Below are 72,089 nucleotides of genomic sequence, written 5' to 3' on the forward strand. Positions count from 1 at the left end.
TTATAAAAACATCCATTAGTGATGTAGTGCCTACGGGCCAACCTTATTAAAAACATCCATTTGAGATGTAGTGCCTACGGGCCAACCATATTAAAACATCCATTAGTGATGTAGTGCCTACGGGCCAGTATTATAAAAACATCCATTAGTGATGTAGTGCCTACGGGCCAACCTTATTAAAAACATCCATTTGAGATGTAGTGCCTACGGGCCAACCATATTAAAACATCCATTAGAGGTGTAGTGCCTATGGGCCGTAATAATTGTCTTATAACGACAAAAGGCAGTGGTGGTCTATGACTCCCTGTCAGAAAGAGATAAAAGAACTACGGTTCAACTCTCTTTGCCTTTGATTCTCTGAAATCTCGGCTAATATTATAAAACATCATCATGATTAGGCTTTATGCCGCCAATACTATTTATATAGCTGAAATAGGATATATTCAAATCCTAATGTGTAGTGAAATAATAAGTTAACCAAATATGGTCTCTGTACCATGGTTGACAAATTGTCATAAAAGACAATTATATAATAATCGCCTAAATAAAATTTCGTTATCTTCTGTAACAGATTCAAGTTACAATGGCGGATCCCAATGGAGAGAACAGCCACACAAATGAAGATGACTATGACAATACGCCAGTGCATCTGACAGGCGCACAACTGAAGGCTCTGATTGACAATGCTGTTCAGGCAGCTATTGATCGTCAATATACTGAGTCCCAAGGCAGAACCGTGTCAAAACCACCCTCTAAACCAAAGACACACTCCAAACCACCCTCTGAACCCAAGAAAGATGACGACAAACACTCGTCCACTGAGCACAGCGTTCATCGCGATAGAGAATATACTGATGCATCCAGTGCTAAGGGTTGCACCTACAAATACTTTGTATCATGTAAGCCCCGGGAATTTACAGGGGAGAAAGGTGCTGTTGATTGCATCACCTGGCTAGATGAGATGGACACTATTGTGGACATCAACGGGTGTGCAGCGAGGGATGTGGTGAAGTATGTGTCCCAGTCTTTTAAGGGCGAGGCCCTGGCATGGTGGAGGGCGTTGGTGCAGGCATCTGGTAAGTCTGCTTTGTACAAGATGACATGGGAGGAATTTATTGCTCTCATTAAAGAAAACTACTGCCCTCAGCACGAGGTTGAGAAGATAGAGGCTGATTTTGTCTCACTGGTGATGACGAACCTGGACTGCCAGGCGTATTTGACAAGTTTCAATACCATGTCTCGTCTAGTTCCATACCTGGTGACACCAGAACCCAGAAGAATCGCCCGTTTCATTGGGGGATTAGAGCCTGCAATAAAGGCTAGCGTAAAGGCTTCTCGGCCGACGACCTTCAGGTCAGTTACTGACCTCTCCTTGTCTCTAACTTTAGACGCTGTCCGTCTGAGGACACTAAGGAACAAGGAGGCTGAGAAGAGAAAACGTGAGGATGATACCTCACGAAGATCAGGGAAGAAGCACCGTGGAAGCGGTGAAGGCAAAAGAGGGTCGGAGGCAAAGAAGGATGGGCAAACTGGTGAAAGGCCCAGCTGCAAGATCTGCAAGAAACCCCACTCTGGGAAATGCAGATTTGCATCGAACTCACAGTCGCAATCAAAGACTCCTTCCTGTGGACTATGCAAGTCCAAGGATCATAAGACTGTGGAGTGCAAGAAAATCAAGGATGCAACCTGCTATGGCTGTAATGAAAAAGGGCACATCAAGAGTAACTGCCCAAAGTATGCCAAGAAGGCGGAAGAGACAAAGAAGTCAAATGCGAGAGTTTTTCGCATGGATGCAAAGGAAGCGGTTAAGGACGACAATGTGCTTACAGGTACTTTTCTCGTAAATAATATATTTGCAAGAGTACTATTCGATTCTGGCGCTGATAAGTCCTTTGTTGCCAACTACTAAATATGCCAATCAAAACCCTTGACGTGAAATACGAAGTAGAGTTAGCAGACGGCACGATCGAAACCGTCTCTACTGTTTTAGAAGGATGTAAAATGTCCATTAGGAACCATTCTTTTCCTTTATCTCTACTTCCTTTCAAACTGGCGGGTTTTGACATTGTGCTAGGCATGGACTGGTTATCCCATAACCAGGCCCAAATCATTTGCGGCAAGAGGCAGATAGTGCTAAAGACTCCGAGTGGTGAATCGCTTACCATTCGAGGAGATACGCAGTACGGGTTGCCCGAAGACGTATCTATGCTGAAAGCTTCAAGGTGTTTGAACAGAGGCTGTGTAATTTACATGGCTCAGGTAATAATAGAAGAACCTAAGCCGAAGATCGAGGATCTTCCTGTCATTTCTGAATATCCCGAGGTTTTTCCTGAAGAACTACCTGGTTTGCCACCAGATAGACAAGTGGAGTTCAGAATAGACATCATTCCTGGAGCAGCTCCAATAGCAAGAGCACCTTACAGGCTAGCTCCAACGGAAATGAAAGAACTGAGGACCCAGTTGGATGAACTGCTGGCGAAAGGTTTTATCAGACCTAGTTCATCTCCCTGGGGAGCACCAGTCCTATTTGTAAAGAAGAAGGACGGATCGATGCGGTTGTGCATCGACTACCGAGAGCTGAACAAAGTTACCATAAAGAACAGATATCCTTTGCCAAGGATCGATGATCTGTTCGACCAACTGCAAGGAGCAAGCTATTTCTCAAAGATCGACTTGAGGTCGGGTTATCATCAGCTAAGGGTCAGAGATGAAGATGTACACAAGACAGCATTTAGGACTCGCTATGGTCATTACGAGTTCCTAGTGATGCCTTTTGGGCTCACAAATGCACCGGCTGCGTTCATGGATCTCATGAATCGCGTCTGCAAGCCGTATTTGGACAAATTTGTCATAGTCTTCATCGACGATATCCTTATATATTCCAAGAACCAAGCAGACCACGAGAAGCATCTTCGTTGCATTCTCGAATTACTACAACGTGAGAAACTCTATGCCAAGTTCTCGAAGTGTGAGTTTTGGCTACGAGAGGTTCAGTTTTTGGGTCACGTTGTGAGTGAGCGTGGTATCCAAGTGGATCCCGCTAAGGTAGAGGCGGTCATGAACTGGCTGGAGCCAAAGACGCCTACCGAAATTCGTAGTTTCCTGGGGTTAGCAGGATACTACCGAAGGTTTATTGAAAATTTTTCAAGGATTGCTGCGCCCTTGACTTCCCTAACCAAGAAGAAAGAAAAGTTCATTTGGGGCCCAAAGCAGCAAGTGTCCTTCGAAATACTGAAGCAAAAGCTAAGCAACGCACCTGTGCTGACATTACCGGAAGGTACAGATGAATTTGTAGTTTACTGCGATGCATCAAACACAGGCATGGGGTGTGTGCTTATGCAGAAGGGCAAGGTGATTGCCTATGCTTCAAGGCAATTAAAGGTGCACGAAAAGAATTACACCACCCATGATTTGGAGTTGGGTGCCGTTGTATTTGCACTGAAGTTGTGGAGGCACTACCTTTATGGTATTAAATTTGTGATTTATTCTGATCACAAAAGCCTCCAGCACCTGTTCAATCAGAAGGAGTTGAACATGAGGCAGCGCCGTTGGATGGAGACCCTGAATGACTACGATTGCGAGATTAGGTACCATCCCGGCAAGGCGAATGTAGTCGCCGATGCCTTGAGCAGAAAGGAAAGGGTAAAACCCATTCGAATCAATGCCAAGAGCATTGAAGTCAAGAACAATTTAATTGAAAGGATTTTGGCTGCACAGCGAGAGGCTGTGTTGGAAGCTAATTATCCTAATGAAAAGTTAGGAGTAACTGAGGAGTAGTTGACTCTTAGCAAGGATGGAATCTTGAGGCTGAACGGACGTATATGGGTTCCGATTTATGGAGGACTACGAGATGTTGTTCTCCAGGAAGCCCATAGTTCCAAATACTCAGTCCATCCTGGTGCAGACAAAATGCACCAAGACTTAAAGGCAAATTATTGGTGGATAGGCTTGAAAAAGTCTGTAGCCGCCCATGTAGCAAAGTGCTTGACTTGTGCTCAAGTCAAAGCCGAGCACCAAAAGCCATCTGGCTTGCTACAACAGCCTGAACTTCCCGAGTGGAAGTGGGAATGCGTAACTATGGACTTCATAACCAAGTTACCCAAAACCAGGAAAGGAAACGATACAATATGGGTCATAGTCGATAGGCTGACTAAATCGGCTCATTTTCTACCCATCAAGGAGACGTATAGCTCCGATATGTTAGCCCAACTTTATGTTGATAAGATTGTAGCCTTACACGGCATACCTGTGTCTATTATCTCCGACAGGGATACTAGATACACATCTCACTTCTGGAAGAGTTTCCAGCAATCTTTGGGCACGCGTTTGAACTTTAGTACGGCTTACCACCCACAGACGGACGGTCAGAGTGAGCGTACTATCCAAACGCTAGAAGACATGCTTCGTGCATGTGCGATCGATTTAGGTGGTAACTGGGATAAGAACCTACCCCTAATCGAGTTCTCCTACAATAATAGCTACCACACCAGCATAAAGGCTGCGCCTTTCGAGGCATTATATGGTAGGAAATGCAGATCGCCTGTTTGTTGGGCGGAAGTAGGAGAGGTCCAATTATCGGGACCAGAGATTGTTTTCCAGACGACGGACAAGATTGTCCAGATCCGGGAACGTCTCAAGGCTGCCCGCGATAGGCAGAAGAGCTACGCTGATCCAAAGCGTAAGGATTTTCACTTCGAAGTAGGTGAAAAGGTATTACTTAAGGTGTCACCCTGGAAGGGGGTGATGCGTTTCGGCAAGAAAGGCAAACTGAGTCCGAGATACATAGGACCTTTTGAGGTCATTGAACGGGTCGGGTCAGTCGCCTATAAGTTGAACTTGCCTGAAGAGCTCAATGGAATTCACAATGTATTCCACATCTGCAATCTCAAAAAGTGCTTCGCCGATGAATCGTTGGTGATTCCACACACAGATGTGCATATAGATGAGAGCTTAAAATTTATAGAAAAACCTTTGTCGATTGAGGATCGACAGGTAAAGAAGCTTCGCAGAAAGCACGTACCGATTGTGAAAGTCAAATGGGATGCTCGTAGAGGTCCTGAATATACGTGGGAAGTCGAAGCTACAATGAAAGAAAAGTACCCCTATTTATTTGAGTAAATCTCGGGTCGAGATTTATTTTAAGGGGGTGAGGATGTAACACCTCGAAATTTTGTGTCCAATAATGTGTTAACACGTGTCATTTGTTTATACGTGGCATTGATATTAAATAAAGGACCAATTTTGACAAACCTTGAAAGTATATAAATTCGAGGGTTATAAATGTCAACAAGGGTAAATATACTGTATAGTAACCCTAAATAACGCTTGAACCTTCAAACGAATAAATCATAGATCGTACGGAAACGAAACGCGGAAGAAAGTGAGGGATTACGAGCTACAGGGGTTAACTGTGTCAACATGTTTAATATTACCTCTGAGTGACCCTTTAACGTTCCCAAGGCTTCGTAACAGTATTATACGCTCACTAGAATATACTGTATAAATTCCGCGAAGTTCCATCTTCAAACGAAAGAGTTATACTCAAATTCGTATGAGAAGGGTTAAAGGCGTCAACAGTGAAAGTTAAGGCTTTCCAAATAATTAATAAACTAACCGGGGACTTTATAACGCGGGTAAATAACACGAGGCCCCTATCGGTAAATAACCGAGGGCCAAACCGCAAAGTTACCCCTTCAAACCCGAAAGGTCAGGTAAATCATTACGAAAGATTTCGTTATTAATTACCGGATTCTGATAATCATTACAAAAGATTTTAAAAATCTGAAAAACAGACCTCTCGCGACCCGCGTGAAGGTTAGGCTTAAGTGTAGGCGGGCCGCGAGCCTCCTAAATTACACGCCTGATATTTGAACTTTAGGCGACCCGCGTTAAAGGAGCATGGAACTTCCATGCGGGTCGCGTAAAGTGCCCAGATGCAGAAACTTTGTAGTTTCTTGCCTTTTGAGCATTGTGAACGATCAAACCTCAATAAATGAGGCATGGGCACCCTACACTTGACCCATATCACTCAGGAGACATCTACCCATCATCATGATCAGTGTAGGTTGTTGTGTAGTGATCTAGAGAGCTTTCCTTGGCTGTAAATAGCCACATTATGTGCATAACATTCACACAACACAAAACACATTCATCTGATCATTCCAAGAGCTCTCTAGCATCCATCTCTGCTCTATAAGCAAGAACACACTTCTGTAAGTCGTTCACAACCATTTTAGTCATACATTTCCATAGTTTTAGCCTATAAACACAACCGTCGTAACTAACGGTTGTCATTACCATAACTTGCAAATGGTTCAGTCTTATGACGGATCAAAAGTAGTTTTGAGAAGGTAATTATGTGGGTAATAAACCTCTAAAAGGGTTCCCCCTGATCACCACTCTAACTATGTCAAATATCGAGTCAAACGTGCGGTTAAAAAGTCAACAGAAAGTTATTTTAGCGATTAATGCATAATCTGTAATGTATATGTTATGAAACCTGTTTTGACACTTATAAAATATGATATTAAGTATATAAACTTGTTTGCGCTCGTTTGAATCGACCATTTGCTATATTGAACCGGTTCGGAGCCGAATGTCGCAAAAGTTTGACTTTTGCTTTGACTTCAGTGCTGACCCGTTTTAGTGAGGTATAAATATACCTTAGGACTCTCTTAGGACCAGGTCACATGTTGGTATAAACCTCTGTGATCGGTTCATGAGTTATCCGAGTCTTTTGCGCATTTCCGTCATTCGCCTAAAAGTTGACCGTAACGGCCTTTTGAAATTAAAACGAGTATTTCGGACACGTGAACGGACCAGAACCTTGCTTATTAAATTATAAGCATGTCCGTAAAGTTTCACGTCAAGCCGAGGTCTAGAATGAGAGTTATGCTAAAAGGCGCATTTAAAGTAAACTTTAGTAATTAACGGCGCAATTAGCATAACACCTATCTAAACCAAGATTTCGTCACCAAAACTTTTACCCACTGTATTAAAATAATATTTTGGGAATTTTAAAGATTTTTAATAATTTTTACCTCGCTCATAACCTGCGGTTATGGCTACGGTTCGGTAAATACCGAATATGCCCTTTTTGGCCAAAACATGAGTTCTACAAGGTCTTTTGACCCGATTCCAGTTGCTACTGGTTTTAAATAATAAATAAAGTATTTTAAGCTTTATGAGCTGTTCGGGAAACTCAGATTTCCTGTAGAACTCGAAAATCCCTTTTAAAGTCTTTAAAATGACCGAAAAGCCCCTACGGGGCATAATATTAACTTAAACTCGTTACGGGCGTCACGGAAGGTATCCTACTGATACCACAACCCATTTAAGGCATATTGACTTAGGAAATAAGCGTACGACTCTCATGGTTAACCGTTTCGCCTATTGCGCACACGGTTCGGCTTATGAAACTAGTTTTCATAATTTAGCCGATACGGGTCAAATTATATTATTTGAACCCCAAAATCCAGAGTGTGAACCATAAACCCACTCGAAACAAGTCTCTGAACTTGTTGGGTCAGAATCACACTCCATTCTCGGTTTTCGCCTTTCACGCGATTAAACCCTATCTATATATATCAGAACCAACCGGTCTAGGCTACGGCCATTATAACGACCCGTTAGGATTCTAAGAGGTTAATTAAAACCTTCGTTCCAGATTAGGAGCCCCAGTAAAAGCTATCGGTGATTTAATCCAAAATAAGGAAATATACTTGCAAAGGTAAATACTTTAACTTATTTCCCCTATATGGGCTTGGGTTACGGTATATTAATACCGCTTGATTGAGCATTATATTCTTCCATCGCTTAGGTGGTTAATTAAATAATATGATCGGCTCATTTAAACAGTTTTGTTGCTTATAAGCCTTTGGGGGGTTTAATGACCGTTGTCCCGGATATCCTTGGCATCATTTTACGAAATGGCCACGACCATCGACATCCCGGTGTAGGCGTACACCCGGTATAAAGTGTCGACATTAAATTAAAAGACGTAGCCGTTGGTTTTTATACTACGGTTTTACGCAAACGTGGTGTGTCTATAAATCTTTAACCCGGCACGACCCGGGCTACTGAACGCATAAAAGAACATGTAAAACGTTCACAAGATTTTATTATAATTTTCCCAAGTTATAAAAGAGTTTGTGCCTTGTGCATTCAAATCAATTTTAATAAACATTTTCAAATGTGTCAGTTGAATGTATTTACCAGTGTAAACTGACGTATTTTCCCCAAAAAGATTAAATGCAGGTACTATACGAAATTGGCTGGTATTAGCTGCCTAAGCATCATGAATAGTCTCGCAAACTCGATGCCGTATCTGAATGAACAATATTTTATTATTTTGATCCGCTGTGGATATATTCAACTTCTGTAATACTTTTGATATTACAACCAGAGGTTGGGTTTATATATTTATCTTATGCTTCCGCTGTGCATTATATAATTGTGTGGTTTGACTATATTGTTGCCAACATCGTCACGGTAATCCCCCACCGGGCCCATCGGTGAGACACGTGGAAATCGGGGTGTGACATTCTGTGGCGGCATAGTGTATCCCTGACATTCAACATTTGCTGCTTCAATAATACGCTTTTCACTTGGAACAAAGACACGCCGTGTAGGACCTGAATATCCAACAAATATTCCTTCAAAGCTCTTTGAACCAAACTTTCCCTTAGGCTCTATCACCGTACAGGGTGACCCAAACGGTTCTAGATACTTCAAATTCGGCTTGCGTTTATTGATTAGCTCAAAACACGTCTTGTTGAACTTCTTCACAGTAAGAACTCTATTGAGAGTATAACATGCAGCAGAAACAGCTTCAGCCCAGAAATTTATTGGTAACTTAGAATCTGCAAGCATCGTTCTGGCTGTCTCTATTAGCGTCCGGTTCTTGCGTTCTGCAACTCCATTTTGCTGAGGAGTGTATGGAGCACTAAACTCATGCAGTATACCTCTTTCATCACAATATTCCTCCATCTTACTGTTTTTGAACTCAGTACCATTATCACTCCGAATTCTACAAATTGGTCTCTGGTACAAATTCTCAATTTTCTTAAACAATACCATCAAACTATCAAAGGTTTCGTCTTTTGTTTTCAAAAACATGACCCACGAAAATCTGGAGTAGTCATCAGTCACGACCAGACAGTAGGAATCACCTGTTATACTCTTGACGTTCACTGGACCAAACAAATCCATGTGAAGACGTTCCAATGGTCTTGAGACTGAATTAACTTGCTTTGTAGGGTGTGACTTTTTCTTCTGTTTGCCTTTGACACAACTTATGCACTCCCCTTCCAGATGAAAACCTTTAATATTCACTCCTGTCACTAGATCGTTATACACCAAGTGATTCATTTTTCTTAAATGAATATGCCCCATCTTTCGGTGCCATAACCTTGACTCTTTCTCCGTTGCTCTGGACACAAAACAATGAGCCTGACCCGTGGTTGTAGTAGCAACGCTCATGTCCAACACGTACAGATCGTTGACTCTTGGTGCCCTCATGATGATCCACTCTTCAGGTATCACAAATCCCGGTTTCAAGATCAAACATTCTTTGTCGGTGAAATGAGTAGTATACATCCTGTCACAGATCTGGGAGATACTCAGCAGGTTGTTCTCCAGCTCAGCGATGTAGTTAACTCTCTCAAACGTGATAATGCCATTTGACAATGTTCCTTCACCTATGATCCTTCCTCCTTGATTACCCGCAAAACCCACATAACCACCGTTAATGCTATTCACATCATACAGCGATGCGGTCTTCCCTGTCATATGCCTTGACGCTCCACTATCCATTATCCACCTGGATACAAGTTTTGGAAGATCCTGCACATAACAAATCATCATATAAAACAACTTCAAGAAAGATGCCGATTCCTGCTTCGCAATCCAGGAAGCTCCGGCAATTCAAACTGTTTAGTCAAACATTGAGTCCACCCAGGCCTCATCAGCCTTAGGTGCAACCTTGACTCTCGCAATTTGAATTTTGAAATTTTCAGCCTTAAGTGGCGGAAAATTTACATCATAATCAACAATAATTGGCTCTTCAGCCTTTTTCTCTTCAGAATTTGAAACTTTCTTCTCAACCTTTGATTCAATTTTTGGTTTCCACACCTGTTGAGTTTCTGCAACCCTTTTATAAAATTTATCATTTTGAGTTACCAATTTCTTTACGGGTTCAGTTTTTGCTTTTACGTTGTCGATTTTAACGTTTTTCTTCTCAACCACTTTCTTCTCAACATACATTGGTGCTTTACCCTTCACATCAACCTTCTTTTGTTGAACCTTCACAGCTTCAGTCCTAGGCTTCACATATGTACACTTTCGTGCAATATGACCAACTTGTTCACATCTAAAACAAGTACGAGTATCAGCTACCCGACTCGTGCCTTCAGACTGAGCCTGCGAAGCTCTCTTCTCAAAAAATTCTTTGTTCGATTTTGAAAAAATTTCTTTTTCTTCATCAACAAGTGAACTTGAACTGTTCACAAACTTTTTCTTTTCAACAAACTTCTTGTTTGGAACATTTCTTTTCTGAAATGGTTTACCCCCCTGATAACCACCTGACCAGTTGTTTCTATTGTTATTGTAAAAACGTGGTGGATAAACAGTTTTCTTGTTGTAAACCCTCTCTTTCTTTCGACTCAGATCGTTCACTGCTGACAACTCGACTTCAACAAGTTTGAAAACATTTGTCAATTTGTTCATATTAACATTCTCAATCGGAAACTCTGAATCCGAAAACAACTTATCCGAACCCATCATCTTGTACATGACAAGGTTTGATTCTTCATCTAAGTTGTTCTTGGACTTTTGTTTCGGAATGTATTTGTCTAGAAAACACCCATCCTCCTCAGAAGTGTCACCATCTGGTTTAAGCACTTTGTCTACCACACTTTTCACCACATCACTTTGGACACCCTCGTCATTGGAAGACGTGAACGTGACATCAATGTTTTCAGGAAGTGTAACATCACTCTCTTCCTCAAGTTCAACCAACCCAGATTCCTTTTTAGTGTAATTGTGCAAAATCGGCGGTGGAACTTTGTGAAACCCTACACCGGTACCATCTGAAAACACATCCTCGCCAGCTTTGTTTTTTCCTATAGGTTTAGGAACAATATGCTGCAACACAAAGCTTGCAGAGTTATAACTGTTAAGTTTCAACTGAATTCGCTCATTCTCTATTTCAGCTTCTTGAACTTTAAGTTTCAATTTAGCGATCTCATCCAGTTGTTTATTAATTGATTCTTCTTTTATTCTCACCACAGCTCGCAAATGTTCATTTTCTTTAAACGTTTTACCATTTCGTTCATCACTTTCTTTAACTGTGATTTTGAGCTTTTCAAATTTTTCAGAAATTTTACGGTTTTCAAGAATTAACTTTTCATTTTCAGTTTTAACCTTTTCATGATCAATTTTATCTTTTTCCATTTGAGAAGTTAACTCTTTGATTCGTTCAGTTGAAGCTCTTACAGTTTTGTCACGACCGAGTATTTGATCCTCAACACTGCTGACCTTAGCTGTCAGGTTTTTAATTTTCTCATTGTTGAGGTACGTGACAGTACTACAGAAATTGCATTCTTTTGTGCAATTTTTGCAGTCAATGTTTCCATCAATTTTCTTACCTGGCGCATTAGCTGACACATTTTGACTGACCTGATCCTTAGACTCAGAAACAGAATTAGGATCTACCTCAAGTGCTTTTGCGGCTAGCACTTTGTCAGCCATCTTTCCCAGATTTTCAGCTGTCAACTCCTGTGTAACATCGATCAAACTCGTATCAATCTTTTTCACTTCATTTATCTCTTCTTCTTTCTTTTCTTTCTCTTTTTCTTCTTCAATCATCTTTGATGTTGGTGTTCCCCCCCACTTGTGCTGTCAATATTCATCTTCTTCTTTATACTCCTTGATGATGGCCTCGATATCAAGCGTTTTGTCATCAATTGCAATGTTACCATACTTATCAAGGTAGCACTCTCTGTCTGGATCCCATCTATTCGCTCTTTTTGCCTCTAGATATACACCAGAAAGTCTGATAATCTTGTTTTCAGCAACCATCTTCCGGTATCTATACTTCTGTTCGTCTGTTCGATTATCTTTCCATGGAATAGGCTCATTCTTTGCCATAAAAGCATAACCAACAGCATCATCTTCCGATAAAACCTCTTTGCTCCAGTCGTAACCCTCATCATCATAAATCACAGCTAAAGCCCTCGATTTGTCTCTGTTCTCTTCCTGCTGCTTTAATCTGGGCGGCTCAGATTTATTCTGATGGTAGATTGCCTTCTTGTAGTAGTCATCTTGAAACGGATTCTTTGACTCATCAGCGTACGCATTTCTGCATTCTCGCTTGAAATGACCCTTCTGCTTACACTTAAAGCACGTCACCTTCGATTTATCAAACCCCAACTTTGTAGACGGACCACCAATCGTTTTTCTCCCAGTAATCTCCATGAAGCGTTGTGCACGTCGAACTGCACTTGCCATTGCCCAACGGATGTCGATCAGCTCCATTTCTTCGGGGTCTATCTGATCGTAGTCTTCTTTCGTCAGATTTGTATTTCCGATCTTTCCGGCCACCAAACCTTCATAGGACTCCAACACAGACGCCAGAAAAACCATTTGTTGCTTGGCCGACTCTTCATCAAAATTCTGTGCGTTCTTCAGATCTATCGCGATGTTGCACGAAAACTTTGCATCAGAACGTTTGTCAGAAGATGAAGATCCGCCATGATAACCACTGTGGCTTCCACTGTTTGAACTGCTTTGACTTTCTTTGTTTGCTGAAGAAACATTCTCAGCAGAAAATGCAGTTTTCGGAGAAGTAGCTTTCGGCATCAAGCTTTTCGGATAATAAAGATCCAAGTTTTGCTGATAGGATGAGTGATTGACTTTGTAAGTTTTCTTCAATTCAAGCTCATGACTTTCAAGTTTCTCAATCACCAAATCTAGAGTCAAATTTTCAGGAGAAATAGTGTTCTTCAACATTAATGCGTAATATCTCCAATCCACTTCATCTGGTAAGGAATCGAACAATTTGTCAACAAGTTCTTCCGGAGAATACTTAATCTCATGTCGTGCCAGTTCCAGCTTCAGATGACCGAACCTTTCAATCATTTTACAAACCGATTCATTTTTAAGACAGCCAAACATATCAAATTCTTTTTTAAGCAGTTTCATTTTATTTTTTATAATCTCTTTACTTCCAAGACACTTTGTTTCGAGCTTTTTCCACAGATCTTTAGCATTTGTGTAATCTATCAGCGAAATGATATCTTCTCGCACTGATTGAAACAATAATGCCACACACTTTTGCTCTGCCACAAAGGATTCAATTTCGTCAGCTGATGATAAAGTTTCTCCACTTTTGTCTTCATGAACATATGCAGTTTTCAAACTCTTCCAACTTGCATATGTGAAAGCCTTCAACCAATCCTCAAATTTTCTCGACCAACGGCTATATTCCTCGATTGCCATAAGCTTCGGAGGTTTGTTGAATGTACCGAATGCACTCTCAGATTCCCAAGTTTCCTTCTTTTTCTCCTTTGATTGATTCTCGTTCATATTGTTCGATGTCGTATCGTTGTTTCCCGAACTACCCGTGAATGCATACATATCGCTGAACGGATTCATGAAAATATCATCCATTTTGAACGTACCTACAAAATCAAACAACACTTAGACAAATTTTCGAGATTTTTGAAAAACAGAACCACAAAAGCGGATCAATCTTGTATAAGTGACAAAAAGGCAAACTGATTAGGTTCAAATAAGCGAACCCAAGATACAGACTACAGTACAAGCGAACCAAACAATATCAAATATGGTCTCTCGAGCGGACCACAAAATGTCAGAAAAGCGGTCCAACTATGTCCGAATACGCGGACCAAATAAGCGAGTCAACAGTTCGAGCGATCCAGGCTATGATCGTTCGAGCGAGTCAAGAATGTCCGAATGAGCGATCCAAAGTATGATCGTTCGAGCGGTCCAGGTAATGTCCGTTCGAGCGATCCAAAAAGTAATATTGTCTGAAAAAGCGATCCAAACAGATTTTTCGAGCGATCCTAGCACTAAATTTTGAGCGATCCAAACAGATTATGTCCAGATAAGCGATCCTGAATGTTCGAAAACGCGATCCATAGTTTTTAGCCTGTTTTACCTATTTTTAATCCGAATTTCAATCTGAAACTTTCTAGGGTTTATTATTAGTGTGTTTTATACAATATACTCAAATTTCAGACAATTTTGACCGTTGGAACCACTAGAAACTGAAAAAGTATGAGAGAAAGTGAGTAGAAAAGAGAGATTTCTGCAGATCTATGCTGTAGTAGTATGAACTCCTCGTCCTGAGCTCTGATACCACTTGTTGGACCGTTCTTTGACCCTGAAAAGTCAGTCAGAGTAGCTCATCTTCATGTATGAAGGCGGAATCAACATATATGAAGTTACAACAGCATATCCTTTCAATTCCTATCTTTTTATTGCTTTCTGAAGAAATTTTGACAGAGTTTTGGCTCCCAAGCACACACATACATCGTTACAAATGATGAATCGCTCAGCCTATATATAGTGATCCTGGGTCGCTTATGAGACATGCCAAATAAGCGATCCAGATCCCTTACCCTATAAGCGATCCACATACTGACAAATAAGCGGTCCAAGATGTCATATGAGCGGTCCACATCATTACAATGACACATAAGCGATCCTAAACCTATTTCACACAATATTTACATTTTGACCCCCTATTGACCAATATTGACTTCAGACTTTTTGTAGACGCAGTCAACAGACATTCCGTGCATCAACAATTTATACTCAAAATTCAGCATTGTATGGTCTTAACAAATCTATAAAATAATGCTAACTATCCTAAACAATCTCAAAGGTATCAAACAATCATTCAAAGTATTCTTCCGGTATTGTCGCGCATCTTTCATACGTTGTCCGTTATCGAACCAAAGACCATACGAATGATATTTTTAGCACCTGAAAGCAATAACTACTAGCCTAATGAGCTAATTAAGGTCATGTAGCATCCTAATATGCCGTTACAACCTAATTAACATAGTTTAGCGTAATGACGAAAATATCTTACAAATTAGTGATTTTTGTCACATGTGAATTAATAAAAAATATAAAAACCATCCAAGCCACCCCCCCCCCAATCATGTGAACCGTTTGGAGTGGGTCCCAAACCCACCCCCATGTTGTGATTTTTATGATATATAAGTATGGTGCATAAGGATTTGCTTTGGCTAAGAAGATCCTACAAAATTATAACATAACACCACACTTTCTTCTTATTCTTATCTTCATCAAATATCACCACCATAACATCACCATAAACCACCACATTTCTACCTTTAAAACCTTATTTTTATGATGATCAAAGGAGGTTCACGCATGGAAAAGCTTTAGGAAGTTGTTCTTGGTGCTTGGAAGCTTTATATTATCATCATCATATTCTACTAAGCTCTTCCCTAGCATAAGTGCTAATGGTGAGTCTTCAAGTTTACATTTTCAAGCTTCTTATTATTTATAGTTTATAAAAGTACATCTTGATCATCTTGAACTCCATGAAAATCAAAGTTAAAAAACCCTAAAACTAAACTAATAAACTTACATAATGGTGTGTTATGTGTTGATTATTATGATTAGTGTAAGTATGTTGTTTAGACATGATGATCTTGTATAAATGTGTTTAAAAAGGTGATCTAAACATATATGTGTTTAGATCTAAACAAGATCGTCATACTTCATGAACTTGGAAATATATATATTCAAAAGGGTTTCTTGAAAAGTTAAATTAAAAAAAAACCTAGAGTTTATATATTATTGTTTTTGGTTCTTAAAAAGTATTTTTTTAAAGATATAACATGAAGAATTTTATAAATATGTTTATATGTAAAATAGGGAAGTAGAAATACAAACATAAAAATGTGGGTTTTACTAAAAAGATGACTTTAAAAAGTATGTATACACGTTCATGAGACATGAAGTGTTTATGATCAAGATACATAAATTTTGATCATAAAGAAATATGTGGGATACTTGATTTGAGTTTGATGGCAAATTTGAGTTTGAAAAGTGGTTTTAAATACGTTTTAAAAAGGTGGGAAAACGGCATAATTTAGGGGAAACTATGGCGAAATTTTTTAAAATTATGATCGTGATTAAGTGGGGATTATAATGGTTAATCATACTTAAGGATCTTAATCATGACTAGACAAACTTTTTGGTAAAAAGTTTAAGTGTTAAACTCCTAAGAATCTTCCTAAATACTTATGGTAATTTTTATAACTTAAAAATGGAAACTTATATATATATATATATATATATATATATATATATATATATATATATATATAGGGTTTCCTATCTAGCCCTACCCTATATATATATATATATAGAATTGCGCTAAAATAAGAACCACCTCGAGTTGTAAGAACCGCGAGAACTTTTTGATCCAGACCGAGGTGGACCAAATTTTTTTCATAAACGTAGATGCATGTATTATAAACACATTTGTAAAAAAAATTCAAAAAAAATGTCGTGTGTGTAGTTTTGAGCACCACAAGTTTGTGTTTACGGTACCCGTAAATTTTCCGGTTAGATTTACGGTACCCGTAAACACAAACTTGTGGTGCTCAAAAACTACACACACGACATTTTTTTTTTGAATTTTTTTTACAAATGTGTTTATAATACACGCAACTACGTTTTTGAAAAAAAAAATTTGGTCCACCTCGCCCCGCACGGTGTAGTTCTCACGGTTCTTACAACTCGAGGTGGTTCTCATTTTAGCGGTCCCCTATATATATATATATATAGGAAAATATATATATACTTAGAAAATTCATGAAGGTGTATATGATATGTGCTAAGTGTATGTATTTAGATGGTAGGATGATCTAAATAATACACCAATTCATACCATGAAAATACTTGTATGAAAACTATTATAAAATGCTACATAAATACATATACACTAATATCCTCAAAATACTAAGGAAATGCTAAGACATCGGATATATATAAACCTTACTTATGATATATCCTTAAACGAATAAACGGACGAGCGGGCAATTCGGACTGCGGATGGGCTTATAAAAATATATTCCTAAGAAATAATATATTTCCACCGACACATAAGACATATAAATTATTCGGTAAATAAAGGAACATATAACGTTCACCGACGACAAACAAGCATATCGCCATCACGGTGAGCTACTACGACACTTGGGTGATTTTCGACACGAAAATATATATATTAAACGACTACGACGACACGTCTAAAAATAATGTATTTTTAGGCACTTAACGAATATATATATATATATATATATATATATATTTACGATAACAAAATCCTAGAAGTTAGAATGTATAAAAATTTGCTAAGTGATTTATATAAGTATATGCACATACCTAAAATCCACACTTAGTAAATAATACAAGAATGCAAGAACATAAATATTATGGACTCGTATAATTATTTTGGGAAAGGCCCAACAACATAAATACATGGGCAAGGCCCAATAACATAAAAGACATGGGCAAGGCCCAATAACATAAAAGACATAGGCAACGCCCAATAACATAAAGACATGGGCAAGACCCAATAACATAAAGACATGGGCTAGGCCCAATAACATAAAGACATAGGCAAGGCCCAATAACATAAAGACATGAGCAAGGCCCAATAACATAAAGACACGGGCTAGGCCCAATAACATAAAAGACATGGGCAAGGCCCAATGACATAAAAGACATGGGCAAGACCCAATAACATAATGACATGGGTTAGGCCCAATGACACGCGTGCAAGGCACGAGGACATGTGAAGGGCGAGGCTCGTTCATACACGATTTAATAAACACCAAATGTATATATATTCAAATGTGAAATATATATATATATATATATATATATATAACGATCGAACAAACAAACTACCAACACTATAATAACACAAGGTTGTTCTAAATATGACAAGTAAATACATAACAAGAATTCAAGATGAACAACTTGTACGAGGTCCAACAAGGCAACAAGACCTAAGTGTCTAATAAAGTTAGTACACATGTAGGTTACACACGTGTACGGACGCTCGAGTTTCAATAGTACGACTTATGGAACGCAAACCTGTGAGTTCATGTCCCCCTTTTCTTTTAAACATTTTCGGTTTTATAACCCTCGGGGGGGGGGGAATACATGTCATAACAAACAATATGTTAGCTATGGGGTTAGATGATAACACGATCAATGTGCGTAAGTAGGATGATGACAATAGTAACCTTTAATCACTTAGAGGCCAAGGTGCAAAAGGGATAGATCTATCGAGCTTGAGGCGCACTCCACTCCTGGTTGGTATACCCTTATGAGTGCTTTTGTGATCCCAATGATGTCAAAGTTATCTCGGTTTGGTTACTTACTTACTTACTTATGGCACATATGTTAGGGTGCTAGCTACACACTGATAGATCCTTAAACTCCATGAATACTAATAACATACTGAGGTTTCATTACTGGATTACAAACATGACATTTCATACGAAAACAATAACTACATGAACTCGCCAACTTTTGTTAACTTTTAAAATTACATGTATTTCAGGACACAAGACTTGAGCCGGTGATAGACCACGGAAATGGGAATGACATGACAACGAATGCCTTTTAGAGGATTCGACTTTTATATCCCAACCTTATATGGGTATATAGGGGATAAAACCTCAACACGCTTTTATGACCAAAACAATCTTTAATTCGAAGTGTAATGCAACTTAATAACTATATTTTGGATAACATTGTGAACTTGTTTGGAACTTGGAATCCCCTTTTGGGAACTTGTAAACTTTTGTTGCAAATCAATACATATGGCATCGTTGTTGACTTATATTTGTTTACACGATTGGATTCAATGATTACCTTTCATAAGTCACACGCAATACGTTTCCGCTACTAGCAGGGTGTGACAGATTGGTATCAGAGCTCCGATTGTAGTGAACCGGGGAAAATTTTTTACTAAGTTTGGTCTACAATCACTAAGGGCTCTCACATGAAAACAAAGTTTATAACGTCACAAAAATAATTTCAAAAATATGACCAAAATGACAAAACGTTTTCATAGTGTCACGATAACACAAGGATCTATCACACGAGCTCAGCCATAAGTAATGAACAAGAACATAACATGCTTAGTCTATGAGAAATATACACATTGCATTATTAGACTATGTGTCATGGACACATTACATTAACAGATTATGTGCTGTAGGCACATTACATTATCCGCCCGCGGATTATAAACAATCACAGGTTCAGCTTATACTTGATAGAAATCCTGGTTAGATGGGATTATATGTGATTATATATATAATTTATTTACATATATGTTGTACGGAATATTTTTCCGAGAACGAAATACCTTCGACTTCGAATTCTATTATTATTCTTGACTCGCACGATAAGAATATCGACCTCGCGTCTATTGAGGAGCTTATGGCGGACGTGATCCTTAAGGGAGACCCTAAGCTTGATTTCCGTAGAAAATGGCTACTTTTTCCCTCAAATGTGAAGGTGCCTTACTACGGTAGGGACGACGAGGCAGAGGTGGTAGCCTTGGACAACAACTCTATTAGTGGGACGAGGTCCCTGTGGCTCATACTAATCGTGATTGATGACACTCTCGTCTAGAAAGGAAAATGAAGTACTCATCTTAAAGGTGCCCCTCCAGTTGTTATTGTTCCGGATTCTCTCTACTTCTATTTCGTCTAACATTGTGCCCTTTCACGAATAATGACAATGAGCGTTAGCACGTGGACCATCACGAATGTCCCTCATATGTTGAAGGTATATAGACAATAGTGTCCTCTCTCTGACTGATCATCTGCTTTGAACGAGAGAACGCTAGGGTGACCATGCAAGACAATTTATTATTACAGGGGCCCACGTAATAACAACTTGTAGTGCATGGGGAATCCTGGTGGGCTCTGCGGGTCAAGCTAGTGATCACTATCTATTCGAAATTCTTAAGTTGTTCAAGTTTCTATCTAGTAGAACACTAACCGGGGTGGTTACTATAACACCCTACGATACAGGAAGACCACACGTATTTGTTCGTACTTAACATTCGATCTGTATCACGAATTAGTTGTGACTAGTCATCTAAACAAACAAAATTGGTTAGCAACCAAGGGAGGATTTATCCTCAACATTCTAGGATTCTTGTTCATGGGTTGATTTCTTGGTGTTGGTGGCACCTTATCTTAGTTATTGGAAATGGTTACATTAAACTCCGTCGTTTGACATTTGTCTTATTCTAAGGGATGATATGGCATGAGCCATGCTGCAACTCCTCCATTGCAATTTATTCGACATCTATGGAAATTATAACAATTTTTTTGGAGCTCGTGGAGCTCAAAGGATATCAACATATTCGTCACACGGGTTAGTGCGGCGAAGGATTTTCCTACTTTGGACGATCGAGGTCCATGAGGTAGGGAATACATGCTGTAAGGATAGAGACAACTGTTTGGTTTCCCCTCCTCAACGAATTATTTATTTTTCCACTTAGACATATGGCCAATACACGCAAGAAGTACTACACATTTAGGATTGCGGTTATTCATGTTATCATTGTTTCAAACATGTATGAACAATGCGATCTTGAGGTTTCCATGACCAATTACATTCTTAATTCTTAGGCGCTGGTAGGCTATACCTGTCCAATTACAAGTCTAGATCCTTTGATACTATGTATCAAAAATAACATGGCGCCGAAAAGAAAATACGCCCAAAAGGGTCAGTTAATCAACACCCTATTATTAAAGTCGAAAATACGCCCAACGTGAGGTAGCGGAAATTGCACAACATGAGGTTGTTGAGTCGACACTAGTGACGCTACTGATGGTACCGGTAGTTCAAGTGGTTCAAATCCCGATGGGACGAGAACGAGTGGCAATGTCACACTTGGAGATGCAATCACACTAGGTTCTAGTTCTAAGGCTTTCCCGGACTCTAAGCCGCGGGACCTCATTGGTACGGGAGGTGCAGTAGGTTCTGTCCGCTAAATAAAGACAATGGTCAGTTAGCCGTGCTAGTAAATGTATTCCTAAGTAAACGATTTGGTAAACGAATAGTCTCCTGCTGAATGCAACATTAACTTGGTGGAATATTCAAGCATAAACTTTAGGGAATGATACAATGAAGAGGTTCTCATGGAAAGAACTTATGATCTCTAGTTTATTTAAAAAAACAATTATCCTTATATCCTTATATTAAAAACCAACGAAATGAACAGTAATAAATAATAAATATTAAAAAGAGAAATGAATTAACAGTAATAAAAATAGAAATGAATTAATAGTATTGGGTACCGGTACCGGTATCAAATTTACCAAACTGAGTGTATTTTTGGTATCCGTTCGGCACCGGTATTCATCGGGTTTTACACTCAAATACCGGTGCCGTACCGGTACCGACCGTATCAAGCCGTACTGTACCAGGTATATTCAGTACCGGTACCCACTTTTGGGGATTTCGGTAACGGTATTTTCGGTACCGGTTGGTACCGAGCTCATCAAATCCTGTAGCAACGTAGCAATGCAAGTAATTGCACAGTTTAGATTACTTTTCATACACACACTAAATAAACTGTGTTTCGTTTGAATGAGGTTTTATATACACAACAACTTATTTTGCTTTATTTTTTGTCTTTTTGCGTAATGAATGAATTGTAGCATGTAAAATAAACTTGGATATTTAGATTATTGATGAGCAAATCGTATCAAATCCTGTAATCAAACCGGTATCGTATCGGTACCAAATTTACTATACCAAATCATTTTCGGTACCAATTTGGTACCCACCTTTTGGCATTTTCAGAATCGTTACTTTCGGTTCGACACCTGTCTAGCACCATACCTATATCTATTGATTTTTACCTTCAAATACCATACCGTATTGTACCGAGCATTTTCGGTGCCAGTACCTAATTTCGATGATTTTCCGGATCGGTACTTTCGGTGCCGTTACCGATACCGAGCTCATCCATATTTCAACGTGTTAGCACCATAATAACTGAACTGAAAACAAACGAATTTCCAACGTGTAGGACGTGTGGGTCCTATTATTATTATATATTAGGTTATTTAAAATCGCTTTTTTTTGGACGGATTGACTATCCTTTTCACGACATTTTTATTTATGTTTTAATATTCGGTATCTGTTTGCCGTGACTGACACGCGTTTTGCAGTCATTGGGTCCCCGCCGCAATGCGCGGGCGGAAATTTAACTAGTTTTATTAAGTTTTAAAAAAAACATTACAATATTTAATAAAACATTACAATTAAAAAAACATTACAACATTTAATAAAAACATTACAATTAATCTTCGTATTCATCGTCGTTGTCTCATTCTTCCTCTTCGTTTTCTCCGTCATCCAAACCTCCGTCTTTAAAGCTCCCAACTTCGAATTCTTCTATTTCTTCTTCCTTGGAGTCTTGTTCGACGTCGCCATCGTGTTGAATTGGGCGAATCACCCAAGCATGCTTGACCAAATCCGCCTTTAACGCGTTATGTATTTCGTTAGAATGCAATAGTTGACCATTTAAGATTCTCTCTTCCATTATTGCTTGCGTTCCTTCAACAACATCTTTTGGAAAATAGTATTGGCATATTGCTTTTCCATCGTCTTCTATAATCATATTATGCATTATGATGCAAACGTACATGACCATTCTAATTTTTTCTTTATTCCACATACCACAAGAATTTCTAATAAAATGTCATCATTGTTGAAGAACCCCAAACACCTCTTGATGTCCTTTCGTGAAGATTCTTGTAGTTTTTTTGAATATTGTCTTTTCACATCGAGCGTTTCAGAAAACGTTTTCACAATATTTGAATACTCCGAGGATATACCATCGCCCAAATATTATCCATGCTCGTAGTCGTTCCCATTTGCATGAAACCCGACTTTCGGTATCGTGCCAAAAATGTAACCCTCTAGCAATGGTGAACACTCGAAGGTAATGATGCCGTTCATACACCCGGCAGGACCAAAGAAAGCCGACCAAACCCAAAGGTCGTATGACACAACCGCTTGTAAAACTAACGTTGGTCCTTTCTGGTCAATGCGTGTATGTTGACCTCACCATGCAGTTGGACAATTATACCAGCGCAATTGACGACAATCCAAACTACCAATCATGTCGGGTATTCCATGTTTTTCTAAATGCCCCTCGTATATTTGTTGAAGGTCGTTCCATGTCGGATTTCTCAAGTAACGTTTTCCATATAACTGGCATATATCTAAAAATAAAAAAAAATTATATAACCGTATTTATTTTTATTGTACTTTAAAATAAATTAAATATATAAGAGTGAGTAAAAATATACCTAAGCAGAAATGTTCCACGCTATCGCGTGTTGTTTTCTCCCCCATCTTCAAATACTCGTTGTTGATGTCGTACGTGTTTTCCGTAGGCGAGTATACATAACGTTGAAGTTACCTTTTGAATTGAGGTGAATCCTAGATATCCTCTCGCATCCATTCTTTGCTTGAAGTAGTCATACTTAGCTTCCAAATCATCATTAATGCGCAAAAATAACCTTTGGCTCATCCTAAACCGACGCCTAAAAACATTGGGGCCGTGAACCGGTGTAGGATCGAAATAATCTTTCATCAAACGCTTGTTTGCGGCTTCACGGTCTCGCAAAATAAAAGTGCGCCTCAAAATGGGGCGTGGAGGAGAACGGCTAACGTGTTGCATGGTTTCAATCGCGAGGGCACATGCACTCGTAACTGCTTCTTCCTCCTCCGCGATTTCTTCGGATGAAAAAAAAATGTTAAAGAGTAATTCTAAATAATAAATGAAATCTTAACTAATTCGTAAATTAAAGTCAAAAACATCCAGTACCCAAACGTAGCGTTGGATCTCTATTTTCTTCAAATTTTTAACATGTTACAGCTTAGATCATGAGAACTAGATATGTTATATATTTATTAGAAAAAAACAGATATAAATGCCGTATTTATACTACACTAATAAGAAAGCTTTTTAAAAATTTTAATATTTAAAGCGTAAGATTGAAACAAAAAATTGACCTTGAGTAAGTTCAGAAAAACAAAAAGAATAGGTGACATGACATTAGTAGATTAAATAGAAACTAAGTTTACAAATGGCAAAGCCATTCGCATGGTCTAGGAAAGGTGGGATCTAGACACACCTTACATCTATCTATCCCTAGAGATAGAAAGACTGCTTCCAGAAAGACCCCCGGCTTCAAAACACACTAAGGTCAACGTGACAACGTGCACAAAATTTGGATGACACAAGCCATAACTAAAACTAATATGCATTGATGAGGCAAAAGGTACAACAAATTAAAATTTTATGCTTCATTTAAATGTCTCAAAAAACTTAAGGTTCCTATAATACTCTCATTGACTAAGTTGGTAAAGGCCTATGTATCGCGGTAGTGATGCCATTTTTTGTATCTTTCATGACCTGGTAGCACGGGTCTAAGCCGATCAGCAGATGTGCATTTTAAAGTACAGCATCCTCTCAAATCATTCATACAGCTCGAACAACACCTGAAAACAAAACACATGTATCATATTTTTATAATTTTACATAAAAGAATTTTGCAGAGTAGATGCGGCACTTTCAACTCATTAACTTATAACTTATAAATATATGGATTTGGGTTGGGTTGGGTTGTATGTTATCTCAAACGGGTCACACAAATATTTATCTAAAATGGGGACGGTCAAACAAGTTAAAAAATGGCCCGGGTCTATTTTTAATGCGTACAACCATCCAAATCTTTTTTATTACAAGATTTAGATTATTATTATTATTATTAAAAATAGTGGTTTTCTGATAATAGTTCGTATAAACAAATTGACTCAAAGATGGCGTTTACAGGTAAATCAAATACAGCGTAAGGTTCTTTAAAACTTAAATACTTACAGGAATAGCAGATTGCAGTCCAGATTTGCACAGTTTCTATGCCTCAACTCAGAAACTTGTGAGCCACAAATATAACATTTAGCAAAAACGGTATTTTCATCATTCGTTGAATCATGTTTGACCGAAGAAGGTGGTAGCGAGAGCCGAGAATCAAACACAAAAAGATTTCCAATCCATTCAACCGGGCCTTCACACTCCAGATAATGTGATATTCCTCCTTTCAACGTATACAAATTTTTGTAACCCTTTTGTCTACAAAATATAGAGAATTCGTTATATATATATATATATATATATATATTGTAACCTTGTCATTTTGCCACCACTAAGATATAATATCAGCTCATTGTGGATAAGTTTAGGTTGAGATTAATTGCAGATTAATAAGCAAAATAAAGAAAAATGCTAAAAGGGAATACCTAAGGATTGTAGAATATACGTCACAACGAATACCTCCAGTGCAGTACATTAATATCTCTGTATTTTCTTTATCAACATTAGCTAAAGGATCTGAAGCAACGTCCTGTATCAGATAAACATGGCGTTTTCAATTTTTTAGAAAAGTTTTCCTACAAAATCATGCATGTAATCAAATTTTTAGGGTCAGCTTTTATTTTAGAGTAAAATGCCATTTTCGTCCCTGAGGTTATGCGAGTTTTGCGACTTTCGTCCAAAGGTTTGTTTTTTTGCATCTAAATCCAAAAGGTTTGAAATCTTGCCATTTTCATTCGGCTAGTTAACTCCATCCATTTTTCTCCGTTAAGTCAGGGGTATTTCGGTCTTTTTTGTTAACTTAAATGGCAATTCCGTCTTTTTCACTTTATGTAAAAAAACTGAATACCCTTGAAAAAGACTGAATTGCCCTTTAAGTTAACAGAAAAGATGGAAATACCCCTGACTTAACGGAGAAAAATGGATGGAGTTAACGAGCCGGATGAAAATGGCAAGATTTCATACCTTGTGGATCCAGATGCGGAAAAGCAAACCATTGGACGAAAATGTGGTCAAACTTCAGGGACGAAACTGGTATTTTACTCTTTATTTTATAACTAATGCATTAGTTATTTATAAAAGATAGAAATGGACACAAAAGTATTTGTGGGTCAACCCGAACAGAACCAGAGTTATAAAGTAACCATTTTGACCAAAACCCAACCCACCCGACCCGTCCCGCCCATGTTATAGTTATACCTCTGATTCAGATAACCCAAATGTTGTGCTCCTAAAACAGTCAACGTTTGGTCTTTGAGCTCCATTAAAATGACCAATATCCCATTCATAACCTGCCAACAAGAATTGAGATTAGTGTGAAATTACCTAACTATCCCCGACTTACACAAGTAAACAAGAAGGAAAAGAGTACCATTCCTCACATCCAACAGAACAACATCTTTATCGGAATTTGATAGTTTTTCCCTCCATTCAGATGGCGTGAGAGGCGTTGCGCGCATAGATGAGTCAACCAAAGGAAGATGTGACACCCCTCCTTCCATCTGAAGTAAAACAAATTATTAAACGCAATTCCAGAGTTTATTATTTTTTACTTAAAACATGAAATTGGGGCATCAAATCTTTAAACTAATTAAGTATATACAATGGCAGCCTCTCTATTCCTATGGGGTAGAAGTAAGGCTGTCTACATCAATGGTGTAGGATAGTGGGGGCGAGAGGGGGCGGCCGACCCCCCGAACTTTTCACTCAGCAGTGGAGAGTATGTGGTTTTCGTATAGAAATTTTTGGGTATATACGTTTTCGACCCCCCCGTTTTATAGAAATTTTTTGGTGTGTATGTTTTGAACCCCCGGTCGGAAATCTCAAGCTTCGCCACTGGTCTACATCTTACCCTCCTCATACCTACCTAAGCTTTGCTATTGGTGGGATTTACTGAGTATGAAGTAAATACAATGGCAATGTTAAGAGTGAATAGTATTGAATGCCGATAGCCACTCCTATATCATTTTATTTCAAAAAGTTGACGATCAAAGTATATTAACAGTACAATACCATCTGATCCAACCCGTTTGAATATGTTGTTTCGCCCAAACAATCACAAAACGTAAACAAAAACTCCCAGATTGACCCAATATTGTCCATTTGGCATCCTCTAAACGGCTATGCAGTTAATATCGGTTATCAGTCCCCATGTAAAATATCGGTGTCAAATATAGGTACCGATATTATCGGTGATATTGACTGATATATCACCGATTTTCCCGATATCAGTACCTTTCTTCTTAGTTCTACCATTCGTCTTTCTTCTTATTGCTACTATTAGTGTTTTAAGTCTTAATCAATTCCTACTTGCTACAATTATTACTATCTTGTAAGTTGCAGAAGGTTATTTTGTTAATAGTAGGAGAGTATACTGAATTGTTAGGCCGGAGGGTGTGGGGGCGCCACCCTTGCCACCTCAGCCTCCATGGCGCCTGGGTGGTGGCGCCACCCCACACCATGGGTTTTACGGTAGGGCGCTATAGGGTGCTCGCCAACATGGTAACGTTTTGAAATTGGGATGATCGAGGTAGTTGGTCAACATATCCGTTGCCAACATTCATTTAAAAAAAAGGTATTTTTAATTCAAATATAAATACAAACCTATCCCAAACTAAAACACACACCAATCACAACTCAAACACACACCAATCACAACTAAAAAATGTCATCCGATTCTTCGAGCTCTTCATCCGACGGTGGTCTTGACGATATGGTTATCGCAATTACGCAGGAGGCGATTAATTATTTGCGAGAAGAAGCCCAATCCTATACATCGCGTACCAGACAACCGGCTCTTGAACGAGATCGGTTAGGTGCTCATGAACGTCTAATGCAAGATTATTTTTGCTCTTGAACAAGATCGGTTAGGTGCTCATGAACGTCTAATGCAAGATTATTTTTGTGAAAATCCGTTGTACGATGATGTTCAGTTTAAGCGTAGGTTTCGTATGAGCCGTCGTCTTTTCATTAAAATTTCTAATGATCTTGCGGCGAATTCCCTTTTTTCACTCAAAGAGAAAATGCTAGTCACAAAGTTGGTTTCTCTGGAATACAAAAGTGTACAACAGCAATTAGGCAACTAGCGTACGGCACAGCGAGTGATTCGTGGGATGAATATTTAAGGGTGTCGTCAAGAATGTGTCGTGATTCTCTTGAAAATTTCTGTGAAGGTATTTTTTATTCTTTATTCTTATTGTTATTGTTATTATTTTTTAAATTTACATTGTTATTATTTTTTAAATTTACATTGTTATTATTTTTTAAATTTCCATTGTTATTATTTTTAATTTACATTGTTATTATTTTTTATTTACATTGTTATTATTTTTTATTAACACTATTTTATTAGGTGTTATCTCTCTGTACGGGAGACGATATTTGAGGATGCCAACCGCTGCCGACGTTCCACTTTTATACAAGGCCCATCAGCGCATACACGGGTTTCCAGGGATGTTGGGTAGTCTTGATTGCACGCACTGGGATTGGGCGGCATGTCCAACCGCTTAGAAAGGGCAACACCATCGTGGTGACCACGATGGTCCTACCCTAATATTACAAGCGGTCGCATCTCAAGATTTATGGATTTGGCATGCGTACTTTGGCATGGCCGGTGCGAACAATGACATCGTAGTTATAATGTCCTCGAATCTTTTCGACGATGACATCGATGGTGTTGCACCAGATACTTCATTCTATGCAAACAACGTGGAGTATAAGTATGGGTACTATCTCATAGACGGTATTTATCCCGAGTGGGTGACGTTGGTAAAAACTCTTTCGTGTCCAGACGACGAAAAAAGATTGTATTTCAAGAAAAAACAAGAGTCAGCAAGAAAAAGATATCGAGCGGGCTTTCGGTGTGTTAAAAAAGAGATGGTTTATCATCGCCCAGCCGTCGAGGATACTTGAAAAAAGTAAAATGAGAAACATCATGTATACCTGCATCATTTTGCATAACATGATATTGGAGGACTCGGGTAGAGCGTTTTGTGGAGAAAGTTATGATGAAAGTAACCAACCGACGAACCCAATACTAACATACGCTGAAAAAGAAGTTATCCGATGGAAGGTACGTGACAGGAACACACACCATAACCTTCGAGCTGATCTGACCGAGCACCTATGGTTTTATCGTGAACAAGGAGGAGACGACGAGTGACTTTGTATTTTTTTTATTTTAATTATGACATTGTATGTTTTTCATTTAAATTATGGCATTTTATTTATATTATTTCAATTATGGCATTTTATTTTTATTATTTAAATTATGAGTTATAAATTAATATATCAAAATTAAATAAATTTTAAATTTAAATAAAAAATAATAATTAGGTAATGATGACGGGGCTTTCTCCCACACCCTGCAAGTTAAAGGAGGGCGTTATAAAGCCCCCTGGCTGACGTGGATCCTAGGTGGCGCTGACGTGTCTTGATAAAGCCCCTAGGGGCTTTATCCCATACCCCATAGCCTTAGTGTTAAACAACTATGTATATAAATTCTACATGATATTAAAATTACCGATATCCCATTGCGATAACCTATAACCGATATTTTACCTCATCAACTGCATAGCTAAATGGCGATAATTCTGACATTGGCATATCGAGGGTTTTTAAGAAAGGTATGCAGTATGCATGCACAATCACATACCCTAGCTTCCATGCAGGTAAACCAATGTAGGGTTTAAGGGTGATTTAGGGGTTGTTTGGATGTGTGTTTTGAAGGTAATTATGAGAAGTAATAATCGAGAGTAATAAAAGGTGATAGTGTATATAAAACTATGAGAATGAAATAATCGAGAGTAATAAAAGGTGTACAAGTAGCTTGCCTGTACAAGAGAAGGTTTATACCGCAATTTGAGTCTTGGAAATGCATGCCTTTGTACAGGAGAAGATACTTGAACTAATATATCCTTAAATCTTTCATCTTTTTTTATCCAACTAGCATATGCAAGAGCGTCTTCTGATGGCCCGCTGTACTGCACAAATTATGCAAGTCAACAATCATCAAAAAGTCACTTTTATGTTTGCAACTCGTCACAATCAAGTCATGAATCTTTATCTTCCAGTTTATTGTTGTTCTTCAATATTCCATGTACAATGAAACATGAAAACAAACAGATGAGAGTAAGCCTAAAGCTTACTGTATAATGAGTAAACAGAATGATCACCTGAGCATTGATTCCTTGTTCATTTATGTATATCCGACCGTGTATGTCACGACCCTGGAGGCGAAGGAAAGTAAATCAAAATCATTAGATGATTATATGACTATATGAAGTAGGATTGTTCTAATAGCTCGTAGCTCGCTCGAAAAAAAACTCACTCAAAAACGGTTCCTTTAAAAGCCGAGCTAGCTCAGCTTGGATCGTTTACAAACGAGCTAGCTTGGTTCCCGGCTCATCTACAAAACCGAGCCAGCTTGGCTCTAATTATTTTATTTTTAATTGATTATACATACATACATATATATATATATGTGTGTGTGTGTGTGTGTGTGTAGAAGAGACCCAAATAGATAAACTCTAAATCACCAATACGTGATGCTTAAGTGTAATACATAAGGCGGTTGTATAACCGCCTACCTCAGTGTCTCATTAAATCATCACTATGTATAACGGTACAAGTGCTTTATGTGGTTACTGTTCTCAACATGATATTGGTTCTAAAAGGAACACACATTGTTTGTGAGATAGTAATTCACTTGCATTGAACATACATACTAAATTTAATTCATGTCCTAATTTAGCCTAATACCCAATACTAAATTTAGAGATGTTCAAATAGCTCATTGCTTGAGAAAAATACTTGCTGGAAATCAGCTCGTTTATAAGCTCGGCTTGGCTTGTTTGCAAACTGACGTTTTCAAACCAATCGGAGCCCGAGCTGACCCGGCCCGGTTCGTGCACAGCCCTAGAAGAACTAGTCAATAATTATTGCAATATGATGAAAACGACCTGTAGAAACTGAAGGTGTTTGTCGACCTCAGCTTCTGGGTCTTGGATGGAAACAAATCGATAGAAATTAACAACTACAAAAACCCTTTCATCCTCCTCAAAAACCTCGTTTCCTTTTACCCAATTGGGTGTCGATGTTGATGATGATAGTGCGGTGGTGCAATTGCAAGGTTGTAATCGAATGTTGATCAACTTAATCCTCCTCTTAGTTTTAATTGAAATTGAACAATTTCTGAACCAATTGTTTGGAGTAATTGTAGTAATGGGATGATGATGATGATGATATTTTGGGGGCAAAGACGCTAGGGTTGTTAGAGAACCCATAATCATACGAAGGAGGAGGAGGAGATGCAAATGAGAATAGCTTGTGTGTGGGGTTTCTTCACTTCATCTGCTCATTATGCTCATTATTAGACGATGTGTATTGTGGCGTTATGCATCCAGATAAAGTTGGGCATGTGTAGTCTTAAAGCTCTTTTAGGGCGTTATGTGACATGTGGCATGCCACGTTACCTCGGGGCTTTATGGGGCGTTATGCAATTTGAGGCCGTAGTCATAAAGCCTCTGTGTAATCATTACTCATTTTTTAATTTTTATTTTTTTAATTCATTTTGTAACTTTTTTAAAAATAAAATTTATTTAATTAAATAAAAAAAGTACAATAAAATAAAAAAAACATGAAACTAGAAAAAAAACATTAAATTAGCATAAAAAAAATTACACAATCAAAGATTATATTTTTTTTCAATCCGCTCCTTTTGTGCCAACGTCATTTTCAAAGCTTTTCCCGTTAAGTGGTCATGCGGTTTGGAGTAGAAGTCAAAGTCGTGAGCCCATTGTCGATCCCGCATAATCTCCGTAACTTCGCGGTTCTCCTCCAAACGTTTGTTACCGAGTTCGTGTATGTCTTGAAGCCGCTTGTTTATCTCCGAAAATGCGTTACTCATATCCGTTCTCATAGACATCGACGACGACTCGGGTTTTCTCGCCCGGCTTTTTCTTCCGGGCGGTCTTGGTAGCTCCTCCACCGGCTCGTCATCCGGAATTTCCTCGTTCAAGCCGATGTTTCGAGCGTCGGAGGTTGGCGTTTCGGGTTCACCCGACTCGTTTGTTTTGGACCTCTTTGATGGCCGTGTATTTCCCTAACGACCACTTGGAGTAGATACGACGGCCCATTTGGGGCTATGGCGAAGGATTTGCCAACACTTCATGTACGGGAAATGGCCATTAGCGTTCGTATACTCGACCAATGCCTCTTGCGTAATGTCTTCATCGCTACTTCCACTTTTCCATCCGGAATACAAGCGTTGGTACACGGTTTGAAAGTTTGTGCACTTCTTGTTTATATCGGTCCACTTCCCCGATATAGAGTCCGGTAGGCGGTATTCCTCTCCTCTACCTATGAGCTCGAAAAAGAGTTCTCGTATTCGGTTCCAAAATACGGTTTTACTTTGATTGTTTGCTACAAAAAAAACAATATAAAATGTTAGTTCAAAATTTTAAAAATAAAAACTGAAAATAATAAAAAACAGAAAAAAATAAAAAACAGAAAATAATTAAAAAACAGAAAATAAAAAAAAAACAGAAAATAAAAAACAGAAAATAAAAAACAGAAAATAAAAAACAAAAAACTGAAAATAATAAAAAAACAGAAAATAATAAAAAAACAGAAAAGAAAATATAAAACAGAAAATAAAAAACAAAAAACTGAAAATAAAAAAAACACAAAATAAATAAAAAACAGAAAACTAAAAACCGAAAATAAAAAAAACAGAAAAAAAATTTAAAAAGAGAAAAAAAATAAACATACCTATGACCGGGTCCTCCGAAACATCGATAAAAGCGCGGGTTAACGCATACTCCTCTTCGGGCTCCCACGTTATCACATTTTTTTTCGCTCGGGTGTTGGTTTCCACCTTCTTTTTATGTGCCCGTTTTGCTTTTCCTTTTCCTTTTTGCGTCTCCGGTTGCGTATCCGGTACCTCGGGTTGCGTCTCCGGAACAACATCGGGTTCGCGTAGTGGGGAGCCGAAAGCTTGAGCCGACCCAAACGCTTGAGACGACCCCATCCCATCCGTGTTTTGACTTGGGTTCCACCCGTAGAGATTAGGGTCCCATGATAGCGGTTGGTTCAAAAGATTCATGAACCCGGGACTTTGTTGATTGTAATCGAGAAAACCGGAGCCGAAAGGGTTGGGTCTAGTGGGAACCGGTGCCACGGGGCGAGTAGGATTGCCACTTTGGTTTGGGTCCGCACTAGATCGGGGAGGAATGAAGCCCCGGTTGAATGGATTTATTGTATAAAATATCAAGAATTCTAAAAAAATATGGGAGAGATGAGAATGTTTGAGTGTGTGTGGTAAAAAAATAAAGAGAGGAGAATGATTTTAAAGGAAAGGTTGAAAAAGAAATTGAATTTTTTTTTATTGAAATTGACCGTTTGTAACGGTCATAAAGTTCAAACCATTTCATCTTCACGCCGCGATTATTATCGCGCTTCACAAAAAATTTCAAACATAGCGCCCAAGGGGGCGGTGTTCGTGGCGCTATAATGGCGCGATCAAGGGCTAAAACGCCCCACTACGTTTAACCTTACGAAGAGCTTTATGAGACAAAAAAAAAATAGTGGAGCGTGATATATATAGCGCCAAGTATGGGGGAGATTTCAAAGTTTGGACCAATAAAAAATTAGTTAGTGTTTTTATAATTAATTAATAAAAACGAAAATTAATAATTAGGTATTGATGGGTAGGGGCTTTATGACTACGGGCTTTAGTGATATAACGCCCCATAAAGCCCCTGTGTGACGTGGCACGACACGTGTCGCATAACGCCCCACAAAGGGCTTTATGACTATGGATGGCCTCAATTTATCATCTCATACTAGCTAGTGTTCTTCAGGTTGAACATAATAATAAAATGAGTTAATTACTGTTTTCGTCCCTGTGGTTTGTCAAAAATCACTATTTCAGTCCATTAGTTTAAAAATTGCGATTTCAGTCCCTGTGGTTTTACTTTCGTAACCATTTCAGTCCATCTCGTAACCATTTTAGTCCATGTAATAACAGAATAAATGGATTGAAATGGTTACGAAAGTGAGACCACAGGGACTGAAATGGTTATGAAAGTGAAACCACAGGGACTAAAATCGCAATTTTTAAACTAATGGACTGAAATAGTGATTTTTGACAAACCACAGGGACGAAAACAGTAATTAACTCTAATAAAATAACTTAGAATTTAGATAAATTATATATAATATAAATTAAAAAATTGACTAAACAATATTCGTATCGGTATCGGTAACGTACGTGTATTCAATTTTAAGGTGTTCGGTTCTGATACGAATCGAAGTAATGGTATTTCCTAATGTTTTCAATACCAGTATAAACCGGCTGGTAATACCGGTTATACAAGATACAAGACACGACCCTTGTATATTTAAGGCCGGTAAAACAAGGAGACGGTATAAGGTCTAAACCGTCGGTAAGTCCGGTTACACCAGTTTAAACCGGTTTAAAAAATCTTCAAAATTGATTTTTAGATTAAAACCTGATATTTTGGTACACTCTAATAACATAAACATATTGTACATTTTTATTTGAAAAACCTGTTGGAAAATTTAGTATTTTCTTATTACTTTTCTGCTATGGATTAACGATTATGGAATCATACAGTTTTGGATTATTTTGCAACTTTTGTTTATGCAGTCATGTACTTTGGATTATTATTTTGAGTTGAAGTTGCATTTTATGAAATTTTACGGTTAACTAGTTAACCCGGTTGAATCACTTCTAAGTTCAATCCGATATGGTTTAAAAACCAATTTTTAAAACGTCAGTATTTCCCGGTATTAAAGCATACTAGTATATTTTGGTCTGTATTTGTACTTATTTTCGGTTTTGGTATTTTTGATATCAGTACCGAATAATTTTATTTGTTAACATTCAAATATAAATTTTAATGAAAATAAAGTTATATAAAGTTGAAGCTTTTTTGACATCGTAAACTATGCTGAGTATTGATATCATACCAACACCGTAATAATGGCACCGGTATTGGTTTCATGTCATCATATTTAACCATTAGACCCCTATACTTTAATATTTACCAATTCGACCACCACATCCATATGATATTCACAAATTTGTAACCAAAGTCAAATCCTCAAAAACAAAATGCTTCACTGCAGCCTGAGCATCCGTCGATTAAACCCAAGTCACACACACTCACCACTCCCACTCCCACTTCCATTACCCACCACTCACAAACCAAATCAAGCCCCAATTCGATCCATGACTTCCACAATTCAACAAGTGCAATCAGCTTCTGAGTTCTTGAAACTAACCCCATATCATCCTCCATCATGGGCATCATCTAAACTCAACCCAATTCCTTCTCACTCATTCAATCTTGGACATGTAAGCCCCTTTCTTTTTTACAAATGGGTTGGTTAAAAATTGTGTTTTTGATTGTGGGTTTTGTTTGATTTCAGTTTCCAACTCCTGTTCATAGATGGAACCTTCCTAATTTGCCTAAAGATTGTGAAGTTTGGTTAAAGGTAATTTTTTTAGACGGTACTTTGTTCATGTTTGTTTGATTGTTATTTGTTGATGATTATGGTTACTTCGATCATCGAATTAGGTTCACCAACTACGAAATCATAGACTAGTAAATCTCAAATTAAAATTTTTAAAACTCTAGAAAACAAAGGGGCAATCACAAATATGAAAACATAGGGATAAGACTCAAGCAGATAAGAGCAAACCTTGGTCAATCAATCACAAGCTTTGATCGTCGATTACTCGATTATTTTTGGTTCTTCGATCACATATATGTAATTGTTTTGGACCTATCAAGAGTAAGAGTGAACAACACTTATGTAATTTAGTTAAGCTGAGGCACTTGGGCGTTTGAGCTTAGCACTTAAGGTTAACTAAAAAAATACTCTTGTGTAAATAATAGATACCAAGTAAGCATAGTTGTTAATGGCGGATAGCGACAGATAGCGACAAGGGACCTATGTGCTACATAGCGAATAGCGACAAATAGCGACCGCTATTTTATAAATAGCGATACACTAGAAAAAGAACTTTGATAATTTTTATATGTATATTACATCAAAATACCCTGGTATATATGCTATTTTACATGTATATTTAACAGAAACCTATAAATCCAGCTATTTTATAGCTATATCTAAATGCTATTTACATCAAAAAAATAAAGAAAAATAAAAAATAAAAACTAACTGTCGCTATTCACGCTATTGGTCGCTATGACCCAAATAGCGACACTTGGTCGCCTCACTACATAGCGCGCTATAGCGGTCGCTATACCTGATATTGACAACTATGCATGTAAGGTTTGCTAATATTGAATTGAGAAAGAAGAAATGATGCACAAGTCTCAGGAAATGATATAGTGGTTGTATTCTTGTGAAGTAGGAAGAAAACGGTAAATGATAAAGAGAATAAAAGGAAGGTTTGTTGGTTATTAAAAGATTAAAGTCAAATACAACAAAAATTGTCTTGACATCCAAATAAATGAATGGACGGTGGGTCTGTGCCCACCCGACATTCCAAATAGATCCGCCACTGCTAAGCAGTTAATGCAGTAAAAAATCGGATATCGGTCAAGGACCGATATTTGAGATATAGGTTATCGCGGTGGGATATCAGTAATTTTAATCTCATGTAGAATTTATATATATTGCAATTTAACACTAACAATTCAGTATACTCTCCTACCATTAACAAATTAACCTTTTGCAACTTGCAAAACACTAACAATTGTAGCAAGTAGGAACTTATTAAGACTTAAAACACTAATGGCAGCAATAAGAAGAAAGACAAATGGTAGAACTAAGAAGAAAGGTACTTATATCCGATATTAACTACATAGCTTTAGAAAGGGGTTTTGGTGATGTGATTGTGTGGTTTTGTATGGATAATATTGGGCAAACCCGGTGCAGGCATTGCGTGGGTCCGGGGTTTTCAGGCTGACTTGGGTACCCAACATTTCTGCAAGAGGCTGTTCCCACGGCTTGAACCAGTGACCTCTGGGTCACGTGGCAGCAACATTATCGTTGCTCCAAGGTTTGCCACCGTCTGAATCATAGTTATTAAAGGCGCGAGGCGCACTCAGGGCGAGATTTGTTGGGCCCGGGCTTTATTTGCGCCTAGGCGCTTGCTTTAATTCTTATCAGAGTTTTATTGGAAATGCTAATGTGTAGTTGAAACGTAGCATTTTTGAATCTATGATGTTATTCTGTACTTTCATGATTTAATTCAATTTCTTGTCGTATACTAACAAAAACCTTTTCATTACGTAAGCGTGATGATCTTTCAGGTATGCAATTGAGTGGAAACAAAGTTAGGAAACTTGAATTCTTGTTGGCAGATGCAGTTGCACAAGGAGCAGATTGCATAATAACAATTGGTGGCATTCAAAGCAATCATTGTCGTGCAACAGCCGTTGCTGCCAAGTATTTGAATCTAGATTGTTTTCTAATACTACGAACATCAAAGGTTTTTAATTTTTATATACAAATTGTCTGCCGATTCTTCTTAAAAGTGGCACTTTCGAGTTTTCGACTCATTGGCTTGTGAATGGGTTGATTTGGGGCTGTATTTCATCTAATCAGGTCAAGTAGAAAAAAAAGTTACGTATAAGGTGGCAATTTTGACAAATTCATTAGTGAACGGGTGGTCGATTTAACGAGTTTGGTTGCGTTTTATCTTAAACAGGTCAAATAAGAATGTAGCTTAAAGGGAAACAGGCCAAATGGGTTAAAAGATCCAAATTCTATTATTAATGCACACTAGCGTACAACCTAAATTGCATTTTACGTCCTTTAAGTTTCAGCAAAATTTTAGGCGTTGTACTTTAACTAACGATATTACAACAGATGTCCTTTATGTTTTAATTTCTTTACAACAAATGTTTTTTTTATGGGTTGGTATCTTTACAGCGGATGTCCTTTATTTTTGTAATCTTTTTAGTGAGAAAGGACACCGCCTGTAAAGACATTAGAACATAAAGGACATCCGTTGTAATTCCGTTAGTTCAAGGACAACGCCTGAAGTTTTGCTGAAACTTAAAAGAACGTAAAATACGATTTACCCCTTAAATAATAACAACACATAAATACAACTCTCCCTTTCTTGGCATTCTTAGTTTTTCTTGAGCTATGGATTCGATTGTAAGTTTGATTAATTGGCTATTTCTTTGTCTTATACGATGCAGCTTCTTGTGGAAAAAGACCCTGGATTGACAGGGAACCTGTTGGTGGAGCGTTTGGTCGGTGCACATATTGATCTTGTTTCAAAGGAAGAATATTCAAGAATTGGGAGTCTGGTATGCTCAATATTGGTTGATAATTAAAACTATCTTTTTCTTTCCTTTTTTAAGGGGGGGGGGGGTCGATTTTGTTTGTGTTTGCGGTAAAGTTAGGGGTGGCAAAATGAGCGGGTTAGGTAACGGGTCAAAATGGGCAATTATTTAGGACCATCAAAAGAGGTCGGATTGGGTTGGTCCAGCCCACAAATTTTTTTTCTTCATTTGAATTTTATATTGAAGTTATGTGAATATGTGCTAGAAATTGTTACAAAAAAGAAAAATATTATTATGATAGTAATCTGAACTTTAAAAAAAAAATGGTTTACAAGGTTTAAACTTTAAAGCGTCTTAATGCATTTGACTCGTTACCTTTTTAGGTTAACCCATTTGACCACTTAAAGATAATACACTACCCAACCAAATCAACCCGTTTGTACGTAAGTGGGTCAAATTTACAACCCTAACTAAATTTTAGAAACAATAACTCCGGATTTCATAATCCGAATCGACCCATTTGTTCTGTGTGCTGAGTGAAAGGCGTGAGTGACAGAAAATAGTCAAATGCTTCTAAAAAGAGTGTGAATGAAAAATGATTTTGATAAATATTCTGGATGAATGCTTTACTGCCAAAAATTATTTAATAATCTGTGTTTGATTAATTTTCAGACGCTTACTAATATATTGAAAGAGAAGTTGATAAAAGAAGGAAGAAAACCTTATGTCATTCCTGTTGGTGGATCAAATTCTCTGGGGACCTGGTGAGATTGTATTTTTTAAGACGCATGTTTTTCCTTATTGTTAGTTAAAGATGTCACAATTTTAAGTGAGGCGTATGCATTTTGTGTATAAATTATATTAATATATTAAAGAATATATAAGAAAATATATCCCCAAAGGAAGAGCTTATAAGAAATAACACATAGGCATAAAAGGTAGTAATTTCAACACATATGCATATAAGTGGATTGATTTTGTTTACGTTTTATCTATAATGAAATGGTTACGTTAAAAGATTTACCTAAAAAGGAAAGGGGTTAAACGGTTTGAAAGCGTATTACCTCCTTTTTACTGAGAAAGTGAACTTATTATTGTAATATCATAGTTTTTAATCATATTAGCACATTAAGTATTTGTAAACTGTTAAAAAAAAGAATGCATGAGTTAGTGGGTTGGTCTGACCCGTCCCGTTTTGATTGACACTTAAAAGTTACTCATTCTGACCCATCACCCTCCCTGACCCAACCATTTTTTTCCACCTCTAATAGGCATAACGAAAAATAGTCGTCGCATTAAAAATAAATTCATCATCAACACCACCACCATTATTTTAATTTTTTAATATTGTAACTCAAACTATGCAGTTAATATCGGTGATATATCGGTCCCTTAGTCAAATATCGGTACGGATATTATCGGCGATATTGACCGATATTTGACCGATATAATCGATATATCACTGATATTTAATTGATATAACCGATATATCACTGATATATCACTGAATTATTGGTGTTAAATTGCTATATATATAAATTCTGCATCATATTAAAATTACCGATATCTCACCGAGATAACCTATATTTCAAATATCGGTCCTTGACCGATATCCGATATTTTACCGCATTAACTGCATAGAACTCAAATAAGGAATAGTGCTTAAGAAAAGCAAACTGTTTCATGGTAGTTACTCATGGATATATATGCAACATTCTCCTCTTTGTAGGGGTTATATCGAAGCAATTAGAGAGATTGAGAACCAGTCCCAAAACGGAACCATTAACCAAAGCTTTGATGATATTATTTCAGCATGTGGCAGGTTTTACTCTTTCATGTGTCTTCTATTTTTTAGCATGACTTTTATAGTTATTTTAATTTAATTTTCTTGCGTAACACATGTGAATTTTAGTGGTGGCACAGTTGCTGGTTTGTCTATTGCCACATGGTTAAGTGAGCTTAAAGCAAAAGTAATTTTCACATTTGCTTTTCTGATCTTGTTTTTTTAATTAGGAAATCGAAACTAATTATTTAACGTATTGATTTTAGGTTACTGCATTTTGTGTATGTGACGACCCCGACTACTTTTATGATTATGTCCAAGGTCTACTTGATGGACTTGAAGCTGGAGTCAAGTCACGTGATATAGTTAAAATCGAAAATGTAAGAACATAAATTACTTCTGATTTCATCATCCTCAATTTCCTTTCATGGTGAACGTGTAATATTATGGAAGTGTGTGTAATATTTGTTTCGACAGGCCAAAGGGCTTGGGTATGCGATGAGTACCGCCGAGGAGTTGAAATTTGTCAAGGAAATTGCGGAAACCACGGGTGTGATCCTGGACCCTGTTTACAGGTTTGGGCTCTTTTATATGTTTATTAAATAAATTCTACTTTCATACATTTTTCAGTCACATAAATATCTTGTCAATTACATAATAAACATTGATAAGCATATCATTTTCATCCAGTTTTATTCTTATCAACTAACATAAATAGTAAATTTTGAGCAAGAACAATTTATCAGAGAGTGGGTTTGGCCAAAAGGACATAACGTGAAAGATTTTGGAACATTAAGTACAAAACTTGTCAACTTTTGCGCTAAAGGACAGCGCCTACAATTTGGTGTAAACATAAAGGACAAAACTTGTAATTTACTATGTTTTTAATTCGATGTATGTGCCTTTGTTTTGTTTAAAGAGAGTTCTTGGCATTCTTAGGGGGTGTTAGGAATTGCAATTTGAAATTAATTATCTGATTATTGTGACTCGATTTAGTAATAGTCATTTTTAAATGTTTGGACTAACATACTATGCTTCTCAACACATTGTCTAAATGGACAATTTGGTTTGGATTTTCTGCTTTTTGGACCAAAACCGAATAGTAAATGATCATTAAAAGTATCCATTATATGACAACTAATTATCTAATTGTGACTATATAATACCACATAATACTAACACTCTATATACAATCATGGCCATGCACTTACACCCCATCTTTCGGTTTTTGTGTTTTTTGTAGTGGAAAGGCGGCTTACGGGATGATGAAAGACATGTCACAAAATCCCACCAAGTGGGAAGGAAGAAAGATCCTCTTTATACACACCGGAGGCCTCCTAGGTTTATTTGACAAAAACGATGAAATGGCCTCGTTGGTCGGGAAATGGCGTAGAATGGAACTCGACGAGTCAATCCCACGGATAGATGGTACGGGGAAAATGTTTTAGCCCTGGTGAGGTCAATAATTGTGACATTGCAGTAATGAGTCTACCTAATAACATGGGAGATAAATGTGTTCTAGGTAATGCATATATAAATGTTTGTGGCTTTTACATGACAATAATTGTAAGTGGATGAGAGTAATTTAGTTGTGTTTTTACCTTCCATGAAGAAAGCTTGTGTTTGATTTTCATGAGTCTTGTTTTTCTTTGTTACGTGCGACATTTTCATATGGGAAAGTAGATACCATGATCCCAGAAAGGGAAAAAGATTCAATTCGGCTAGTTTGAAAGCACGGTTGAAGTCTCGAGTGAGACTATATGTTATGGTTACACATTTTTTCAGTGTCACATCATAAAGTGACTGCTATATCCCTGCCATATCAACATACCACTTTCCCTCATTTCTTTTTTGTTACATCCAGTTTCTGTTTCACAAGTTTTCATGCCCATTAAAATAATATTAACATCTAAAAAAAGAATGAATTTGATTGGTTGATGGGTATGGGGACCACTTTCCTTCCACTCTCACGTTGTTACCCAGCCCACGCCACCCACCATTTAACGCTAATTCACGCCTTGAAGGGCAGTGTGTAACACTGGTTAAAAACGCCACCTCACTGAGCCGTTAACTAGTAATGGATGGTCTAATGTAAGATGCTAAATGAGAAAGAACAAGATTCGATGAAATGATTTGTTTGAAAATCATGATGATGAGTTTTGTTGTAGAAAGTTGGACCTTTTTGAATTTTATAAAGAAGAAAAGCCAAATAAGGTGTTTGATGAGAATATGCTCTTAATGTGAACTATGTTCTTGATGTGAGTATGAACATGCTTGCACATGGAGTGCTTATCCGGATGTGAAAATCTTTGGAGGGTATTCGGGTAGCAGACCAAGTGTGATTAGTTTTATAATTTCTTTTGTTGGTTTGGTACGGATATCAGATTAGATGATAATTGTCTGATTACTTGAACCCGGATATATGTGTATATTATATAATTTTAAAAATATAATAATAGTGCGTTGAAATTGTGATTATTAAATTATAAAGTTTTTAGAAATGTAGGTTGAGTTTATAATTCTCCTCACCCTGCTCTAATTCTTACGCCTTAAATGGCAGGCTTATGCATGCTTATCCATATATTTATGTTAATGGCATTGGTACACGTATATGTTGCACGAGCTTAGTCTATGACACGTGCGTTTGGGGGCCGAGGCTGTTGTTGCCGGTAGGCAAGCAAATGATGAGCAGACACATCTAGCCCCCTCTTGCACTTTATCTCAGAAAAAAAAAAGCTTTCAACATCCATTTCATAAACTTTGAAGTCTTTGAATGATGCAAATGCAAAAAAAAAAAAAAAAAGGAGAAGAAGAAGTGAGATTCTGATGAGTGGTAACACTTGTAGAGTTTGAAGTAATGCCGTAACGAGTAATTTTTCACCACAAAAGTTTATAAATAAGTAACCCACAAACCCAACGGGGATTGAGTAAAGGGTACCCAACATAGTTTGTGACCGTACATGAAACATGGTATTCTAATAAGATCGAGAATCTTTGCAAGGGAAAAATTATTGTGAAACTAATAAAAGGAAAGAAAAACTAGAAATTTTGATATAAGGCATATATCTCTTTTTGGTCTAAGTAATTATTGATTATAGTTGTGACTTGTGTTGATGATCGACACCAGTGGCGAAGTTTGAATTTTTTTACGGATGGTGCGGTAAGGGTGAGCGGCAAGGGGGTTTGCCGCGTAGGAACACCGCCGCCGACCCCCCTTTGCCATTCGGTTTCAATCTTGATCGGTGAAGGGATGCCGCTGCGATGAGGGGAGGAAGGAGAGAGAGGGGGTGTTTGTGGTGGGGTCCACGTCATCTCTCAACCAATCACACCTTTTTCCTTTTTTTTTAAAAAGTTTACCACTTCGCCAAGTGTCTAACCATTGCTAACACTTTTCAGCATAGTTTAAACACTTTTCACTGATTGACGTGACGCACTCTGATTGGTTGATTTTTTAGTTTGCCACTCTCAAGTGTCTAACCATTCATTATACCCTAAGGAATTAGGAAATGGTATCGGGTACCGGTACCGGTATCAAATTTACCAAACCGGGTGTATTTTCGGTGGCGGTTCGGCACCGGTATTCATCGGTTTTTACCCTCAAATACCAGTGCCGTACCAGTACCAACCGGTACCAAACCGTACCGTACTAGGTATATTCGGTACCGGTACCCACTTTTGGGGATTTCGGTAATAGTATTTTCGGTATCGATTGGTACCGAGCTCATCAAATCCTGTTGCAACGTAGTAATGCATGTAATTGCACCGTTTAGATTACTTTTCATACAATAGAATTGAATGAAAAGTAACATCGCTAAGGAATGGGCAAATGGTATCGGATACCGATACCAGTATCAAATTTACCAAACCAGGTATATTTTCGGTGCCGGTCGTCACCGGTATTCATCGGTTTTTACCCTCAAATACCAGTGCCGTACCAGTACCGACCGGTACCAAACCGTACCGTACTAGGTATATTCGGTACCGGTACCCACTTTTGGGGATTTCGGTAATAGTATTTTCGGTATCGATTAGTACCGAGCTCATCAAATCCTGTTGCAACGTAGCAATGCATGTAATTGCACCGTTTAGATTACTTTTCATACAATAGAATTGAATGAAAAGTAACATCGCTAAGGAATGGGCAAATGGTATCGGATACCGATACCAGTATCAAATTTACCAAACCAGGTATATTTTCGGTGCCGATTCGTCACCGGTATTCATCGTTTTTACCCTCAAATACCGGTACCGTACCAATACCGACTGATACCAAGCCGTACCGTACTAGGTATATTCGGTACCGGTACCCACTTTTGGGGATTTCGGTAACGGTATTTTCGGTACCGATTGGTACCGAGCTCATCAAATCCTGTAGCAACGTAGCAATGCAAGTAATTGCACCGTTTAGATTACTTTTCATACACATAGTAAGTAAATTGTGGTAACACCTCGAAAATTTACGTCCAATGATGTATTGACACGTGTCATAGACTTTGCATATGCAAAAACAAACTTTAGAGGGACTAAAGTTGACAAACGGTGGAAACTATGGAACATAAGGGTCCAAAGTGTCAACAATGGCTAAATAGACTCCATAATAACCCTACATAATGTTTATAACCTTAAACGGATGGATCATGGATCATACGAAGCGGAAATTGCACAAAAGTGAGGAATTACAAACTATAGGGGCTAAAAGTGTCAACATGTTGAATTTATACCTCTGAGTGAACTTTTGGCAGACCCGAAGCTTTGTAATGCTAAAATATACTCACTAGAATATGTGGTAAAAATTTCACGTAGTTTCGTTACCGTATGAGAAAGTTATGGCCAAAACCGTACTTGAGGGGCTAAAAGTGTCAACATGTTGAATTTATACCTCTGAGTGAACTTTTGGCAGACCTGAAGCTTTGTAATGCTAAAATATACTCACTAGAATATGTGGTAAAAATTTCGTGAAGTTTCGTTATCGTATGAGAAAGTTATGGCCAAAACCGTACTTGAGGGGTTAAAAGCGTCAACGTCGAATTTCATGACTTTTCGGGTGAGCGCAAAGTTATCCGAGGACATTACCATGTTGGTAAATGTCCCAAGGTTCTTAAAAACCAGATTTGAGGGTTTACGAGTCAAGATTCATAGCCAAAACCTCGCGTGCAAGGACAGGGACCAAAACTGCCAATAATTAACAAAGTTTGGAGCTGCCAATAAACCCAGGTGCAGCTTTTTGCGATCAGCTGCTGTTTTGGTCCGAAATTTGAGTGCATAACAGCTAATATCACCTCCTAAGTGCACCAATGGATGGACATGCAAGTATAGACACCTAGAGAACTCTCACAACATCTGATTTCCCTTATAAATCTGATCAATTCATCACTTTTTGAGGCACTTGTGATAGTAACATGAACACCCACAACTTGCAAGAACTCTCAAAGCATTTCCAGGAGCAATCTGATCGTCAAGGCAGCCTCCAAGTGTTTTCTAGGCTTCTTTAGGACCTTTGTAAGCATTCATATCATCCTCAAATCCGTTCTAGCATAGATTATTAGTTAAGAGTCAAACCGTTGTTCATAAAGTTTGACTTTTCGATTAAACGAAATTGGCTCTGTCATTTCTCAAATTGAAACCACTTATAAGTTGGTATTTATGTGGGGAACAAACCCTCAAAAGGGTATTCTCTGATTCCCACTCTAAGCATGCTATTTGTCGAGTCAAAGATGTTCTTAAAAAGTCAACAGAAATCGTTTTTGCGAAATATAGCATAAATGGTAATGTAGATGACATGCAATCAGTTTGATCATCAAAAATAACTTATAATGAATATAAGAATGTGTTTTATCATAATCAACTCGACAATCTTTAGTATAAACTCGGATCGGAACCGAAAGTCTTATAAAACGACTTTTTCGTAGACTATCGATTCGGATCCGTGCATGCATGTTTGAGATCTGTATTAGAGTGTATTTTTGACCATTTTTATTTATGTATAACTTTCTGGAATTTTTACATCTTGAGTCTATGCTTAACCGATTCATATGCGTGTTTCCGATTATGCTTAAAAGTTGACTATTTTGCCCTTTTTGATATAAAACGTGATTTTTGGAAAAGTAAAAGAGTAGAAATCTTTATTATTAATTTATAAACTTGCACCGAAAATTTGAGATCAGTTGGTGGTCCAGATTTTGAGTTATGGCCGATAGCGTAAAACTATATCTTTATGTTAAATAAACGGCGCATTTAGCGTATAACCTATTTCAGGCCACTTTTCGATATAAAACTTTTTACCCACTGATGTTATATAATATTCTGGGATTTTTGAAGATTTTTATTTAATTTTTGGCTGATCGGATCATACGTCGCTAAGTCGATTCGGTTAATGCCGGTTTTGACCGTTTAAGCCATAAAATGAGTTTTATACATTCTTTTGACCCCAAACCTTTTTCTACTGATTTTATTTGTTAAATAAATTATTTTGGGCATTCTGGAAATATAAAAATCTCAGCTTTCTTTTAAAAACCCGGAAACGGCTCTAAATCGCATTTTTAGCGTTTTTAGCGCATTGTAAGCGTTATACTCATATTAAACATATAAGACTCATACCTACTGATGTATTTAGCATATTTTCATATAATAACAGTAAGTATAAGATTTTGAACTCAGATTTCCAGTTTTGTTGTTTTTTAGCCCTTGTGAAATTACTAAAATACCCCTACGGTGCATAGTTTGATTTTAAATGATAAGTTTTGTCTACGGGTCATACCCTACTGTTATAATATGGCAAATTAAGTATATTTACTGTATAAATCAGACCTGTAACTCAGATTACCAAATTGACTCTTTCATAATCTTTTAAATGACCAAAATGCCCTTATGAGGCGTAAATTGAGTTTAAATACATTCGGGGCATAATAGGACATAACTTGCTGATATTATATCATATTTAAAGCATATTATCTCAGGGAACTTGCATATGACTCTTTTGGTTACCCGTAACGCCCTTTTTGCGTTCGGTTCGGTTTACGTAACTAGTTTGCGTAAATTAACCGAAACGGGTCAAACGTTATCATTTTTATCTCAAAATCCAGAATGTATTTAGTATACCCACATTATACAAGTATTCAAACTTGTCGGGTCTAAATCACATTCTATCCGGCCTTTCGCTTAATCATGCGTCTTAACCGTATATTTCTTTAAGACTAACCGGTCTAAGCTTAGGCTTAATTAAAGACCCGTTAGCAGTCTAATTGGTTATTTATACCATCGTTCCAGACTAGAGCTTTCCGGTAAATTGTACCTACGCTTACTTAGGAATACGGCTGAGTTATAACTCTTGCTATTTAAGACAGGAACTAGCTCAGGTAAATACTCTTAACTTATTTTCCCTATTACGGGCTTGGGATACGGTAATATAAATACCGCATGGTCAGGTATGGGATTCGAAGACCAATGTGTCGGGAAATCCAAATAACCTGTTTTTAATTCGTATTGCTTGACTGAAACATTGGGGGTTAATGCGACCGTGTCCTGGATATCCTTGACTCATTAAATGCAATGGCCACGACCTAAGCACGGGGTGTAGGCATACACCTGACAGATGCTTTATGCTTATAAATTGATTATACCCAATAAGGGATTCCCAATAAGGGAATAGTGGTGTGTCGGTTAATCTTGAACCGGCATAGGACCGGGCCCCGCATGTAGAGCAAGTTATGTAAAACTGATAACATGAGATATAGTTTGTCCCAAGTATAAAAGATTAATCTTGCCTTGTGCATCTTAATCAAGTGTCAAAAATAGTTTTGTGCCTTGTGCGCCTAAACCAATTTTCATAAACTCTTTTCAAATGAGTCAGTTGAGTGTATTTACCAGTGAAAACTGACGTACTTTCCAAAGTCTAAGTGACAGGTACAAGTACGTATTAGGCTGGAAGCTGCTCAGGGCGTTAATAAGGAATCTTGCAAGTTCTAGGCGCCTAAAGTCTGTTGAACAACATTTAAGTTTTAAGATCCGCCTGTGGATCCTCTACTTTCCGTTGTAATACTTGATATTACTTTATATTCGGATTGTAATATATTATCTTTTGCTTCCGCTGTGCATTTATAAATTGTGTTGTTTGACTATGATGTTATCAACTACGTCACGATACCCCACACCGGGCCCACCGGTGACACGTGGAGATCGGGGTGTGACAGGTTGGTATCAGAGCCAACATTGAGTGAATTAAACACTAGCCTTTTTTGTTTAATCTCAATGACACAATAGCACATTCCTTAAAACTTCTGAGTCTAGACTTAACATAGGAATACCCTCATCCCTATTCGGAGAATTTTTGTTTTCAATTCTATATATTCTTGATGTGTCGTCAAGCAAAGAAGCTATAATGGAAATTCTCCCCATTAGAAGCCTCGGGAAGGCTGAGCTTCGTACCGCGACCAGGATTAACGTACGACCAAGGAGAGGACATTCAGAACAAAAATGAAGAAGAGACTCCTTTTACTGAAGATCGTTTCCTTAAAGGTCTTTATAGCGATATTTATCTTCTGGTCCCTTTGAGGACAACATCCTTTCTTTTAAGTCCCTTTTTGGGCAATTCTATACCCCTTTTAAAATCATTGGGATGTTTTATCTAGATTTCATTTATATCATTATGTATGAATATAATATATGAAGTAAATTAAAATAACAATTCTGTTATAAGATCTACCATTATATTAAGATGGCAAAATCTAAAAAAGGACAAGACCTAGCTCGGGTGTCATTTAGGACAGAGCCAAGATGGTATCTCCATAATTAGATTCAGATCCATAATTAACGTCTCAACTTAGGGTTGATCTGCGTTATGTTAAAAAGAGAATCTTAGGGGTGAAACCTAGCCACGTGTCGTCGCAGACATGGCCAAGATGGTAGAACCTGTCAAAAAGATTCCAAATTTATGTTAACATCTGAAAATATGTTAACATGCTAGGCAAATTGTGATGCAGTATAAATCACACAGGCCCAATTTGAAAATTGGGATTTATTTAAAAAATTCCCTGCAAGTAAAATAGCCATCCATTAAGGATGAAGTGCCTACGGGTAATAAATTTGAAAATTGGGATTTATTTAGAATTCCCTGTAAGTAAAATGATCATCCCTTAAGGATGAAGTGCCACGAGCTATAATACACTGTCCGATTGCGACATCGACAGTTGTGAATCTTTTGAGATTCTCTGTCCTAAGGGGGTGAGCTATGCTCAAAAGCCCTCTAGACGATAATCTGGTCGTCATGTCATTATTATGACCGCTGAATGACAGTTGATTTAAATTAAGTGCTAATCCTGCCGTCATGTCATCATTATGACCACTGAACGACAGTTGATTAAATTAATGACACTGATCATGGCGTCATGTCATTACTGTGACCGCTGAACGTATCATCAGTACAATGACTATATGTCTTAACATCTTACGAGATGTCAATTGATAGGCCCACGTGTAACGCCTCGTATTTTCGATCTTTCTAATTATAGCTTGATGACTTGTACTTTCCAATTTAGTCAATTGTACTCTCGTTTATTCCCAAATTTCATTCCGAGACTTGAATCATAATGAAAAATGCATTATTTTAATCACATGTTTGCTTGATTTCTATGTCGTGAAATTTCACGTTGAAACACATTGAAAGTTATTCAAATCCCAACTCTTAAATCGAGCATTATCAAGAGATTACCCTAAACTAGACAAAAATCGGGAATTCGTACGTTAATTCGGTAGTTTACCAGAAAGTTGGGTTAAATCGGATAATTACAATATTTATTAATATTAAATAATTAATTATATTAAATAAATAAATTATTTTTACTTATCATATTTTATAAAAATAAATAAATATAATAAATTTTATTAGTTTTAGTTAGTTTAAACTAACTAAGTTAGTTAAACCTTTGTAACATTGAAGTTAACCAAGTTAAGCTTAACTTGGTTAGTTTATTAAAGGAAACAACTAACTGAGTTTGAAAACTCAGTTGGTTCAGTTAAAGTCAAAAAAGAATCAAAAAGGGGGTCTCCTGGGTGAGAACCGCCCTATTCGGAATCGAACTCGTGACCTCAACCTTCACATACGACAACTTAACCAGTTTATCCTCCTTTCCGGAGCTGATAAACATGGTTGCGTAATTCTTTTATATACAGCTTGAATTCAAACCTAAATCCTTAACCGCCAAAAACAGTTACACATCCACACGGTTTCCCTTTTTCTTCTTCGTTGACCATCGCGAGATTACCGGAAATCACCGGTGATTGGTTCCGGTCACCTTCCTTAGTTCATCAATCATCCAATGTTTCCAAAATAACCCGACACCCCAACTCACCTATAAATACCGAAACCCACACACACTCGTACACTCACCGGAAAACCTCACCTGCAACTTCTCCTTTCCCTGCCCGCCTGAAACCACCGGAAAGGTCGACTGCCGCCACTGACGTCGCCGGAGACTCACCGGAGAAGACGTCTGCGTCCGGAACCTCACCCTGTTCGTTTGTCGCCGGGAAGTCGAAGCTTGCTACGTCGGGATTACGTCGGAACTCCGTTCATCTCTTCGGTAACCTTCCTCTCTGGTTTCGTTTTCATATTTCCGGCCGACCCTTTTTGTTTACAGTAGTAGTTATTAAATAATTATTTATCAGTATTTAGTTTGTTACTAATAAGACAAATCCAGTTATATTATTTTTTTTTTATGAATAATAATATAAAATTTAGTTACTATTATTATTAAAAAAAATCCAGTATTATTATTATAACAAATTCAGTTATTATTATTATTATTAATAAATTCAGTTACTATTACTAGTAATATTAATAAAATTCAGTTATTGTTATTATTATATATAATCAGATTTATAATCAGAATTTCAAATAATATTATTATTATTTATAATCAGTAATATTAATATATATAAAATCAGAATTATTAATATTATTAACATTATTATATCTGATTTTCTTTATAAAATCAGTATTATTATTAGACTTTAATAATCAGATTTATTATTTAATTCTGGATTTATATTTATTTTATTTTCAGAATTATTAATATAATATTTGTCATATTATTTATTTAAACATGTAAATAAGGTTCATATATTATTAATTAAATTCAGTAGTTTTATAATTAATGTATTATCCCGAACGTTATTATATTTAATAATCAGAAATTTTATTAGTAGATATATATTAATCAGTATTTTATCATTAATAATTTATATATTAAATCAAAATATTTATTTTATGTATCAAGTTGGTTATACCACAAATATCATATTATTATTAACCTATTTTCGTTGTTATAATTATTCGACATCAATAATTAACAATGATAGAAATCTAGAAGTCTTGAAACTTTATTTTCCAACATTAATTTCATCATAATCACCAACTAGTATTAACGAATTCCCAAACACAATAGGGTAATCTTCTTGCGCTCGTTGCAACTCTTGCAATCTATTGGACAACCCTTTCTCTTACTCTCTTACCAAGAAACGCAACGCACTCTAAGGTGAGTATACATGACCCATTTTCTATTTTTCACTTTTGGGTGCAATATGTATTCCTTATCAAATTACACAATCACATCAAACTTTTTATGCACACTCTATCCTTACTCTATGTGATACATTTTAATCATGTTAGACATGTTATGCTATTGTAAACACTCATGACTATGTGTTCATTAACTTCGTACAAGCCTCCCCTAACAATGGTAGCGCTATAGGTTGAGAAACGCCCCTCCTGTTCTATGAGCAGGTATTGTTAGGTTTAACTATGTCAAACATACTCAAACTCGTTTGGGTACACTTTAATTGCGTTAAACTTTGGTTTGGGCACATAGAGTAACATCGTTTCGAGTATATACTGTTTACATGATATTGTATTTCACATTTGGATATGAGCAACATTTTAAACACGTATTATGCTATGTATGAAAACTTGTATACTCGCCAACATGCTTTTGTTGACTTTATTTTAATACATATTGCAGGTTGATTGATCAAGATACAAGAAAACAAGCTAGGATGGCTTAGAAACTCATTCTAGAAATAAACTATTGTTTGAATTTATATTTGATTGTTTGAAACTCTGTATTATCCTTTAGAATTTAATAAAATGATTTAATTTATATTGTCACATTTAGTGTTATGTTGTTTTGAGCAATTTGTACGTCTCATCCCGATGTTTCCGCCATCGGTTGGGGTGTGACACCACGGGCCAGAAATTTTAATAAAGACAGTCGTAACCTATGACTCCCCGTCAGAAAAAGGTAATGAACTAGGTTCAAACCTCAAGGCTTTGATTCTCTGAAATCCTAGCTTATAATTTATAAATGTCCTTGTGACTAGGCCTTGGTGCCACCTCAATATCCGTAATGTTTTATAACTAGGATAAATTGTAATGCCTCGATTCTCAGAAATCATGACTTATAAATTAAACTTGTCTTCTCGACTAGGCCATTTGTGCCATTACTATCTTATAAATTAGGATTCATGATAAAAATCCTGAATAAAATAAATATTATTCCTTTTCTATTAAGTGTATGTATTAAGAGAGAATCTTAAAAGGGTTGACCTAGCTTGAATGTCATTGAAGACCTTGCTAAGATGGTAAAACCTGTATAGAAGAGATTCAGATCCTGATCAACACTTGAAAACGTGTTAACACTCCCGACAACAGTAATGCGATAAAATCACGATTGTCCTCTCTATATTAGGAACTTCCAAACCCCTTAATTAGCCTATATGATCGATGGGAATCATGGCTAATAAACGTCGAACGTGATGTACACATCTAAACATCCACCTGGGATGTATACCTACGGGCAAAGATGCATACATGAAAACGATAGTTTTATTTCACAACTTCTTGTCAAGACAATGAATTATGAAATTTTCCGATCCAAAGGAATCATTGATTATGTTTTAAAATTTCCTTAGTGACAAGGCATCTGGGCCATCGAAAAGTCCTATGGAACAAGCCATTGTGCTATATAAGATGTCGCTATGACATTGACAGTCGTGACTTATGTCCCCTGTCTAGTAAGTATAAAGGATTTATTCCATTTAAACGCCAAAGATGGTTTATTTAAAAAAATCTAGGCAAAACATGATCAAATAAACTAAATACTATCTATTGGCCTATATGGGTTGTTTGCACCATGGCTATTTAAATTATCAAGTTCGACAATTCCCTATAATTAAGTAAGCTATTACTCCATGGTTAGTTAGCCTTCAAAGCTTTATCACGGCTGACTCCTCTGGGACTCACAATCATCCAGTTAGTCAGAATGATGTACAATTGACTAGCCTTTGTGGCAAAATAAATTATCTTCCAAAAGATGACGGTTGTAGTCTTTGACTCTCTGTCCAAAGGTGAAGAACTATGTTCGAACCTTAAGATCTCTGATCCAATAAGATTGCAGCTTATATATTAATTCCTTAAGTGCCATATTTTGTATGTCCTTTGTGACAAGGCCTTCGGGCCTATGATTATTAATGTCCTTCATGGCAAGCCTTCCAACTATCTAAAGATTGTCGTTATGACAAGGGCAGTTGTGACATTGTGATCCCCAGTCAAAAGGTAATGGACTCGGTCCAAACCATAAACACAATTGATGGTCCTTTTTGACCTAGGCTAAATATAATTGATATACTTTCTAGTAGCATACTATAAGGAAGTTATAAACCTAACAGCCATTGTGGTTTAGTAATGCCATGGCTTTATAAATCATCCATTACGATGATTTCATAATAACTTGCATCTAAGCATACGTTATTTTTGGTGTTAGTACCAAAGCTCCAGAATGGAGGTTTCTGACGAAGCGCACAGCAGTGCAGCGGCTAAAAACAAGGATGCAAGTATAAATATAAATGTTAATGGCACGACTCTTCAGGCCTTGATTAGCGCAGCAATTAGTGAAGTTGTGGATAAGGTACTTGAGAACAAAAAGGAACCGAGTGTCACTCACTCAAAGGTCCATACGGAAACGCATACATCAGCTCGAAAGGAGAGCTCCGTTCACTCTTCAGATGAAAAGAGCAAACCTCAGGAGTTAGTACTCTATGATGAGCCCCGTTCAACTGAGGGCGGGTGCACCTACAAATATTTCGTCTCATGCAAACCCAGAGATTTCAATGGCGAAAAAGGAGCAATTGATGCTATGGAATGGCTTGAGGAAATGGAAACGGTTGTGGACATCAGCAATTGTGCTGATAAGGACGTAGTAAAATTTGTTTCACAATCTTTTAAAGGAGAGGCTCTTGTATGGTGGAAGGCCATGATGCAGTCCACGGGGAAAATTCCCCTATACCTTATGGGATGGTCCAAGTTTGCGGACCTTATCAAAGAGAACTACTGTCCACAGCACGAAGTGGAAAAGGTGGAGACAGATTTTCTGAATCTCACAATGAAAAACCTAAATTGTCAGCAATATGTTACCGACTTCAACTCCCTATCTAGACTGGTACCCTACTTAATTACCCCGGAACCAAAACGCATTGCGCGTTTCATCGGTGGTTTAGCACCAGAAATAAAAGGGGATGTTAAGGCTTCAAGGCCAATCAACTACAGAACAGCTGTAGATCTATCCTTGTCTCTCACTCAAGATGTAGTGAGACAAAAGTCGTTCATGAATGAAACTAATGACAAAAGACCAAGGGAGGAGAATAACTCTCAGAATTCTAAGAAGAGCAAATCCAAGCTCAACAACAACCAACAGGATTCCAACAAAAAGCCTACATGCAAAACCTGCAAAAGAAGACATTGGGGGCAGTGTCGATTAAACCAAAAGATAAAGCAATGTGGCATCTGTAAAAGAGCTGGCCACCAGTCCCACGAATGTAGGGACATGAAGAATGCAAACTGTTTCAGCTGTGGTGAAAAGGGGCACATCAGTACTAATTGCCCTAAGGCTGCCAAGAAAGGAGCAGCTAGGTCTGGAAAGGATAAGAAAGGAACCGCCTGGACTACCGGTTGAATACCTGAGACAGTACACATCGATAATAGCATTAGGTACGTCCTTTACCATTTAGCATTGATAGTGACTGCCAAGTATTTTTACATTGATGCAAGGGATAATAAACCTTTAGCAAACCATAAGCTTAGCAAACTCTGGATTACATTCATAAGGACTTCATATATTAAATATGAGGTATAATTTACCAATGGAATCTTTAATGACCTCTCTCCCACCCTCGGAGATAATCCTTTCATAAAAATCTGGAGTACTCTTCCCCAGAAAGAGTACGACAATATATATTATTTATTTTATTTTATTAATTTTCTCATTGTTTTCTATCGTCTGCGAATGCCAAACTATGTTTGATAAGAGTACCATATGAGGATATGCGTATCCTAGTGTGTCCCATAGATTGCTTCCATGCCTGATCAATATGGAGGTTTAATGCATGGGATCCCCGAAGATATCCTAATGGTCATATTGTACTAAAGTCGACTAGTAGTATTCAAAGGAGATATCCAATATAAAAATGCCCTTATAAGTATCTCTACTTAGGGCATCCTTGCAATGGTAAAGGGAATGTGTCATTTATCTGACACCGACAGCGATAGATGAGCCAAAGCCTGAGAATGCGGAAATCTCTGACATCTCTATGTGTCATAATTAGCTTCTTTATAAGAATTACCATGTTTACCTTCTGAGAGGCAAGAGGATGTTAGGACAAACATCCCGCTTAGGGCTGCAGTTAATGTAAGAATCTTATATCTGTTATTACCAACGAAATAGGAAGAACTAAGAGCCAAATAAATAAGTTTTGGATAAGGTTTCGTAAAGCCAAAATTCAAGGTTCTAAGAACTCCGATTTTTAGTAAATAAGAAAGACGGTTCATCTTGCTTATGCATTGATTACCGCAACCCTATTTAGGCAATAACTAGAAATCCCCAAATTGCTGCCAGGATCGTCGATTTATTCGACTAGCTGTAAGGAACAACTATTCTTTGAGATTAGTCAAGCAGTGATTGGAATAACCATATCGCCTTAAGATAAGCTTTTCGGTAATAATTGTTGTATAAGTATCAACGCTGCTCCTTTGGGAGACCTTGTATAGATAAGATGTTAAACATCTATTGCTAGACAGAAAATTGGTAAGTCCAATTATCGGGATCTAAAAGTTGCCTTGGAAACAACGAATAAGATCGATCAAATCCATAACCATCTATAAGTTGCCAGTATTCGGCAGAGAATCAAGGATCCATGGAAATAGCAAACCTCCTAAGTTCTTGTTAAGAAATAAGATTCAACAAAAGATATCACCCTGGAAAGGTGTGCCAATCTGTTAATTGTCAGGCTAGTAAGCTCTGAATATATGAAATCATTCGAAGTAATCGAATATATCAAGATCAAATAACTTATGAGCTAAAACCTATTTAAGGAGCTTGGTGGAGCTCACGATGTATTGCACCCTAAGGATTTAAGGATATGTTCCGCCAATAAGTCAAGGAGCACTATCACATAACGGTTGGCAGACGGACGGACAGAGTGAGCGTACCATCCAAACATTGGAAGACATGCTTCGAGCATGTGTGATTAATTTAGGTGGCAGTTGGGATAACCGCCTACCCTTGATAGAATTCTCCTATAAAAATAGCTACCATACTAGTATTAGGGCCGCGCCTTTTGAGGCCTTATACGGTAGGAAGTGTAGATCGCCTATATGTTGGGCAGAAGTTGGAGATGTCCAACTATCAGGACCAGAAATCGTTTTCAAGATGACAGACAAGATCGTTCAGGTTCGCGATCGTTTGAAAGCTGCCAGGGATAGGCAGAAAAGTTATGCGGATCCAAAGCGCAAAGATTTTCACTGCAATGTAGGTGATAAAGTGTTACTTAAGGTATCGCCCTAGGAGGGAGCGATGCGATTTGGTAAGAAAGGCAAGCTAAGCCCGAGGTACATAGGACCCTTCAGGATTGTCGAACGTATCGGGTCAGTTGCTTATAAGTTAAACTTGCCAGAAGAACTTAGCACTATACATAATGTGTTCCGCATCTGTAATCTGACGAAGTGTTTCGCTGACGAATCACTGGTTATACCGCATACAGATATACACATAGACGAGAATTTGAAGTTCGTGGAAAAAAAAACCATTGTCGATTGAGGATCGACAGGTGAAGAAGCTTCGAAGGAAGCACGTGCCTATTGTTAAGGTCAAATGGGATGCCCGTAGAGGTCCCGAATACACGTGGGAAGTGGAATCCACGATGAAAGAGAAATATCCTCATTTGTTTCAGTAAATCTCGAGGTTGAGATTTCTTTTAAGGGGGTGAGGATGTAACACCTCGAAAATTTACGTCCAATGATGTATTGACACGTGTCATAGACTTTGCATATGCAAAAACAAACTTTAGAGGGACTAAAGTTGACAAACGGTGGAAACTATGGAACATAAGGGTCCAAAGTGTCAACAATGGCTAAATAGACTCCATAATAACCCTACATAATGTTTATAACCTTAAACGGATGGATCATGGATCATACGAAGCGGAAATTGCACAAAAGTGAGGAATTACAAACTATAGGGGCTAAAAGTGTCAACATGTTGAATTTATACCTCTGAGTGAACTTTTGGCAGACCCGAAGCTTTGTAATGCTAAAATATACTCACTAGAATATGTGGTAAAAATTTCACGTAGTTTCGTTACCGTATGAGAAAGTTATGGCCAAAACCGTACTTGAGGGGCTAAAAGTGTCAACATGTTGAATTTATACCTCTGAGTGAACTTTTGGCAGACCTGAAGCTTTGTAATGCTAAAATATACTCACTAGAATATGTGGTAAAAATTTCGTGAAGTTTCGTTATCGTATGAGAAAGTTATGGCCAAAACCGTACTTGAGGGGTTAAAAGCGTCAACGTCGAATTTCATGACTTTTCGGGTGAGCGCAAAGTTATCCGAGGACATTACCATGTTGGTAAATGTCCCAAGGTTCTTAAAAACCAGATTTGAGGGTTTACGAGTCAAGATTCATAGCTAAAACCTCGCGTGCAAGGACAGGGACCAAAACTGCCAATAATTAACAAAGTTTGGAGCTGCCAATAAACCCAGGTGCAGCTTTTTGCGATCAGCTGCTGTTTTGGTCCGAAATTTGAGTGCATAACAGCTAATATCACCTCCTAAGTGCACCAATGGATGGACATGCAAGTATAGACACCTAGAGACCTCTCACAACATCTGATTTCCCTTATAAATCTGATCAATTCATCACTTTTTGAGGCACTTGTGATAGTAACATGAACACCCACAACTTGCAAGAACTCTCAAAGCATTTCCAGGAGCAATCTGATCATCAAGGCAGCCTCCAAGTGTTTTCTAGGCTTCTTTAGGACCTTTGTAAGCATTCATATCATCCTCAAATCCGTTCTAGCATAGATTATTCGTTAAGAGTCAAACCGTTGTTCATAAAGTTTGACTTTTCGATTAAACGAAATTGGCTCTGTCATTTCTCAAATTGAAACCACTTATAAGTTGGTATTTATGTGGGGAACAAACCCTCAAAAGGGTATTCTCTGATTCCCACTCTAAGCATGCTATTTGTCGAGTCAAAGATGTTCTTAAAAAGTCAACAGAAATTGTTTTTGCGAAATATAGCATAAATGGTAATGTAGATGACATGCAATCAGTTTGATCATCAAAAATAACTTATAATGAATATAAGAATGTGTTTTATCATAATCAACTCGACAATCTTTAGTATAAACTCGGATCGGAACCGAAAGTCTTATAAAACGACTTTTTCGTAGACTATCGATTCGGATCCGTGCATGCATGTTTGAGATCTGTATTAGAGTGTATTTTTGACCATTTTTATTTATGTATAACTTTCTGGAATTTTTACATCTTGAGTCTATGCTTAACCGATTCATATGCGTGTTTCCGATTATGCTTAAAAGTTGACTATTTTGCCCTTTTTGATATAAAACGTGATTTTTGGAAAAGTAAAAGAGTAGAAATCTTTATTATTAATTTATAAACTTGCACCGAAAATTTGAGATCAGTTGGTGGTCCAGATTTTGAGTTATGGCCGATAGCGTAAAACTATATCTTTATGTTAAATAAACGGCGCATTTAGCGTATAACCTATTTCAGGCCACTTTTCGATATAAAACTTTTTACCCACTGATGTTATATAATATTCTGGGATTTTTGAAGATTTTTATTTAATTTTTGGCTGATCGGATCATACGTCGCTAAGTCGATTCGGTTAATGCCGGTTTTGACCGTTTAAGCCATAAAATGAGTTTTATACATTCTTTTGACCCCAAACCTTTTTCTACTGATTTTATTTGTTAAATAAATTATTTTGGGCATTCTGGAAATATAAAAATCTCAGCTTTCTTTTAAAAACCCGGAAACGGCTCTAAATCGCATTTTTAGCGTTTTTAGCGCATTGTAAGCGTTATACTCATATTAAACATATAAGACTCATACCTACTGATGTATTTAGCATATTTTCATATAATAACAGTAAGTATAAGATTTTGAACTCAGATTTCCAGTTTTGTCGTTTTTTAGCCCTTGTGAAATTACTAAAATACCCCTACGGTGCATAGTTTGATTTTAAATGATAAGTTTTGTCTACGGGTCATACCCTACTGTTATAATATGGCAAATTAAGTATATTTACTGTATAAATCAGACCTGTAACTCAGATTACCAAATTGACTCTTTCATAATCTTTTAAATGACCAAAATGCCCTTATGAGGCGTAAATTGAGTTTAAATACATTCGGGGCATAATAGGACATAACTTGCTGATATTATATCATATTTAAAGCATATTATCTCAGGGAACTTGCATATGACTCTTTTGGTTACCCGTAACGCCCTTTTTGCGTTCGGTTCGGTTTACGTAACTAGTTTGCGTAAATTAACCGAAACGGGTCAAACGTTATCATTTTTATCTCAAAATCCAGAATGTATTTAGTATACCCACATTATACAAGTATTCAAACTTGTCGGGTCTAAATCACATTCTATCCGGCCTTTCGCTTAATCATGCGTCTTAACCGTATATTTCTTTAAGACTAACCGGTCTAAGCTTAGGCTTAATTAAAGACCCGTTAGCAGTCTAATTGGTTATTTATACCATCGTTCCAGACTAGAGCTTTCCGGTAAATTGTACCTACGCTTACTTAGGAATACGGCTGAGTTATAACTCTTGCTATTTAAGACAGGAGCTAGCTCAGGTAAATACTCTTAACTTATTTTCCCTATTACGGGCTTGGGATACGGTAATATAAATACCGCATGGTCAGGTATGGGATTCGAAGACCAATGTGTCGGGAAATCCAAATAACCTGTTTTTAATTCGTATTGCTTGACTGAAACATTGGGGGTTAATGCGACCGTGTCCTGGATATCCTTGACTCATTAAATGCAATGGCCACGACCTAAGCACGGGGTGTAGGCATACACCTGACAGATGCTTTATGCTTATAAATTGATTATACCCAATAAGGGATTCCCAATAAGGGAATAGTGGTGTGTCGGTTAATCTTGAACCGGCATAGGACCGGGCCCCGCATGTAGAGCAAGTTATGTAAAACTGATAACATGAGATATAGTTTGTCCCAAGTATAAAAGATTAATCTTGCCTTGTGCATCTTAATCAAGTGTCAAAAATAGTTTTGTGCCTTGTGCGCCTAAACCAATTTTCATAAACTCTTTTCAAATGAGTCAGTTGAGTGTATTTACCAGTGAAAACTGACGTATTTTCCAAAGTCTAAGTGACAGGTACAAGTACGTATTAGGCTGGAAGCTGCTCAGGGCGTTAATAAGGAATCTTGCAAGTTCTAGGCGCCTAAAGTCTGTTGAACAACATTTAAGTTTTAAGATCCGCCTGTGGATCCTCTACTTTCCGTTGTAATACTTGATATTACTTTATATTCGGATTGTAATATATTATCTTTTGCTTCCGCTGTGCATTTATAAATTGTGTTGTTTGACTATGATGTTATCAACTACGTCACGATACCCCACACCGGGCCCACCGGTGACACGTGGAGATCGGGGTGTGACAATTGTATTTCGTTTGAATGATGTTTTATATACATAAAAACTTAATTTGCTTTATTCTTTGTCTTTTTTATGTAATGAATGAATTGTAGCATGTAAAATTAACTTGGATATTTAGATTATTAATGAGCAAATCGTATCAACTCCTGTAATCAAACCGGTATCGTATCGGTACCAAATTTACTATACCAAATCATTTTCGGTACCAATTTGGTACCCACCTTTTGGCGTTTTCAGAATCGTTACTTTCGGTTCGACACCGGTCTAGCACCATACCTGTATTTATTGATTTTTACCTAAATATACCATACCGTATTGTACCGAGCATTTTCGGTGCCGGTACCTAGTTTCGATGATTTTCCGGATCGGTACTTTCGGTGCTGTTACCGGTACCAAGCTCATCCATATTTTAACGTGTTATCACCGTAATAACTGAACTGAAAACAACCGAATTTCCAACGTGTAGGACGTGTGGGTCCTATTATTATATATTAGGTTATTTAAAATCGTTTTTTTTAGGACGGAGTGACTATCCTTTACACAACATTTTTATTTATGTTTTGATATTCGGTATCTTCTTGCCGTTACTGACACGCGTTTTACAGTCATTAGGTCTCTGCCGTAACGCACGGATGGAAAATCAACTAGTTACACTTAAAAGTAAATAATATGATTATCAAATCACATAATAATTTTTCAAATCAAATAATGGAGGAGGTTGGTATTATCGTATTGACGAGTACCACCACCTCGCATGAGATTGGATAAGTTCACATTGAAGATGCTTCACATGTGCAACACAATTATTTGTTATATTTTTAGATATTAAGAATAAGAATAACAATATTAATCTATGTATCTATCTACTATAATAAAAAAAAAACAAGTTTTTGTATTTTTTTAGATCTATTCAACACGTGTAATATACGAGATTTTTAAGGATGTAGTATTTTTATTATTTGGTAGATTTATTCAACCCGATTGTATACGGGTTTTTTAAACATACGACGTTTTTGTATTTAATTTACAAAATTACATTTATTTAATATGTGTAATACACATGGTTTTTAAAGATATAATATAACTTTTTTTTAGATCTATTCAACACGTGTAACATACGGGGTTTTTAAGGATGTAATATTTTTATTATTTGGTAGATTTATTCAACCTGATTATACACGAGTTTTTTAAAGATACGACGTTTTTAGTATTTAGTATACAAAATTACATTTATTTAATCTGTGTAATACACATGGTTTTTAAAGATATAACTATTTTTTATTATTTGATATATAAAATTACATTTATTTAACCCGTACAATATACGGGGTTCATAAAGATATAACTTTTTATTATTTAATATATAAAATTACATTTATTCAACCCGTGTAATACACGAGGTTCTAACCTAGTATATTATATGCGACAATAATTTGTTGTATATTTATGATGCTTTGACAATTTATGTAGCTTTGAAAGATTTATAATTTCTTAATTTGTAATAAATAATAAACTTAACGTTTATGAAAATTACAAATTTCTAAACTCAGTGAAAAAATTTGAACGACTATGTAAGAACTTTTTTTTGGTAAATTTAATTCTAATAAAAGACTCTTAATATATTTTCTCCATCAATTCATTAATATTAATGATATTATTAATTAATTAATATCTAATTCTAATTTATAATTAAAAAATATATAAATTATCTATAATTTTAAAACCTTTAATTTTATTACTTCTTAAAATGGATAAGCATAATCCCACATGACATTTTCTCTATCAATTCATTAATATTAATGATATTATTAATTAATATCTAATTGTTATGAATGCATCTATTATTAGTGACTATCCACATTTCTAACTCCCATGTCACATTTATGTTTGTATTAATGTTATAGCCTATATATAGTGGCTCATGTATTTTGTATGAGATATATCAATAAGAAATTCATCTCCTATTCTCTTCTATACATTGCTAATAGGTCCTAGTTATTACACAACATGTTATCAGCACGAAAGTGCTCGAATCATCATTGGTTTTATCGTTGATTAAAGTCTCGGTTGACCCATGTCGTTGATGATGTTTTGTTGATAAAAGTTTTGGTGGCCCGAGGTGTTTCCAACGAAGATTGGATTTCGTAGACATGGCGATTGAAAAGTGATGGAGATACTATTTCCTTTAGTTATTTCAAGGTAAGTTTTTTTTCCACCACACATGTTTATCTACATAAGGTACTACTCTTATACCTATATTGTTTCTTGTTGAATATGCCTTATCTTTTCAACTTGATTTTACCATGATAAGAATAATCGTTAACCAGAATGAGATTTTTGAAAGTCGGTTGAATAGGGGATGTTCAAATCCTACTCATAATTTTCATTGTCATTTTCAATGACCTTTTCTAGAATAAATGTGACATGGGAGTTAGAAATGTGGATAGTCACTAATAATGGATGCATTCATAACACTCCCCCTTGATTATCCACATGATGGTATACTATTATTTAATACGCTTGGTGATGCTGCCTCGTTAAAAACCTTGCTAGGAAAACCCAGTGGGACAAAACCTCAGCTAAGGGAAAAAGAGTGCAGTGCGTATTGCATGTTGTGTAATAACTAGAACCTATTAGCAATGTATAGAAGAGAATAGGAGATGAATTTCTTATTGATATATCTCATACAAAATACATGAGCCACTATATATAGGCTATAACATTAATACAAACATAAATGTGACATGGGAGTTAGAAATGTGGATAGTCACTAATAATGGATGCATTCATAACACTCCCCCTTGACTATCCACATGATGATATACTATTCTTTAATACGCTTGGTGATGCTGCCTCGTTAAAAACCTTGCTAGGAAAACCCAGTGGGACAAAACCTCAGCTAAGGGAAAAAGAGTGCGGTGCGTATTGCCTCCCCCTAATACTTCTGTATCAGGTATGTTGCCTTATTAAGGAAAAAGAGTACATACATTGTGTATATTATGGGTACGTTACTCCCCCTCAATTTTACTTGTATATCTTGATGATGTTGAATCCAATCTTCTGTGACAATTGCTTGACTTGATATTTGGCGTAGTCTTCTTTGATTTGGGTGTTGTTGTATACATTGTCTTCATACAGTACAGCTTGAGCTTCTCTTGATCAACTCTAATCTACATACTTCTTAAATATGCTGAAATCTTCGACCTTCATAACTTGTATCTGGATTGAGATCGAACTCTATGCGAGTCTAATATATATCAGTCATAACCCAGGACGCCATATTGTTCTTGTGGAACTATCTCGTGTCTCGCGTTTGTAAATATGTCAAATAATTATTTAATGTGCTTTATAATTATGCCTCGTTAAAAACCATGCCAGGAAAACCCAATGGGACAAAACCGTAGCTAAGGGAAAAGAGTGCACTACGCATTATACATAATTAACAACATGGTTTATGATGATGTTAAATTAGTACTTCGGGACCTATAAGATAAACAATACAACGTAATATCAGATGTCGTCTTGTTTGCAAGATACGTCAATGCTCTGATCGCAATTAAGTATGGTACTTCTTGACTAAGTAGTTCAACATCCTTTTCTTGGGGTTGATAAGAATATTTTTTCTATGTCAAGCGATCAGACAATCGTTCATGTACTCAACGAATGAGTTTTTTCTATATAACATCTTCTAGATGTAGTTAGATTGATGAGCAAAAATAGTACATATATACTCGAAATTACAGGTCGATGATAACTACACTTTGTAAAGGTCATTCAAAATTTTCCTCTTTAGTTTGAGAGTTCCCTCTCGATAATTTATGATTAAAAATATATAAATTATCTATAATTTTAAAACCTATGATTTTATTATTTCTTAAAATGGATAAGCATATGGTTTAGTTTACGTTATCTGTGTTACGTAAATCAAGTTTGAGAAAAATAATTGCTATTATCTAAGAAACATGGTGTTACATTATTAAAATATTATTTTATAGTGTTACGTTATTAAAAATGTTATTTTTTTTAATTATATGCATCAATATTTCATATCAACACCACAAAAAATATGTAATATAATAACACTCGAATTTGAGTTTATATATTAGAAATAATATAGTGAAGTGACTATTTCAACTACATATTTTGTGATGAATTTATCTATTAATTCAAATATAAATTAATTAATTAATAATAGTATTAATGAATTGAAAGAGAGAATATTATATGACATCAACTGAAATTTTTTATTAGAATTAGATATACCATTACCCATCACAATCCATCTCCATCACCCACCATTTTCAGCCACCAACTCTATCTCAATTAAGATTTAAGAGACTTATCATTATCATCCCAAAATTTTATAGAAACCTTTATGTGTTCATCGGTTTTTTTCTACTTCGTCTAATTCCCCAAGATAAGGATGAGATTTAAGAATTTTCTTCACATTCTTTACGTATCATATCATAACATAATATAGAAATTTAATTGTTATATAAATATATTTTATGTATATCTAATTGTTATTACTGAAGTAACAAATAAATATAAAGTATTTTCTTAAACGCGTCATTTATAGTGAGTAATATTATATTGTCTTTAACTTGGTATAGATAGTTCATGTTAGGGTAATATGTGTTTATATTAAAACTTATTTTTAACATGTGCAATATCAAGAATAATTTCAAATTTTGTAATTATTATGTTCTTCGAATACAATCAATCTTATCATTCAACCCGTGTAAGACACGAGACTATAAACTAGTAACAAAATATACGTGTTTAGAGTTAGAGACTTTTATGGTAAATAACAAAATATACATATTTAGAGAGTTATTACATTTTTAATTATTTATAAAATTTAATAAAATCATTTTTATAATAAAAAATAATTAACTAACTTATGTTAATCAAAAGTATTAAAAAAACATATGACTCGCTAAAAAATTAAGCACATCAAGTATAATGTATATATTTTGGAGATTCTCCTAAAAGATTTGATACATCCTAAAAGAACTAATAATACATGATGGGGTATGGTCTTAAATCTCACACAAGGCTTAGACGTGAGTGACCATCATCCAGCTCAATACCCCTATCGATAAGGATTATCTGCGTTTGTGCGGGCAACACACAAACCCAATTTGCTGTCCCAATTAGACAAGTGATGAGAAGACTTACCTTGTATATGAAAGCGACTATTTTCGTCACCACAAGGGATGTGGTAACCGCTGCGGTTACCGCATATGGCAACGCGGCTCAAAACCGCATCACGTAGTCCCACAAGTTGCACTGCAACTTTTGACTTCAGTGACAAAACCAGCAAGTGGCCTGTCCGGGGACTGACGACGGCCAGCTGCCCAACACACTTGCACGAATGGCCGGCTGACAGACTCACAATTGCAACAGGACGTGGCATCACTATAGGAAGCATCCAACACCTCTGTGGCCAGTGCTTCTGACACACCTGTAAAAGGCTACACGTTGTCGGTATAGCCACTCAATTACCCTCCTTCGCTCTTCGGCTATAAATACGCATCCCGGACCAGGTTTGAGGTAACGCTAATCTGCTCTCTCTCACTTACTACTCAAAATACACTTAGCTCTTAAGCAAATACTGATTCTCACGCCGGAGAGTGGTAACAAGGAGCACCCTCCATCCCATCCTCCTTATTACGAGTCACGGTGTGTTTCCTTACAAGTTAGAGGACGGTCCGGCTATTGATCTCAAAAAAAGAGATTAACCCTACTTGACAAGACTAGTGACTTAACCTCCCTGGTTAAACACTGTTTCATCAATGTCTAAAGTTATATTTGAAATATATATTTTAGTTTCTTAGGGTGTTGATGTGCTATTCAGGCATGTAAATTGGTGTTTCTTTCCAACAATTCGAGGGTTTGAGTCTTGCATTAGACAATAATGTTGAATTAGTAGAAGATTAGATTATTATTAAAAAATCTAATTTTTTTGAGACTTTTGTGTTAAATAGGTCGTATTCATAGGTTGACGGATTAACCCAAATACGACACAAAGCTAAAACAAACACGAACCTAGACACAACATATTTGATACGGATATGACTCATTTAACCCAAATTTTTCTACATGTAAGTACTATACTATAAAAAATCTACAAAAAGAAAATACAAAAAATAGTTATGTTTAAAAGAATAAACAGATGCTCACGTCACTTTTAAAATTGTCATGAAATGTACAATTATTATAAATATATTGATATTGTGGTTATCAACGCCTAAAAGAGAATAGGCTTATTCTCCAACTTTCTTTACCCTATATATATTCCATTGTATTTATTGTATGAATACACCATCAATAATAAACATCTCTTTCTCTCCCATTATCTTTTTTCATCTTCTTGCTATTAGGCTTGTTCATAACACGTTATCAGCACGAAGTACTCCAACCAAAACCTTAATCCTCTTTATGGTTCGTAAGAGGATGCACATCTTAAATACCAGAAGTAGGGGTGTGCATGGGTCGGTTTGGGTCGGTTTTGACCAAAAAACATAACCATAACTGCGATGTCGGTTATTGGATAACCATAACCATAACCGATCGGTTATGATTATTCGGTTTTGATGGTTATAGCAGGTCGGTTATGGGTTGTTAACCGTGTATTTAGCTTAGCTAAAAATAGCTTAATTTTTTTTAAGATGGAATAAATTATTATTGAATATGTGTATATATTAGTATATTACATACTATTAAAAAATATATATAATCTACTATAATATTAATACCAATTATTATCGAATATTCAAATAAAGTAATATTGTACATTCCATAAATTCAAATAAACATTCAACCAAAACCACAAAATGATATGAAAAACCCATAAGTACTAAAAATATCCAGTCAAAAACATCAAATATTAAAAAAGAATTGTAAAAAGTCCTAAATCCTACAAAGATTTATTACATGTCGGTTCGGTTCGGTTATGGTGGGTATGGAAAAAATGATAACCATAACCGACCCGCTACTTTCGGTTTTCAAAAAAAACTATTAACCGACCCACCGGTTTTTTATTTGGTTCGGTTTTTTCGGTTCGGTTTTGTCGGTTAATTCGGTTATGGTTCGGTTAATTCGGTTTTTTACTCACCCCTAACCAGAAGTTGCTGAATCATCTCAATATATGTGGCTATTTTGTACGTACCAATACAAGGTAATTATTATGCATCATCTTAATTTTTTTTTTTTTTTTTGTAAATTGATGTTTTGCGTTAGAAATCATAACAATAAATAAATAAATGATTTACACTAGATATAAGTTGATTTAGATTGAACACGATAATATATAAGTGATGACCGAGCATATTAGATTATTTATTATATATTTTTAGGTTGCTCAGAGTTACACTCTTATCACCTTGTAATTTATTGTTATCGATCTTACAAATAAAATTCAAAATAGGGTCATAGATATTTCTTTTAAATTAACAATTGAACGATGTTGAGATTTTAAATAAGCCGCAAATCTTGTTATAACTAAATCTCAGTTGAAATTTGGTCCATGATTTTTTTTTGTGTGATTCATGGCTATGGAAATTGATAAACAATTTTATTTTAATACGACACTTTTTATTGATTGATTTTTTTTAATATGATACGTCATGATCTATTGTTGATTATAATGATAAAATAAATTATTGGTAGAGTAATACATAGAATATGCTTTTGATTTGATACAATTTGTTGATTATGAATATATTTTATTATTCTTTTAATGAATAAATTACTTGTTTAAATATTGTGAGTATATTTAAAAAAAAGTTTATTTAATGATATAATTATGTTATTTTTGTTTCAAATAAACGTTGGATTTAGACCGTGTAGAAATCTCATAAATAATATAATGATAATAAAGTGGTTAAACTTTTCCAAAATATCTTTCTCGAATGTTTAATAAGATAAAAGAAGATATATTTTGGATTACTTTTATTGAGTTATCTTAATTTAATTCTCTTTTCTTATCAAAAGAACTAGGTTATGTTATATGGTGGATTCTTTGATTGGATTAATGAAAATCATATCATTCTTAGTTAATCTTTTGGGTTTATAAAATATGAATTCAAATCATTCTGTTGTAATAAATTGATTATCATCTTTTATCATATGATATTTTTGGATTAGTGGATGTTATCTTTGTATTTAAACATCGTATAAGAGTTAAGATTTGAATATGTTATTCTCCAGGAATCGAATGACTTGTTTTAGATATGAATATCCGGAAAAATAATATTTGAGGAATGAATTCAATAAAAGATTTTAAATCTATGATCTTTTGTACGATATAGGATATGCTTATTTTGAATTTAAGAAAACCAAAACTGAATATTGAAAATCATATGTATAGTCTTTAATTTAATTGGTTTTATTACCTTCTTTTTGTATGTATCATATAGTGTTGATATTTGAACTTCAATAAAATATAGGAAAATTGGTTTTTAATAAACCAACATTTGCCTCGTTGGTAAATAATAATCTTACCTACGTAATTGGTATACAATAATCTTACCTATCAACATGTTGGTACTCAATGAACTTTCGTTAATTTTTTTAACTGAAGTTAGTTTTTAAGTTTTATTTATTACACAAACAGTCCCTGTAGTTGTAATTTACTAGTTTTAACTAGTACACATATGTATATATAAAATTTAATTACATGGCCCTTGACGTTTTTTTGTTTTACAAAATAGTTAAAACTAGTAAATTATAACTATAGGGTTGTTTATGTAACAAATAAAACTTAAAAACTAACTTCAGTTAAAAATAATTAACGGAAGTTCATTAAGAACCAACATGTTGATAGGTAGGATTATTGTATACCAATTATGTAGGTAGGATTATTATTTACCAACGGAACAAAGGTTGGTTTATTAAAAACCAATTTTCCTAAAATATATTGCATTATATATGAATACATGAAACATTCCAGTGACAAGATATATGGTGTCGTATATGAAATTATATGACTAGTTAGTATATAACTTCTATTGATGACAAATTATTGCTATAAATTAGTAGTTGAAAATCATATGTTGATTTTCATATCTTTACATATTATATGCTGATTTTCTTATCTTTATAAATATTTGTTTGGTTCTATAACTGTAATATACGATTCAAGATGAACGATTTCAGGGTGCTTTCGTCATATAATTTTGTTCGTTATGGAACAAACATTATTTTGAAAGTTACGTACTTGCTATTGATAATAGAGAGAATGATGTATAATGGTTTTTATTGAAAGATTATCACTATTGCAGTTATATTCTTTAAAATATTTATATCGATCTTATTGGATAAGAAAATTTAAAGGCCAAAGTTAAATGTTTTATTAGCACTCGCATGAAAAGTATAATATGTTTAGATATGACACCTGAGTGTCATATCCTCTAAATCTCAGTATCTAGTCATAAAGGGTTATAAGATGTATGATTGATAAATCTTATAAGATTCGGACGTTTAGTCACTTCCTATTGATGTTATGTGAAGAAAAGATTGTATACAAAGAAAATTTGGCTACAATAATTTTCATTGTCACACCTAAGATATATGCTCCTGAAGTAGCATATCATTATGAGAGTCATGAAAAGTTTGAAATGATATATACTCGTGTGACTGAGTAAAGAATGAAAAGCTATTGATCATAGTAAAGGTTAGTGATCATGAACATAATTGAGAAAATTGTAATGATTAGATCGACCATGAGAATTATATAATGGTCAAGTTAATAATGAGATTGACTATTACAACTATAGTGATGGTCATAATGAGAACGACCACCAAACGTGTCAAACTAAAGGAATGTTATATGAGAATATATAGTTTGAATTGATGATACGGTCTTCTCTCATATGTTATGTCTTGAATTATCACGAGTGCAAGTGATACACATTGATCATAAACCAGAAGTTTATACATCATGATTATTTAATTAGTTGGCATGACCAGTTAGACCACGCCGAGTCAATGTTGATGTGAAACATAATAAAGAACTGGAAGGTTCTTTAAGCCGATAATTAGCATGTAATTTTTGCTCTCAAGAGAATTTATATATTTGCCAAATAAAGGAGGGTGTGTAACCCTAAATATTCTGGAAGTGATTAAAAGATATGTATATCCCAACATGATACCATTTAGTGTTTTAAATCGATGCATCGTCTAAATGGTTATCAAATTCACAACTTGATGTTTGTGTAATTTATAGCTTAGCTAATAAGATAGCAAGCACAATAATCCAGATTGCATGTATTTATTAGTAGTGACGATAAGTTTATTTCCCTATCTATTAATGATCGGTAGAATAAGTGTTGAACTTCCTGTAGATTATGTTCATACATAAATTGCTTTTGTTAAAACGATCATTGAACGTCTACGATTGATAGCAAAGCCACTAATCATGTGAGCAAGTTCATGTTTATATATGCATACATGTAATTTTACATGGAATAACAATAATACACATCAAGCCAACATGTTGTAATAGTTTCTCCCCATTATAGTTGGTTTTTGGTCAGAAACCAAAGATATCCCTTTTAAGATTTTGGTTGTGCGGTATATATTGAAATTGATCCACCACTACACACAAAGATGGGACCTTAAAAGGTGGTGGGAATATATGATAAATTAATTGATATCCATCTCAATGGATTAACATCCTCAACATCAGGGGGAGATAAAAAGCAGTTGGAAAATAAATGAGTTGGTATGAATTATCATTGATCCTCAAAAACTAAAAGTGTGAACCAGAAGTTCAAAGAATAACTCATATACAAAGATTAGCGAATCTATTACCAGACGCATTCACTGACCTTAAAAAGGTGATTATGTTACATATACCAACTGCTAATGTTCCAATTAAGATGAGTGTCCTAGAAGGACAACCACATATTTGTAATGAATCTATTGCGCGTCTGAAGCGTGGTAGACG

The 72,089-nt window shown here is 36.3% G+C and overlaps 3 protein-coding genes across 4 annotated transcripts; 1 reads left to right on the forward strand and 2 right to left on the reverse strand.

Moving 5' to 3' along the window:
• Nucleotides 1–24,376: 24,376 nt before the first annotated feature.
• Nucleotides 24,377–31,372, reverse strand: LOC110916125 (rhodanese-like domain-containing protein 8, chloroplastic). Of its 2 annotated transcripts, none has more exons than XM_022160883.2 (8): nt 30,961–31,372; nt 30,175–30,228; nt 29,833–29,982; nt 26,373–26,502; nt 26,201–26,292; nt 25,429–25,532; nt 25,010–25,261; nt 24,377–24,630 (listed from the first exon to the last, which is right to left on the reverse strand). In XM_022160883.2, the coding sequence occupies exons 1-8, from the start codon at nt 31,288–31,290 to the stop codon at nt 24,501–24,503; spliced, it is 1,242 nt and encodes a 413-aa protein (XP_022016575.1). In that variant the 5' UTR covers nt 31,291–31,372; the 3' UTR covers nt 24,377–24,500. The 2 variants fall into 2 exon arrangements, with proteins under 2 accessions (XP_022016575.1, XP_022016576.1); XM_022160884.2 differs by having other exon boundaries at nt 29,833–29,977; nt 30,961–31,371.
• Nucleotides 31,373–31,685: 313 nt separating this feature from the next.
• LOC110916467 lies at nt 31,686–33,104 on the reverse strand. The gene is made up of 3 exons (XM_035985470.1): nt 32,771–33,104; nt 32,214–32,422; nt 31,686–32,102 (listed from the first exon to the last, which is right to left on the reverse strand). Exons 1-3 carry the CDS (start codon nt 33,102–33,104, stop codon nt 31,686–31,688), a joined length of 960 nt encoding a protein of 319 aa, XP_035841363.1.
• Nucleotides 33,105–35,099: 1,995 nt separating this feature from the next.
• Nucleotides 35,100–41,711, forward strand: LOC110915076 (putative D-cysteine desulfhydrase 1, mitochondrial). The gene is made up of 10 exons (XM_022159697.2): nt 35,100–35,381; nt 35,456–35,521; nt 37,296–37,490; nt 38,209–38,319; nt 38,968–39,059; nt 40,025–40,117; nt 40,208–40,265; nt 40,345–40,458; nt 40,556–40,653; nt 41,322–41,711. The coding sequence occupies exons 1-10, from the start codon at nt 35,139–35,141 to the stop codon at nt 41,524–41,526; spliced, it is 1,275 nt and encodes a 424-aa protein (XP_022015389.1). The 5' UTR covers nt 35,100–35,138; the 3' UTR covers nt 41,527–41,711.
• Nucleotides 41,712–72,089: the final 30,378 nt, after the last annotated feature.

This window comes from Helianthus annuus, chromosome 16 (genome assembly GCF_002127325.2).
Source record: "Helianthus annuus cultivar XRQ/B chromosome 16, HanXRQr2.0-SUNRISE, whole genome shotgun sequence".
Taxonomy (NCBI): domain Eukaryota; kingdom Viridiplantae; phylum Streptophyta; class Magnoliopsida; order Asterales; family Asteraceae; genus Helianthus; species Helianthus annuus.

What these genes read in the sequence shown, in the direction of transcription:
- LOC110916125 (XM_022160883.2), bottom strand. Translation starts at nt 31,290, where the DNA reads ATGATTATGGGTTCTCTAACAACCCTAGCGTCTTTGCCCCCAAAATAT. An exon ending in AACACCTTCAGTTTCTACAG is followed by an intron (nt 30,229 to 30,960) that starts GTCGTTTTCATC and finishes CTTCGCCTCCAG; the next exon opens with GGTCGTGACATACACGGTCG. An exon ending in AACAAGGAATCAATGCTCAG is followed by an intron (nt 29,983 to 30,174) that starts GTGATCATTCTG and finishes TAATTTGTGCAG; the next exon opens with TACAGCGGGCCATCAGAAGA.
- LOC110916467 (XM_035985470.1), bottom strand. Translation starts at nt 33,104, where the DNA reads ATGAATCTTTTGAACCAACCGCTATCATGGGACCCTAATCTCTACGGG. An exon ending in TTCGGAGGACCCGGTCATAG is followed by an intron (nt 32,423 to 32,770) that starts GTATGTTTATTT and finishes TTTTTTTTGTAG; the next exon opens with CAAACAATCAAAGTAAAACC. An exon ending in ATGAAGACATTACGCAAGAG is followed by an intron (nt 32,103 to 32,213) that starts GCATTGGTCGAG and finishes AGTGGTCGTTAG; the next exon opens with GGAAATACACGGCCATCAAA.
- LOC110915076 (XM_022159697.2), top strand. Translation starts at nt 35,139, where the DNA reads ATGCTTCACTGCAGCCTGAGCATCCGTCGATTAAACCCAAGTCACACA. An exon ending in TCAAATTCTCTGGGGACCTG is followed by an intron (nt 39,060 to 40,024) that starts GTGAGATTGTAT and finishes TCCTCTTTGTAG; the next exon opens with GGGTTATATCGAAGCAATTA. An exon ending in ATCCTGGACCCTGTTTACAG is followed by an intron (nt 40,654 to 41,321) that starts GTTTGGGCTCTT and finishes TGTTTTTTGTAG; the next exon opens with TGGAAAGGCGGCTTACGGGA.